Source organism: Vicia villosa, unplaced genomic scaffold, assembly GCF_029867415.1.
Source record: "Vicia villosa cultivar HV-30 ecotype Madison, WI unplaced genomic scaffold, Vvil1.0 ctg.000944F_1_1, whole genome shotgun sequence".
Taxonomy (NCBI): Eukaryota; Viridiplantae; Streptophyta; class Magnoliopsida; order Fabales; family Fabaceae; genus Vicia; species Vicia villosa.
In genome coordinates this window covers 585,860-657,948 of record NW_026705425.1, presented here as the reverse complement: position 1 = coordinate 657,948, position 72,089 = coordinate 585,860, and the positions used below count along the sequence as shown (strand labels likewise).

At 37.2% G+C, this 72,089-nt stretch overlaps 1 protein-coding gene and 1 long non-coding RNA gene across 2 annotated transcripts; one reads left to right on the top strand and one right to left on the bottom strand.

The window, feature by feature from the left end:
* The first annotated feature begins 39,542 nt into the window (after positions 1-39,542).
* Positions 39,543-40,216, top strand: LOC131632495 (uncharacterized). Its single transcript, XR_009293029.1, has 3 exons — positions 39,543-39,784; positions 39,852-39,902; positions 39,972-40,216. It is a non-coding gene; the product is annotated as an uncharacterized LOC131632495 (long non-coding RNA).
* Positions 40,217-49,554: 9,338 nt separating this feature from the next.
* Positions 49,555-51,545, bottom strand: LOC131632501 (uncharacterized). Its single transcript, XM_058903250.1, has 3 exons — positions 51,293-51,545; positions 50,706-51,202; positions 49,555-50,271 (listed from the first exon to the last, which is right to left on the bottom strand). Exons 1-3 carry the CDS (start codon positions 51,543-51,545, stop codon positions 49,555-49,557), a joined length of 1,467 nt encoding a protein of 488 aa, XP_058759233.1.
* Positions 51,546-72,089: the final 20,544 nt, after the last annotated feature.

The window sequence follows — 72,089 nt, the reverse complement described above, 5'->3', positions numbered from 1 at the left end:
GCTGTGGAAAGTTCCATCTTTTACACCTGTAGAAAATAGCGAATAGCACAAAACGGAACAAAAATTTGGCGGACATACGCCGTTGTGATCGTCCAGTCTCCACGATCTCAACCATGGCAATCTTGAGCCCTAATTTTACGTGTGTAAAGAAGCCCTAATTCGAAGCTTGAAAACTCGTTAATGGTGATTCATGATACGTATACACAAACAAGCAATTAAGCATCCAGAAACATTCCATACATTAAAACAAACAATATTATGCTATTAAGAATCAGTTATGATGCATGTATGATCCAGATCGAAAGCATTTAGAAAATCACATACCGAGGCTTATTAGCAACGATTTTGAGGGCTTTGCTCGATGAGAAGGATCAGGTTAGATTCAATGAATCCTCAGGAACGTGTTGGAATCGATTAGGAGCTTTGAATCGCCTTGCAACACCAATTTGATGTTTGAGTTTCTTTGTGAACTTTTGGCTCGGATTAGGGCTTCAAGACTGTAGAATTCGTGAACCCTTGGCCTTTGGCTATGCTCAGTACTTATAGGGGATGCTTTAGGTCAAGAATATTGAAACAAATCTCCTTTGAATCAAGCATTGAATGTGATTGGAAATTTGATTTTGTATGCTTTCTAAAATTGAACAAATTCAATCTTTCTCACCCAATCTTTCCTCATACGAAATTTGATTGACTTTCTGGCATTTAGTGATTGATTCCTTGACTTAAAATTGAGGCACAATCAAATTTTGTATTATTTTTGTATTTATATAATTAAATCATGATTTTAAATGAATTAAAATCATAAATAATTGATAAAAATTATGAAAAATAAAAGGTCTTGGTTTTTATTTCGTGGATGGGCTTTTACTGAAGATTGAGTGAAGAAATCATAGGCCCATTTGGAAAATTTTGGATTTTGAACCTTTCCTTTTCACATTTTTTCCTCAAAAATAGTCCAACTTTGACAAGGTGTATTTCTCTCAATTCTTGAGGTATGGAAGTGTTCTTGGACTTTTTAGAAACCTTGAAGAGTCCTCTAACCAATGTCTTTGGTATCACATCAAAATCTTTTTCCATTCTTATTTTATGCCCTTTTGAAAAAAGTGTCTTTTTGTTGACTTTTGAAAAGGACCTATAATGTATGAAGCCATATCTCTTAAACCATTGACCTATGAGCTCTGATTCTTGGGCCATTGGATAGAGGAATGAATTCCCTTCAAAATGAGCTTTGGTGGGAATTTTTATGATGAAGTATGAATATTTGGTGAATTTTCAAAGTTTGGTTGACTTTTTCAGTTCATGCCCAAAATAGTAACTTTTGACTTTTGACTTTTCTGATCTTTCCTTGCATTATCATGATCAACCCTTGATCAAATGATGATTTTAGGGTTATGAGGATGTTGTTGACCAAATATCTTGAGTTTTGACTGTATATTGACTTGAAATGACTGTTTTGCCCTTGGGAGTCGACTGTTGACCTAATCAGGATTTGAGGGGCTAAATTTGCTCTGTTTGACTTGAAACTTTATATGGAGATACTTTGGGATGTTAGTGACCCTATGGAACCACCTTGAGCCATTGATTCAATGATTTTCTTTTGACTGACCTAAACCCTAGTTTAGGGCCTTGTATAGGAGAGTGTGTCTATGAGCTTTTGCCTATGGACTTGAAGCTTGAATAAGAGAAATAATGTGGGCAAATTTTGGGGTATGACAATGATGTACAGGCATTGTTTCAATTCCTAAACACTGGAGAAATAAGGAAGTTAATCCGTCGTCAACCCCTTTGAGCCTTCGAAGTTTGAGTTTCTTTTTAAACGAAAAAACCCGCAATTTTAACCTGGGGCAGGGTAGCTCTCAGTTAATTTATTTGCGCATTCAAATTCAAGAGAATCATTAAGTACACCTTCCAATGAGGGTTTCAATCAAAAGTGACCAAGACGATTATCATTGATCGTTATCAAGGCAGTCACTATCTTTCAAATATCAAAAAAAAAATCAAAGAAAAAGCCCGCTAAGTCAAAACCTACAAAGGAGACTTAGGCAAAATTGGGGCATCCCGCTGGCTGTAATCTCAAATGAAAACAGTTCAGGCAAAAGTTAGGGATATAAAGCAAAAAAGAGAAGTCAATAAACTCCTTGAACAACAATAAAACATTGTGACTATCGAAAGGAAGAGGTGACTTCCATCTCAGAGATTCCCTTGGTCTCTAAACCATCATCATTATCATAGGTGCAATTCCAAAGTCTCTTGGAACCTGAATGTATAGTTTGATTTAACTGAGCGTAGGATTGAAGTTCATCGCGAAGAATGGGGTGGGTACAAATATACTTTGAGCCTATATCCTTTTTGTTTCTAAAAACCGTGAACCAAGCCACGTTACAACCATCAAAAGACCTAATTGAAGCAAGGTTTGTTTTGAAAGCATACTACAACAAGGTTGCGTTAACCTGACTCCTAAAGATTTTTGCAAATTGTTTGTTTTACCGTACCTTTTGCTTTATCCATCACTTTGAATGTCTAGACAACTGTGTTTGGACCTCTGATTCATTTTCTTTACATCAATAGCATCATTCCAATAATGACTTTGATTTCAAAATATGCTTTGAGCATTGCATTAAAGTTACCATTTTTGAATGAACATTTTATTTGCAAACAAGTACTCATCTTTCAAGGAAGTTCAAACAGTCAAGAGACTTGATCAGTGATCCTATCAGGGGCATGTTACTTCAAGATCTCGTTGTTCAAGACTCATACTGAGGAAAGTATTATCAACATTTCATTTCAAAAACTGAAGCAAGGATCAATTAACAATCAGTCAATCAGGGGCATTCTTCTTCAACCATCCCCAAGCAGTTCAGCAGTCCTTCTCAAAAGGATCATCAGCGTGACAAAACCATGTTGACAATGTTCTTGTATTGAGGAATCAGAGTTCTAATCTTCCCTCACAAAAGAGTTTACCTCAGTTGTCATAACCAATTGCATTACATTGATCATTCACATATCATGCATAGAAAATTCAACATCATGCATCTAAACAAAATTCATACTCAGTTACATCTTACCTTGAGATTTAAGTCCAACCCACTTGGCATCCAAAGCCCGTTATCGGATGTCATAATCTTTCATTACCGTCCAAAGCCTGTTATTGGATGTCATAATCTTTCATTGCCATCCGAAGCCTGTTATCGGATGTCATAATCTTTCATTGCCATCTAAAGCCTGTTATTGGATGTCATAGTCTTTCATTGCCATTCGAAGCCTGTTATCGGATGTCATAATCTTTCATTGTCATCTGAAGCTTGTTATCAGATGTCATAATCTTTCATTGCCATCCGAAGCCTGTTATCGGATGTCATAATCTTTCATTGCCATCTAAAGCCTGTTATTGGATGTCATAATCTTTTATTGTCATCCGAAGCCTGTTATCGGATGTCATAATCTTTCATTGCCATCCAAAGCCTGTTATTGGATGTCATAACCTTTCACTGCCATCTGAAGCCTGTTATCAGATGTCATAACCTTTCATTGTCGTCCAAAGCCTGTTATTGGATATCATAATCCTTCATTGCCATCTGAGGCCTGTTATCAGATGCCATAAATCTTCATTGTCATCCAAAGCCTGTTATCGGATGTCATTGCCATCTGAAGCCTGTTATCAGATGTCATAATCTTTCTTTCATCCAAAGCCTGATAGCGGATATCATAATCTTTCATTGCCATCTGAGGCCTGTTATCAGATGTTTTAAATCTCCTTTGTCATCCAAAGCCTGTTATCGGATGTCATTGCCATCTGAAGCCTGTTATCAGATGTCATAACCTTTCATTGTCGTCCAAAGCCTGTTATTGGATATCATGATCTTTCATTGCCATACGAAGCCTGTTATCGAGTGTCATAACCTTTCATTGTCGTCCAAAGCCTGTTATTGGATATCATGATCTTTCATTGCCATACGAAGCCTGTTATCGAGTGTCATAACCTTTCATTGTCGTCCAAAGCCTGTTATTGGATATCATGATCTTTCATTGCCATCCGAAGCCTGTTATCGAGTGTCATAATTTTTCATCGCCATCCAAAGCCTGTTATCGGATGTCATAATCATTCAATGTCACTCTCAAATTTATCTGATTATTGGTATCGTCTAATGCCACCCTTAGACGTTCTTACTTTTTTCCTTTCCAGAGTTTTATCCCTGTTTTCCGAGTTTCTCCATCAATTGTTAATCTCACGTGGCGCTAGTTTCCCACAGAGATTTAAGAATGTCTCATATCGCATTGCATTCAAAATAAATTAAAAAAGAGTCCATGCATTGCATCTCATTTGCATATGTAGGACAAAAATTGTGTACTTTGTATTTAAGTCTCTTCACATCTTCGATAAAAGAAACTTAAATAGGGGCATCTGTCGCACCCCAATTTTTGACCCGCATATTTCATTCATTTTTTTTCATGTCGCGCTCACATTTTACGTGCATTCATCGTTGAATCGTCGCATTTTCACATATCTTAGATAATTTGACTTTTTATTAAAGTCAACAAAAAATAGACTTCATTTGCATTTTTACATGTTTTGTTTCATAATTTAGTTTAATTTTAGTTTATTTTATTTTTCATTAGAATTAGTATTATTTTTATCTCTTTGATTGAGATTTATTTTAATTTTAATGAGTAAAAAAAATATATCAAACAAAAAATAGAAGCTTAAATTCTTTTTGTATATAGTTTAGGCCCAATCCACAAAAGCCCCATTTCATTTTTTATTTTATTAACTTTAGTATAAGTCAAACAAAAAAATAATACAAAAAAAATTTTTGTCTTCACTTCTTGCTCTATCCCACGCTTCCTGCTTTTACCAACTTTTGTATCCTGCAGCCTGCATAATCGTCCAAACCTTGCACCAAAATAGCCAAGACAATCCTGCATCAATAAAGCAACAAAATCAGTATCACCAATATGTTCAAATCTTCTCCCGTTTTCCCCCCAATTTTCATCCAAATCCTAATCTTCTACTCTATATAAACACACATTCAGCAACATAGAAGGGGGGCAGCCACGATTCTTATAGCCAAACCTACACACAATCTGCCACACACATAAACCGATTCACAGAAACCAACAATAACACACTAAACCTCTGTCAATTTTTTTCTACACACCCATCTCCAACCTTGACTCACTAATCTCCCTTATTCATACAGAAACTTAAAAACCTCCCTTCAAAACCACTCAACTGATTAACCTCACTGAGTCTCTTCTATCACGACTCACCACCGCCATACATTCAACCTTTCAGCCTACCACAAAACAGAATCTCCTTGAACTCCGAGAAACCACATACACAGAAAACACACACAACTTACAACTTTCACATTCATAGCAACAATCACACAGAGATCAAATCGTACAGCATACCGCAGAAGAAGAACGAAAGTCGAGTAGAGGTAGAAATTAAAAAAAACATACCTTTCCATGTAGATCCTCTGTTTTACTTTTTCATTTCATTTTCGTCTTCACCCATTTTGTACTATGTAAATCATCACAGAAATAATGAGAATGGGGGCCGATATTGGGTTTGCATTGGGATTTAGGGTTCATGTTATATGCGTTAGCTATGTTGTGTTTGTGTGGAATGTTTGTTTTCAGAAAGATGATGAGAAACGAATTGAGAGAGCGGAGAGATTATGTTGTTTGAGAGTGAACCGCGAAAGAGATGCGATCGAGAGACTGGTGAGGTCAAGAATTTTCATTTTGTTGTTGTTGTAGTCTGTTCATGAGGCAGATAGAGGAACGATAGAAAGAGAAGAGCGCTGCTGTGTTGTTTTGTTCCTTAGGGTTTTTGTTACAAACCCGGTTCTTGTTGTAAGCTGGGTCTCGGGTCATTCCGACCCAGTCCAGCCCAACTCCTTTTTTTATTTTATTTATTAGTTCTGTTTTTTACAGCTTTCTCTTTATGGGCTTCACCCCCCATTTCGAATTTAGCACTCCCTGGCCCAACATATTTCTTTTTCTACCTTTTTTTGTCTCTATAAATCAATATCTCTTTTATTTTCAAAGAATGATAAAATAGTTATTTCTTTTTTTATTTATATATTCATTCAAAAGTTAAAATTCTTTTTCATATAAAATCACAAAAAATGTATTATTATTTATTTTATTTGCTGAATTTTATAAAAAAAAGAAAAAAGTATGTATTCTTTTGTACATATAGGATTTATTTTAAATTATTTTAAATATACAAAATAGCTTTTTTAATCAAATCGAGTTATGAGTTTAATGGATGATTCAAGGAGGATTCGTACGTACTTGTGCGAGTTGTCCTAAAAGTATTTGGGTGATGGCCGTTAAGCTTTTATTCGAATACTTGGACTCCATTAAAGACTCTTTCAAACTCGATTTAATTCACCTTTTTTTACAAAAAAACGCTTTTCTTTTAACATTCAAATCATTTTATCTATAATGGAAAGAAGAGTTTGTACGTACTTGTACAATTTGTTCTTTAAACATTTAGGCGATGGCCGTTAAGCCATTGTTCGAATGTTTAAACTCCATTAAAGACTTCTCAAACTCGATTTAGTTCACCTTTCTAACAAAAATGCTTTCTTTTAACATTCAAATCATTTTATCTACAATGGAAAGAAGGGTTTGTACGTACTTGTACAAGTTGTTCTTTAAACATTTAGGAGATGGCCGTTAAGCCTTTGTTTGGATGTTTAAACTCCATTAAAGACTTTATAAAAATCAATTTAACAAACACTCTTTCAAGTATCTTAAGCGATGGCCGTTAAGCTTTTGTTTAAATACTTGGATCCAATTAAATGTCTTTCAACTCATCAAATCATCTTCATCACCTACGAGGAGGTTGTACGTACTTGTACAATTTTCTCTTTCAAACATTTGGGCGATGGCCGTTAAGCTTTTGTTTAAATGTTTGATTTCTCTTAACAAACAAACTTTCAATTCATTCACACCCTTTTACATTCTAAAACACTTTTTTCATAAAACGAGACACTTATTCAATTTCAATACGAACATACTTCCACATGTGAAGATCTAACATCTTCCACTCGAATGCGATGATGGCCAAAATCATGTCTTATCTTGATTTAGTTATCCATTCTTGTAGTGATATCATATCCATGTGCGCGTAGTATTTCCATTTGAAAGCGATCGAGTACCTCTCGCTAAAATCAATCAACAAAACATTTCGTAGTTTTAGCCCGAACTACGATTGCTCTGACTTTCCCATTGCACTAGGGAATACGTAGGCACAAGATACAAACGTCTTGGCGAGCACAAATAATAAAAAATCTTATTTTGTTTCTTTCTTCTTTCCAACCTAATAAATAACGCAAGTAGATAATAAGCTAACAATAAATCACAAGAATAACTAAATGGGTCCCATCGAGTACGATGGAGGTGAGGGGTGCTAATACCTTCCCCTTGCTTAACCGACTCCCGAACCTAAATTTGGTTGCGATGACCATCTTATCCATTTTCTTTTCTCTTCGTGGGTTTTATCGATATTTTCCCTTTCCTTCTTGGAATAAAATAAAGTTCGGTGGCGACTCTGTTGTACTTCGAATGCGTGAAAACGCGTCGAGTCACATTTTTACCGCTACAACCTTAAACTCAGATGATAGGCCTCTTTTAGCCTTTCAGAATGAAAGGGTCAATCATTGCCAAAAGAGGGCAGGAAGCCTTTCGTTTGGAGGTAGAAGGGTCATCGCATTATCGTTCGCCATAAGACTGACCCATGCCATAGAGAGGCAGGTAGTCTAAAGGGAAGGATCAGAATAGCTTTTTTTCGTAGGCAGCCAGAGAATACCTCAACCTTTTCGTAGGCAACTTCCGAGGGTCAAGATCATGCTTATCGAAGGCAGCATCATTAGGGACCATGATCTTTAATCGAGGCAACATGGCTGAGGTATCCTCATATTCCAGGGACTGGCTATTCTGCAAAAAACACAAGGCAACAGGCAACAGGCAACAGAGAGGGTTACCCAAAAGTGTGCGTGGGTGCACCAATCACGTGATTATATTCGATTATATTATCTTATAATTAGGTGATTCTAATTTAGTTCAGAGTTACACTCCCTAAGACTACTAACCACGCATCAGTTTAATATAAACAATTATGGGGAAGGGAAATTGAAACCAGGGGAGGAGAGGGGAATAGAAACCAGCGGGATACAATTAAAAACAATTAAAAAACAGAAGATATAATAGTTTAGGGTTTAGGGTTACCGACACTCGTAGCTTTGGCAATTGATAAACCCTGAAGATTGGAAAAGAAAGAATAAACAAAAGAAATGGGTGAGTGCATTATCGGTTCGGAGGCAATCATAGTTAACCCTAAAATAAGAAGGTAAAAAGAAATTAAAATAATAAGATAGGTAAACGGGTACTTAGCTTCGAATTTGATCTGATATGGTTGGCAGTCGGAGGAGATTGAGGATGAATTTGCGAGTGGAGGAGATTGAGGATAAATTTGCGAATATCAGCGAGAATAGATGAACAGGAATGTACCGACGACGGCGGTGTTGTCTGGTTTTGGATCTGGGCTCGTGCGGTTGGTCCTGATCGGCGTGCGGCACCGGAAGCTCTCCGAACGCAGTGATGTGGATGGACGTGCGGTGACGGAGACGTGAGGGAGCGGTTGTTGGAGCCTTTTCGATGTGGTCCGATCCTGGTTGGCAGTAAACTCGCGGCTTCGGCGCGGAGGTGACTGAGCGGTGGAGGTGATTGGATTTGCTTTGCTTATTCAGAATTTTCTTCCTTTTTTTTCGGCTCTTTGAACATGCTTCTCTTTTTTCTGCAAAAACAAACTGTAAAAAAAAAGAGTAATTGATATGCAATTTGTAGAAGAAGATGAATAGTTCTTGGATCTTAGCTTTTGTGGAAATTGTTTTGCAGGTTTTGTAATGAATGTGTTGTGTGTTGCGTTGGTGATTGAATTGTTGCAGGTTTTTATGTAGTGGTTTGCGATGAATCGCGGCTGGGCGGTGGAGATTGTAGTTGATATCCGATTCATTGCGTCTCCTTCCTTTACCTCTTTTCTGGTTTTTGACTTAAATAAAATAGGACTTGTGTACCAAAAGTCTCGTGTATGTACGTGAATGAAAAAAACCATTTATAAGAAGAAAATTGTTTCTATTTATAAGAAGAAATTAGGTTAGATTAAAAATAGAATAAAATTATAACTTGATGACAATTAACCAATAATAATTGAAATTTGAAATCAAATTTGATCTGATTTCTAAATTATAATTACTTTGATTGATTTCATAGAAACTATCCTAAAATACATGTAAACAAAATATTTTTGAATCTTTTCTATTATATATTTTTTTTTTGTTTTTTTTATGAATAAAAAGGTAAAAGGTGAAAAAATGATATTCTAAAATACTTAATTAATAAAATACAGAAATTAATAATGAAATGATAAATAAAAGACATATTAAATAAAGTAAGAAATAAATAAAAGAAAAAAAGAAGTTAGAAGTGAGATTCGAGTTGTGAACCTTGTAGTTGCAAATCTTATCCTCTTACCAATTGGGCTATGTCAATTATTTTTAATAAAATGACATTTGCAAATATGTGAGGGCAAATTTTGGGGTATGACAGCTGCCCCTGTTCAATTATCTTAAACCTGAAGATGTAGAGTGGTTTTGTGTGCCAGTCGGTATCTGAAGGTGGAAGATGATTGAACACTAGAATACCAAGAAATTTGCCCTAGCTGAAGTAGGGACTTTTGTCGGAGATGGGCTTGAAGATTCCATCCAGGTGTATGATGTGGATGGACTTAAAGATACCATCCGGGTGTTCGGAAAAGATATATGATGGAGATGGGCTTAAAGATGCCATCCAATTGAGCATGGATTAGACTATGTATGCAGTGTTTGAGAAGTAGTTGTTTGAATGTTGATCGTGTCATTACTGTTCGTAGTAGATGAATTAGATCTTTGAGAGTTGGTAGTGTCAATACCGTTCGTAATACTTGAATTAGATCTTGAAAAGGTGATCGTGTCTACATCGTTCGCGATGGTAGATGATCGGTCACCATTTCTAGTAAGTTTCCACACCTTTTTCCGATCAAAAGTTGTAATCTTGGTAATACAAAGTGGCATTGTTTTAAGTTTTTATATAAGTTCCTTAGTTTTTCGGTTGTTTGAGCTTTTACATTATTAGTGTGTTTAAGCTTCATAAAAATGCCATTTTATGCGTTGGTTGTTAGTATGTTGTTGGCCAGGTTAATCCCGAGAAAGATGGCGCTCCGAGGCGAGAAAAAGGAGCTGAAAGAGCTAAAGAAGAGGCCAACACGGGCACCCGTGTGCACCCACACGGCCGTGTCAAAAGCTGCCTGGAAAGTGGATTCTGGAGAGCAAAACAGAGGTTTTACACGGGCACCCGTGTTCCTGCACACGGCCCGTGTGGAAAAGTGCCCAGAAAGTGAATTTTGAGGTGAGGGCCAGATGGACAACACGGGCACCCGTGTTCCTGCACACGGCCCGTGTTGTTGAGCGCGGGCAGATGTTCTAATTTTGATATTTTGGAAACCTTGGGCCTCATTAAGGGTATTTCGGTCATTCCGGATACTGAGTGAGTGAAGCAACACTACTAAAACCTAACAGGAATAGAAGAGAGGATCTTGGATCATTGAGCATAGAGAATTACAGAGAAAGAAGAGTCAAGGGTTTTGGAAGAAGATCTTCAAGAGCACTGGCGATTGGAGATCATATCAACCACTAATTTCTTGTAATGACTTCAATTACTCTTGTTGTTTTCTTTATCATTATGAGTAGCTAAACAACACTATGCTAGGGGTGATGTCCCTGAATCTTTTTATGTGATGAATTGTCACAACCGTTGTTGATGAATTTGATGTTTAATTATAAATTGAGTTTTTGATTCATTGTTCTTAATGCTTTATTATATTGGAAAGTATCTTATCGTTCTACGGTTAGGGTTTGGCGTGACAAACCTCCCTAATGCTTGTGAATCAAAACACTTCCGGCAAATCGCTTAGGAATAAGGATTGCACTTTAGTGATCATTCATTCTAGACTCTAATGCATAAAAGACCTAATACTAAATTCAGTTATTGAGGAATTGAGATTGTCTAATTAGTGTTAAGGGGTTCTTCACTAAGGAATTAGGGAGAACTATTTATAGAATTGATACACGGTTATAATTAAATCATCTCATGAACACGGTGGTTTCAAGGAGTTACATAGGATTCATACATCTACCTTAGCATATCTGCTCATATTTGCACCAAGCTATCTTTTATTTAGTGTTTTATTTATTTCTAGTAATTCTAATTAATCAAACAAACCAAAACAACCCCCATGATATTTTTGTTCAATTGAATCATCGTGAAACTTGTAGTTTACACGCAGTCCGCGAGTTCGATACTGGGTATTTACCCTTCTTTACTACTACATCGAGGAAATAGTACACTTGCTATAATTTCACGATCAGTAGAATTAGATTCTCTTGTCGTGTCAACACCGTTCGTAGTAACTGAATTAGACTGGGAAGGTCAGAGATCGTGTCTACACCGTTCGTGATGATAGAATTAGATTCTCTTGTCGTGTCAGCACCGTTCGTAGTAACTGAATTAGACTGAGGAGGATAATTGATCGTGTCCACACCGTTCGTGATGATGGAATTAGATTCTTTAGAGGTTTGATCGTGTCAGTACCGTTTGTAATACCCGAATTAGATCTTGGAGAGATAATCGTGTCTACATCGTTCGTGATGGTAGAATTAGATTCTCTTGTCGTGTCAACACCGTTCGTAGTAACTGAATTAGACTGGGAAGGTCAGAGATCGTGTCTACACCGTTCGTGATGATAGAATTAGATCTCTGAGTGTTGACCGTGTCAGTACCGTTCGTAGTAACTGAATTAGATCTTTTGTCGTGTCAGTACCGTTCGTAGTAACTGAATTAGATCTAATTCCTTTGAACTATTCATGGAGGATGCTCGAAACTAAGTATCAGAACTAAATCGTCGTCTTGATTATCTCTGAACTATTTTCGAAATAATTGTCACAATTAAATCTCTATCTTGATTATCTCTGAACTATCTTTGGAGGATACCCAAAATTAAGCGTCAGAATTAAATAACTATCTTGATTATCTCTGAACCGTTAAGTATCAGAATTAAATCTCTATCTTGATTATCTCTGAACTATCTTTGGAGGATACCCAAAATTAAGCGTCAGAATTAAATAACTATCTTGATTATCTCTGAACTATTAAGTATCAAAATTAAATCTCTATCTTGATTATCTCTGAACTATCTTTGGAGGATACCAAAAATTAAGCGTCAGAATTAAATAACTATCTTGATTATCTCTGAACTGTTAAGTATCAGAATTAAATCTCCATCTTGAATGAGTGTCAGAATTAAATCTTTGACTTGATTATCTCTGCACTATATCTAGAAGACAATGTTTACTTGATTGTAGAAGTAGGCTGAAAAAGGAACATTAGTTTTATGCAATGTTGTGATGCATGTATTGTAATGTTTATGAATGGAAATGTTATGCATAGGCAATGAGGCGTATGTATGTTATGTATGAATTTACTATGACACATGATGTATGAAAATGATTTATGCTATTTAGGGTATCTTGAGAAAATAAATCCTTCTATTGTTTGAAATTTTAATGTTTGGTCTTGTCTTGAAGATGCTCAGCTGGGAATTTATGATTCTTGCTTGGGGATGATCAAGAACTTGATGTTCCTTGATTGGGGATTAGAGATATTAATAAACCATGTTGGAGAAGAGCGAAGTGTTGGAGAACCAGTAGTGTTGAAGATGTAAACCCTGTTGGGGAGCCATGTCTTTGTTGGGAGCTTTCGAAGATATCTTCTTAATGATTACTTTGTGGGGATATGATCTTGTGAACCCGGCTCTGTGGGGAGACATGGGTGTCTTGAAAGTTGCCCCCAGTATTATGGTGACTGAATGATGTCATAGGAAGTGTTCTTGACATTGGGTATGGACTTCTAATCAACCCTTTTAATAAGTCTGTTGAGTTGTTTTCCAAGCATGGCTATGGCGTCTGATAAATTCTCATCACATACACCATTGCTTTCTTTTGAATCATCAACTGTGTTGGTGACAAACACAATGTTTTTGTTCTTCTTTTCAACAGGCTCACAGATGCTTGACTCAAAGGTTTAAAGAGAACCAAGAAGTTTGTCCAGCTTCATGTTGTTGATGTCTTGAGCTTCCTCTATGGCAGTTACCTTCATATTAAATCGCTTAGGCAGTGATCTGGGGATCTTCCTTACCAGTTTTTCTGCAGTCATTTTCTCACCTAAGGCTGCAGAGTTGTTTGAAATCTCTCGGACATTCATGTAAAACTCATAAATGGTTTCATCCTCTATCATCTCGAGATTTTCAAACTTACTGGTAAGTATTTGAAGTCTCGACATCTTTACCTTGGACGTACCTTCATGTGCTGTTTTGAGAATATCCCAAGCTTCTTTAGCCAGCTCACTGTGTTGTACAAGTCTGAAGATGTTTTTGTCAATACCATTGAACAAAGAACTTAGGGCCTTGGAATTTCCCAACGCTAACTCTTCTTCAGATTTGCTCCATTGAGTTTCAGGAATTATAACAGTGGTTCCATCTTCCAGAATTTTCTCAGGATGTTTCCATCCACTTTTAACAACTCTCCAGGCCTTGTTGTCCACTGACTTAATGACTGCTACCATACGAGATTTCCAGTAGTCATAGTTAGAGCCATCCAGGATAGGTGGTCTGTTTCCAAACACTAACAGTTCCTTCTCTATAGTACCAGTATTTTGTTATCCCTAGATCTCACCCAGATGTAAACAGGCAGGGCGCCTGCTCTAATGCTAATTGAAAATTCTAGTAATACTTGCTCGATGTCAAGCTGGATGTTATGACATCCACAATTACATAGCACAGACAATAATAACAAACAACATAAAACAATAAACAATTACAGATAGAAGACACACTTCAAAAACACACCTTGATCTGCTTAAAAGCTTCAATCAAGAGACACACACTCGTGCTTAAAAGCTTAGAGTGACACAACTATAACACAAACTAATTCCAACGCAATCATCAAAGATAATAGCGTGGATCACAAGAGACAGCTACAGAACAACCGTTCTTCACAATACACAATCTTTTGTCTGTGTTCCAAATTAGGATTGCAGTTCTTTTAATATGCAGTCTTGGGCCTTGGGCTTTTTTAGAAACACATTAGGGTTAACAAAGTTAACCTAATTCACACGCCAACTGTCTGTTACACAATGTGCTGTCCTTAGGATCTTCTGAACGAAATTTGCAGCACTCAATAAAAAGTTTCCTGAACAGATAAAAGTGATAAATCAGGAAACACAATTAATAAAAACTTACAGCTCCTGCTGTCACACATGGATGTCATGACAACAATCATGACATTCATTACAAAACCTGTATTAGCTCCACACATATATGCAACCTCCGTACACACAATCAACCACGTATGTTTTACCAATAATGCAGCTAACATGCAAAACACCTTAAACCTTCTTCAAAATAGAGTTGTAGCTTTTTTTCATTTTCCCTTAACGAATACCATTTATCCCTACCTAAATTTATCATCTCCTCGATACACCATTTCCATTAACAAAGAAAGCACTAAACTCAACTCGAAAACATTATTTCTTGACTTAACCAAACTTTATAATACCATTTCTTCCAGAAATGAGGTTCAGACATCCATCATATCTTCTCCAACTCGTATGAAGCAAGGAAAGAAGGAAGGAAACTCTAAGAAGAAACTTGAAAGATTATCATAAAATGGAAAGATAAAGCTCAAATAAGTATCATTTCTTAGAGTTCTTCATCACGTTTCTAGTACGTAAAAATCCTTTCCCATGCATGTAACTGTAATGTTGTTGTTGTTTGGATATTTTATGTTTAATGTTGTTGTTATTGAGACCCTAAACTCTAAGAGTGTGTTTGGATGAAGCATTTTAATGAGGTAATGTAATTTTTTAAGGGAATTTTAAATGATTTGCACAAAATTTATTGTTTGGATACAAAAATGAAGAATTTTTTAAATAATGGAAATTTATGTTTTGAAATGACATCAAAAACCAAAGAATTTGAAATTACTCTCATACTTCATATAAGGTATTTGTTACTATTATTTCTTCAAATTTTGCAAATTAGTCCTCATATTTTCCAAAATTACAAATTTGATCATAAATATTTTCAAAACATTGCAAATTGGTCCTTAATAATTTTTAAATTTTACAATTTGGTCTTTCAAAATATTTGAAAATTTCACATTGGTCCCTACTTTTCAATTTTTTATTTGATCCAAAATATTTAAATTTTATAAAAAATGATCCCAAAATTCTAACAATGAATTATCTTAATACTTCATCCAACAAAATAATTTAAAAGGAATGGATTTCAATTGAATCATTGAAATTGCTTTGAATTTTAAATTCCTTTAAAATTTCCAAATAGCTCATTCGAACACATTCTAAAGGTTTAATGTTATTATAGTTTTGAGATTGAGATTGATGATATTATGTTGTTGTTGTTGAGATTGAGATTGAAGGTTTTATCGTGTTTTTTAATAAAAAAAAAACAAGTAAGGGTTTTGTGTTGTTCTTGTTATTGAGATTGAAGATTTAAAGTTGTTCTTGTTGTTATTGTTATTGTTGAAATTTAGATTGAATGTTATGTGTTGTTGTTTTTGTTTAAATAAGTAAAAGATTTATTGTTGTTGTTGTTATTGTGATTGGAGGTTTTTGAAGGATAGAAAAACACTTATAAAGGGGGAGGGGGGTTTGAATAAGTGTGACTTTAAAAACTCTTAAGATAAAAACAATTGCACAATGATTTTTATCTTGGTTCGTTGTTAACGAAACTACTCCAGTCCACCCCCTTAGAGTGATTTACCTCACCTGAGGATTTAATCCACTAATCAACCTTGATTACAATGGTTTTCCAATTAGATACCTTCTAAGTCTTCTAGAGTATTCTGATCACACCTTGATCACTCTAGGAACCTTTTGCAAATTAATGTAAGCAAATTTTTACAAGAGTATTACAATGGTTCTTAATAAGCTATAATCACAACTGTGATATTTCTCTTAAGTTCTAAGCTTAAATCTCACTAAGATATTACAACAGTAATGAAGTGAGGTTGAAGATGAAGTTTGCGAGCTTTTGAATTTGACAGCGTTTCTGTATTTTTGAGCAAGAGTGTTGTGTTAAGCTTCTCATCTGAACTTCTATTTATAGGCGTTTAGAGAAGATGACAGTTGGGAGCATTTAATGCGTTGAGTGATCCGTACAGGATTGCATTTAATATTTCACTCTTTTGTGAACTACCTCGAGCCTTGCTTTTCCTGCTTTAACTGACTTTGCCTTTAATAGCTTCTAACGTTCCTTTTATCAGTCAGCATAGCCTGCCATCTTGTACTTGCTTATGATCTGATCTTTGTAGATACAACGTTTGAATTAATAAGAGTCAAACAGCTTGGTGCAGAGCATCTTCTTGTCTTCTGATTTTGAAGTGCTTCTAGCGTGATACCATAAGAACTTCAGTGCTTCTGCTTCTGAACTCAAGTACTTCTGATGCTTCAATAGACCATGTTCTGATTCTGCTTGACCATCTTCTGATGTCTTGTGAGGGCATGTTCTGATGTTGCATATTGAACCTTCCGAGTCAATGCTTCTTAGCGCTGAATTGTGCATACTCATCATATATTTCCTGAAATGGAAAATGCATAGGATTAGAGTACAACATTGTCTTATACAAAATTCATATACATTGTTATCATCCAAACTAAGAATATTGATCAGAACAATTCTTGTTCTAAAAATCTCCCCCTTTTTGATGATGACAAAAACATATATAATTGATATGAATTTGCAATCAGAATATCAGATGACCAAAGACAATGACACAGTTATAGCATAAGTATATGAACATAGTGTGTGAATATGTCCCCCCTGAGATTAACAATCTCCCCCTGAAATAAATACTGGAAGAATTTATAAATAAAAGACTTCCCTGAGTATTTTCCATTTCAGTCGAGACATTCACATTTGCCTAAAACTTCAGAACATTCAGAGCATCTACTTCTTGCTTCCATAGGATAGCTTCAGAGCTTTGAATTTGTTCTTGAATCATTGCATGCTTGGTTGTATCAAAACATTCTTGAATGTACCAGAGCATCATCAGAGCATCTTTACATCCTGAAATGCTCCAGAACAAACTAGACGACAAAAGTCAGAGCATGAATGAATCAAAACTTTTTTTAAGAAAGAACATATATCAGAGCAATGCTAAACAATATCAGAGCACACTTTGATAAGTTCTTAAAATAAATATGTATCAGAACATATAAGGGATAAGAATGTGTTATAGCATATTCTGCCACGAGAATATCAGAACATTCTTCGTTCTTGTTTCTGATCTTGAAGCTTCACAGCATTAAGCTTGCTTCAATTCAAGAATATCTTCACTCCTGCAAAAATCTCAAAGACATATAACTTGTAAATATTGTTAGGAATGTTGAGACTTAATCCCAACAACTGATATAATAAATCAAATCAATTATCATGTTTTCTCCCCCTTTTTGGCATAACATCAAAAAGCATTTAAAAGATTCAGATGAAAAACAAACAATATGAGAGAATGTAATACGGTGAACTGACTTTTTATCGTAATGTCGCGGATAGCAAGAGTCGCCACCGACTTTTATTTTATCCAAACAAATTCAGAAAGGCTAAAAGAAACAGAAAAAAAACCTTTTAAAGAAATCTAAGTTCGGGGGGTAATTTATGCAAAGGGAAGGTGTAAGGCACCCTTTGCATCCATGGTTTTCCATGGGCTCTTAATTGCTTTGCTTGCTCGTTTTCAGAAAATGTAGATGAAAGAGGGAAAATGGACTTTAGCTCGTAAATGAGCTACTGTAGCCAGTTTTTGAAGAATTTTGAGAAAGAATATAGAAAATAGAGCATGGCAAGGCAATTAGGGGCAATTACCTTAAACTCAGATGATAGGTCTCTTTTTAGCCTTTCAGAATGAAAGGGTCAATCATTGCCATAAGAGGGCAGGAAGCCTTTCGTTTGGAGGTAGAAGGGTCATCACATTATCGTCATAAGACTGACCCATGCCATAGAGAGGCAGGTAGTCTAAAGGGAAGGATCATAATAGCTTTTTTTCGTAGGCAGCCAGAGAATACCTCAACCTTTTCGTAGGCAACTTCCGAGGGTCAAGATCATGCTTATCGAAGGCAGCATCATTAGGGACCATGATCTTTAATCTAGGCAACATGGCTGAGGTATCCTCATATTCAAGGGACTGGCTATTCTGCAAAAAACACAAGGCAACAGGCAACAGGCAACAGAGAGGGTTACCCAAAAGTGTGCGTGGGTGCACCAATCACGTGATTATATTCGATTATATTATCTTATAATTAGGTGATTCTAATTTAGTTCAGAGTTACACTCCCTAAGACTACTAACCACGCATCAGTTTAATATAAACAATTATGGGGAAGGGAAATTGAAACCAGCGGAGGAGAGGGGAATAGAAACCAGCGGGATACAATTAAAAACAATTAAAAAACAGAAGATATAATAGTTTAGGGTTTAGGGTTACCGACACTCGTAGCTTTGGCAATTGACAAACCCTGAAGATTGGAAAAGAAAGAATAAACAAAAGAAATGGGTGAGTGCATTATCGGTTCGGAGGCAATCATAGTTAACCCTAAAATAAGAAGGTAAAAAGAAATTAAAATAATAAGATAGGTAAACGGGTACTTAGCTTCGAATTTGATCTGATATGGTTGGCAGTCGGAGGAGATTGAGGATGAATTTGCGAGTGGAGGAGATTGAGGATAAATTTGCGAATATCAGCGAGAATAGATGAACAGGAATGTACCGACGACGGCGGTGTTGTCTGGCTTTGGATCTGGGCTCGTGCGGTTGGTCCTGATCGGCGTGCGGCACCGGAAGCTCTCCGAACGCAGTGATGTGGATGGACGTGCGGTGACGGAGACGTGATGGAGCGGTTGTTGGAGCCTTTTCGATGTGGTCCGATCCTGGTTGGCAGTAAACTCGCGGCTCCGGCGCGGAGGTGACTGAGCGGTGGAGGTGATTGGATTTGCTTTGCTTATTCAGAATTTTCTTCCTCTTTTTTCGGCTCTTTGAACATGCTTCTCTTTTTTCTGCAAAAACAAACTGTAAAAAAAAAGAGTAATTGATATGCAATTTGTAGAAGAAGATGAATAGTTCTTGGATCTTAGCTTTTGTGGAAATTGTTTTGCAGGTTTTGTAATGAATGTGTTGTGTGTTGCATTGGTGATTGAATTGTTGCAGGTTTTTATGTAGTGGTTTGCGATGAATCGCGGCTGGGCGGTGGAGATTGTAGTTGATATCCGATTCATTGCGTCTCCTTCCTTTACCTCTTTTCTGGTTTTTGACTTAAATAAAATAGGATTTGTGTACCAAAAGTCTCGCGTATGTACGTGAATGAAAAAAACCATTTATAAGAAGAAAATTGTTTCTATTTATAAGAAGAAATTAGGTTAGATTAAAAATAGAATAAAATTATAACTTGATGACAATTAACCAATAATAATTGAAATTTGAAATCAAATTTGATCTGATTTCTAAATTATAATTACTTTGATTGATTTCATAGAAACTATCCTAAAATACATGTAAACAAAATATTTTTGAATCTTTTCTATTATATATTTTTTTTTGTTTTTTTTATGAATAAAAAGGTAAAAGGTGAAAAAATGATATTCTAAAATACTTAATTAATAAAATACAGAAATTAAAAATGAAATGATAAATAAAAGACATATTAAATAAAGTAAGAAATAAATAAAAGAAAAAAAGAAGTTAGAAGTGAGATTCGAGTTGAGAACCTTGTAGTTGCAAATCTTATCCTCTTACCAATTGGGCTATGTCAATTATTTTTAATAAAATGACATTTGCAAATATGTGAGGGCAAATTTTGGGGTATGACAGCTGCCCCTGTTCAATTATCTTAAACCTGAAGATGTAGAGTGGTTTTGTGTGCCAGTCGGTATCTGAAGGTGGAAGATGATTGAACACTAGAGTACCAAGAAATTTGCCCTAGCTGAAGTAGGGACTTTTGTCGAAGATGGGCTTGAAGACGCCATCCAGGTGTATGATGTGGATGGACTTAAAGATACCATCCGGGTGTTCGGAAAAGATATATGATGGAGATGGGCTTAAAGATGCCATCCAATTGAGCATGGATTAGACTATGTATGCAGTGTTTGAGAAGTAGTTGTTTGAATGTTGATCGTGTCATTACTGTTCGTAGTAGATGAATTAGATCTTTGAGAGTTGGTAGTGTCAATACCGTTCGTAATACTTGAATTAGATCTTGAAAAGGTGATCGTGTCTACATCGTTCGTGATGGTAGAATTAGATTCTCTTGTCGTGTCAACACCGTTCGTAGTAACTGAATTAGACTGGGAAGGTCAGAGATCGTGTCTACACCGTTCGTGATGATAGAATTAGATTCTCTTATCGTGTCAGCACCGTTCGTAGTAACTGAATTAGACTGAGGAGGATAATTGATCGTGTCCACACCGTTCGTGATGATGGAATTAGATTCTTTAGAGGTTTGATCGTGTCAGTACCGTTTGTAATACCCGAATTAGATCTTGGAGAGATAATCGTGTCTACATCGTTCGTGATGGTAGAATTAGATTCTCTTGTCGTGTCAACACCGTTCGTAGTAACTGAATTAGACTGGGAAGGTCAGAGATCGTGTCTACACCGTTCGTGATGATAGAATTAGATCTCTGAGTGTTGACCGTGTCAGTACCGTTCGTAGTAACTGAATTAAATCTTTTGTCGTGTCAGTACCGTTCGTAGTAACTGAATTAGATCTAAGTCCTTTGAACTATTCATGGAGGATGCTCGAAACTAAGTATCAGAACTAAATCGTCGTCTTGATTATCTCTGAACTATTTTCGAAATAATTGTCACAATTAAATCTCTATCTTAATTATCTCTGAACTATCTTTGGAGGATACCCAAAATTAAGCGTCAGAATTAAATAACTATCTTGATTATCTCTGAACCGTTAAGTATCAGAATTAAATCTCTATCTTGATTATCTCTGAACTATCTTTGGAGGATACCCAAAATTAAGCTTCAGAATTAAATAACTATCTTGATTATCTCTGAACTATTAAGTATCAGAATTAAATCTCTATCTTGATTATCTCTGAACTATCTTTGGAGGATACCCAAAATTAAGCGTCAAAATTAAATAACTATCTTGATTATCTCTGAACTGTTAAGTATCAGAATTAAATCTCCATCTTGAATGAGTGTCAGACTTAAATCTTTGACTTGATTATCTCTGCACTATATCTAGAAGACAATGTTTACTTGATTGTAGAAGTAGGCTGAAAAAGGAACATTAGTTTTATGCAATGTTGTGATGCATGTATTGTAATGTTTATGAATGGAAATGTTATGCATAGGCAATGAGGCGTATGTATGTTATGTATGAATTTACTATGAAACATGATGTATGAAAATGATTTATGCTATTTAGGGTATCTTGAGAAAATAAATCCTTCTATTGTTTGTAATTTTAATGTTTGGTCTTGTCTTGAAGATGCTCAGCTGGGAATTTATAATTCTTGCTTGGGGATGATCAGTAACTTGATGTTCCCTGATTGGGGATTAGAGATATTAATAAACCATGTTGGAGAAGAGCGAAGTGTTGGAGAACCGGTAGTGTTGAAGATGTAAACCCTGTTGGGGAGCCATGTCTTTGTCGGGAGCTTTCGAAGATATCTTCTTAATGATTACTCTGTGGGGATATGATCCTGTGAACCCGGCTCTGTGGGGAGACATGGGTGTCTTGAAAGTTGCCCCCAGTATTATGGTGACTACCATTCCTGGATTTGATTAGGACACACCACTGAGTATTCATCATAATGTCAAACTGGACTTGCATAGATTTTCCCCTGTTAGTAGGGACTTTGAAAAGATTCGCCTCGCGAGGACTAGAGCATCTTGATTCTTTTGAAGAGCCTTCATGGTGTTCACCAAGAGAGAAGCTTCAACAGAAGAAGCTTCACAACCATCATTCAGAGGAATAGTATGCTCAACAGCAGCATCTATCATGAGAACATCATCTTGATTTTCCTAAATGGGAAGTTTCTTAGCAGGATGATTCTCAGCACTTTGCTTCTCAGCATCAGCTTCTAACATAGAAGCATCTTCAACATAATCTGGAACTGGAAGATCAGAATCTTCATTCTCAAGAGCCTGAAGAATCGCAGCCAGATTCGTTGGAGGTGTAGGAGCAACAACTTCTGATGGATATTCAGCAGCTGGATATACCATATCTGGTGATTTTTTGGAGGGATTCTCCCTTATCCAGTTAAATAAAGATTGAAAATCTCCAGTCAGAACAGAATATGGGGGCTTCCACACGGCCATGGCAAGACAAGGCGCTTGGTCAGACACATCTTCTGCAAGCTCATCAAGAAAATCTTTTTCTTCAAGACAATACCTGCCCTTGAGATGACTGGCCCACAATTCTTCATAGGATCTTAGAAATCCAAGATGACCTAGAGCTTCTGCTTCACACGCCTTCGGAAGCTTTAGAAACTCAGAGTGCATCTTTCTTCTGAAAATCCTCCAGAGATTTCTCAATTCAACATTATCCATTCTGGCATGATGTGCTGCCTTCAATGTCTCTAAAACTGTCTCCATTTTTAGTTTTAATAATTCAAAACGTACACCAACAGAAAATTCCCGGCGAGATTTAAGTTTGGTGACAGTAGAATCTGGGTTCAGAAAGAAGTAGGGTTGAGGTTCTCTATCAAGAGAGAGATGTGATTCTACTTCTTCCGACTCAGCGTCTAACACCACAAGCTCAGGTTCAGGACGGGGTTTAGGAGTGAAGTTGCAGTCACGAAATAATTGAGCCAAAGAACCAGTACTTTTAGATTCTGATTCAGGTGAATTGTTGGTAACAGAGTTAGCAATGGGGGAATAGTTTGCATAAGGAGGAGGTTGAGAAATGGAGATATTTTTTTGAGGGGGAAAGAGAGTTTGAAGGGGTTGAATATCAAGGACAAGTGTATCAATGGGTTGGTCAGAAACAACCTTGGTTATGGGTGAAGAAGGAGGGGTGAGAACTTTGGTAGTTTGAGGTGATTCAACAGGGGCTGTTTGTGGTTGATTTTCTAGTTGAGTAGGTTGAGGAACCTCTGTTGGTACAGATTCAGAATTTAAAACAGAAACAGAGTTAGGTTCAGAAACATGAATACTTGAAGAGCTCTTCTTTTAAGGCCTTTCAGGAACATCTTCCATAGCCTTTCGCTTCTTTTTCTCATAAACAACCTTTATCTTTTCTAGAGCAAGTTCTCTCTTTCTGGCAGCTTCCTTTTCTTCTTCTTCCTTATTCACTTCTTTTTGAATCACTTCTTCTTCTGACCTCTTTTCAACTTCAACAATTTTCTTTTTCTTCTTCTTATCTTTCTTCTTCTTCTTCTTCTTCTTCTTCTTCTTATTCTCTACTTCCTTCTCAGAATTATTCTCAACATCTTCTTTCTTCTCTTTCTTTGACTTCTTCTTTTTCTTCTTTTACTCAGCATCTTCTTGTTGTATATTCTAAATTTCAACAACAACGTTTTCATCAACTTCTGCAGCAGCTTCTTCTTGATTGTCTTTTTCCTCATTGACAGAAGGAAGATCATTCTTTCGCTTTGTTCTTCTTTCTTTGTTGGCAACAACTTCTGGATCAGCTTCTGAAACACCTTCTGAAGCTACAGGCTTGGAAGTTGAGGCTCTCTGACGACTGATCCCAGCAAGAGCATTTATAGTACTACCTTTCTTGACAACATTCAGATAATGAACTTTAATATCAGGTTGTTCATTTAAAAAGAACGTTTCAAACTCAGCTAGCACAGGTCCTCTTCTGTTTCTGACGCCTGGAATAGGTTGGGGAACATGTTCAATAACCCCAATAAGATTCATCTTTATCAATGTATTAGCATTTAAGATACTTCCAGTGACAGTAACAAGGTCCTTGACAACTCCAGCAATTTCCAGTCTTTTAACCATCTTGGTTTGAACCAGAAGATTTGTAATGATTCTTCCAAAAGGAATAATATTACATTTCTTGGTTCTATTCTCATCTCGAGTATCTCTTACAGCAGTCCACATATGATTGAAAATGATGTATACAACATCAACCTTCTTCTGAGTACCAATGCAGTACTAGATGTATTGTTGGTCTCTGTTGACAAAGTTTGGAGAATGGGTTGCTTTCCTATGATAGAAAAAACCAAGAAGAATCTTTGTCCAGACTTTGTAGATGTCCTTCTGATCCCTGACATCTTTTTTTTTCGTCACATCTGGGTATAGTTCAGCAAGAACATGATTCCAGTTTGCCCTTCAAGAGAGTTCAAAATCACCAACAGGCTCTTTCAAATCAAACAACATTCGCAAAGTGTCTTCAGTGATTGAGAAGAATCTTCCATGAACAAAAGAGACTATTGCTTTAGGGATGACGAAAACGTTAACCCAGAATTCTTTTAAAAAGTTAGGATAGACCGGTCCACAGAACTCACAAAATAATAATGACCATCCTTGAAAGATCACATTATCTCTGAGACGAAACTGATGTTCTTCCAGATTATCAAAATCAACTTTCAACTCACAGATAACCTTTAAATCTTCCCGGGGAATTGTGCAAGTGAGTGGTGGATAGAACAGTTCTTCTTCTTCTTGTTGATGTTGTTGAGAAGGAGATGAAGAATCAACAATATGGGATGAAGAAGCAGCCATTTGCACCTTTCTGAGATATCTAGATTTCTTTCTTTTAGGGTAAGAAAATAGGGCAAAAAGGTTGTAGAAGTGCATAAACAGGAGAGAGAAAGGATGCGTAAAAGAGAAAATGATATGATGGGGAGAGTTTATATAGAGACGAATTTGAAAAAAGAATGCAATGAAATTATGAGAATGAACAGCTACAGAAAAACATGGAATCAAATGAATTTAATGAGAAATGACGTTAGGTGGGATAACGTGAAATTTGAAATGATTTACACAGTTACCTAGGGCGGCGTCTCATGAGTTGCACGCATGCTTGTCCAAATAGAGTGAACACGTGTTCATCTTCTAGAAAAGTTGGTGACAACTGTTTTGCTTTAACCTTGATTCTGAAAAAGTTCGAACTTCTCATCTTCTCATTATGATCAAGGATCCGTACTGATATTCTTAAGAAAATATCTTATTCTGATAGGATCATCCTTATTTCCAAGAATGACATCTTCTGAGTGAGCAGAGGTGAGTCTAGAAGATCTTCTGTCAGGTGGTTCTTCAGAAATTCTGAGATTTTCTAAAGAAGCAGCAAATTGACCTTCTGATCCTTTGCTTCTGGGTTCTCCAGCTTCTGAAATTGAAATATCTATATCTGCAAAATTCTCAAAATGATATGGCTTTTCAAGACCAAGCTTTTCATCAAATCTGATATTGATTGATTGTTCAACAATCAATGTTTCAATATTGTATACTCTGTAGCCTTTAGAGCGTTCAGAATATCCAAGAAGGAAACATTTTTGTGCCTTAGAATCAAACTTACTAAGATGATCTTTAGTATTCACAATAAAACAAACACATCCAAAAGGATGAAAGTATGAAATGTTGGGCTTTCTGTTCTTCCACAATTCATAAGGAGTCTTATTTAGAATAGGTCTTATAGAGATTCTATTCTGAATATAACATGCAGTGTTTATTGCTTCTGCCCAGAAGTGCTTAGCCATATTGGTTTCATTGATCATGGTTCTTGCCATTTCTTGTAGAGTCCTATTCTTTTGCTCTACAACTCCATTTTGTTGTGGTGTTCTAGGGTAATAGAAATCATGGGCAATATCATTTTCTTTGAAGAACTCCTCAAAGAATCTGTTCTCAAACTCACCACCATGATCACTTCTGACCTTTATGATTTTGCACTCATTCTCAGATTGAATTTGAGTGCAGAATTCAAAGAACACTGAATGAGACTCATCCTTGTGTTTTAAGAACTTTACCCATGTCTAGCGGCTATAATCATCTACGATGACTAATCCAAATTTCTTCCCTCTGACAGATGCTGTTTTGACTGGTCCAAATAGATCAATGTGCAGAAGTTCTAACGGCCTAGAGGAAGAGACAACATTTTTAGACTTGAATGCAAGTTTGGAGAACTTGCCTTTCTGACATGCTTCACAAAGAGCATATGATTTGTATTTCAGATTTGGGAGTCCTCTGACAAGATTTAGTTTGTTAATCTGAGAAATCTTTCTCAAACTAGCATGACCTAATCTTCTGTGCCAGACCCATTGCTCTTCAGAAACAGACATAAGGCAAGTCACCTTCTGCTTCTCAAGATCAGAAAGATCAATCTTATAAATGTTATTCTTTCTCTTGCTTGTAAATAGGATTGAGCCATCCTTCTGACTTACAGCCTTGCAAGACTTTTGATTGAAGATTATATCACAACCATTGTCACCTAATTGACTTATGGACAATAAGTTATGCGTTAATCCTTCTACAAGAAGTACATTAGTTATGGAAGGAGAGTTACCAATACTTATGGTTCCAGAGCCAATAATCTTGCCCTTCTGATCTCCTCTAAACTTGACTTCTCCACCATATTTAAGCACCAGGTCTTGGAACATAGACCTTCTTCCCGTCATGTGTTGCGAGCACCCAGAGTCCAGTTACGATGACATTTTGTGCTTTGTCTTCTTTGCTGCCAAGGATATATGCAACAGAAATTATCTTCTCCTTAGGTACCCCAATTTCTTGGGTCCTTTCTTGTTAGTTTTCTCAAGTTCTAATTGAACTTGGGTTTAGCATAATAATTAACAGGAGGAACAGCATGATATTCTTTAGGTTTCACAGCATGATATTTCTTAGGTTATGTCACATGCTTCTTAGTGTGTGTAATGATAAAGCTTTTGGCATGTGAAGTGAGTCTAATATCATGTGAGTGGCCATATTTGAACTGATCATACAATGGCTTGTATGTGATTTTCAAATCATCTACAGGTTCAAACTTACGTGGGATATCACCCTCATAGCCAACGCCAATCCTTTTGTTTCCAGAAACTCCATATATCATAGAAGCAAGGTGACTTCTGCCAATACTTCTAGATAGAAACTTTCTGAAGCTTGATTCATATTCTTTCAGAATATGATTGAGGCTAGGAATGGATTTTTCTGATTCAAAAGGAGATCCAATGTCTTTGGATGATTTTAAAACTTTTTCCTTCAGTTCAGAATTTTCCACTTCCAGCTTCTTAGTTTCAGATTCAAATAGATTTTTCAGCTTTTTGTATTTGATACTAAGATGAGCCTTGAGTTCTAGAAGTTCAGTTAACCTGGAAACTAACTCTTCTCTAGATAGTTCAAAAAATACCTCTTCAGAATCTGATTCTGATGTAGATTCTGATCCATCATCCACTGTGGCCATTAGTGCAAGGTTTGCTTGCTCGCTTTCAGAGTCTGATTCTGATTTTGATTCAGAATCATCCCATGTTGCCATAAGACCATTCTTCTTATGAAACTTCTTGGGATTCTCCTTCTGAAGTTTTGGACATTCATTCTTGAAGTGTCCAGGCTCATTGCACTCATAGCAGATGACCTTCTTCTTGTCAGATCTTCTGCCACCAGAAGATTCTCCTCTTTCAGGCTTCTTTGAACTTCTGAAGTTCTTGAACTTCCTTTGCTTGCTCTTCCAGAGTTGGTTAACCCTTCTGGAGATCATGGACAGTTCATCTTCTCCTTCTGATTCTGATTCTTTAGAATCTTCTTCTTCAGCCTGAAAAGCATTAGTGAATTTTTTATAATTAGATTTTAATGCAATAGACTTACCTTTCTTCTGAGGCTCATTTGCATCCATCTCTATCTCATGGCTTCTCAAGGCACTGATTAGCTCTTCCAACGAGACTTCATTCAGATTCTTTGCTATTTTGAATGCAGTCACCATTGGACCCCATCTTTTGGGTAAGCTTCTGATGATCTTCTTTACATGATCAACCTTGGTGTAGCCTTTGTCCAGAACTCTTAATCCAGCAGTTAGCGTTTGAAATCTTGAGAACATCTTCTCAATATTTTCATCGTCCTCCATCTTGAAGGCTTCATATTTATGGATTAGGGAAAGAGCTTTGGTCTTCTTGACTTGAGCATTTCCTTCATGGGTCATTTTCAATGACTCATATATATCATAGGCAGTTTCCCTGTTAGATATCTTCCCATACTCAGCATGAGAGATAGCATTCAGCAAAACAGTCCTACATTTATGATGATTTTTGAATTGCTTCTTTTGATCATCATTCATTTCTTGTCTTGTAAGCCTTACGCTAATAGCTTTCAGTGGATGTTTGTAACCTTCCATCAGAAGATCCCATAAGTCACCATCTAGACCAAGGAAGTAACTTTCAAGTTTATCTTTCCAGTATTCAAACTCACCTAGATGATCTTTAGTATTCAGAAAAAAACAAACACATCTAAAAGGATGAAAATATGAAATGTTGGGCTTTCTGTTCTTCCACAATTCAAAAGGAGTCTTACTAAGAATAAGTCTAATAGAGATTCTATTCTGAACATAGCATGCAGTGTTTATTGCTTCTTCCCAGAAATGCTTAGCCATATTGGTTTCGTTGATAATGGTTCTGGCCATTTCTTGTAGATTCCTATTCTTTCGCTCTACAACTCCATTTTGCTGTGGAGTTCTAGGGCAAGAGAAACCATGGGCAATATCATTTTCTTTGAAGTACTCCTCAAAGAATCTGTTCTCAAATTCGCCACCATGATCACTTCTAACCTGTATGAATTTACACTCTTTCTCAGATTAAATCTGAGTGCAGAATTCAAAGAACACTTAATGAGACTCATTCTTGTGTTTTAAGAACTTTATCCATGTCCAGCGACTATAATCATCTACAATTAATCCATATTTCTTCCCTCTGACATATGCTGTTTTGACTGGGCCAAACAGATCAATGTGCAGATGTTCTAGCGGCCTAGAGGAAGAAACAACATTCTTAGGCTTGAATGCAGGTTTGGAGAACTTTCCCTTCTGACATGCTTCGCAAAGAGCATCTGATTTATATTTCAGATTTGGGAGTCCTCTGACCAGATTTAGTTTGTTAATCTGAGAAATCTTTCTCAAACTAGCATGGCCTAATCTTCTGTGCCAGACCCATTGCTCTTTGCTAACAGACATAAGACAAGTTACCTTCTGATTCTTAAGATCTTGAAGATCAATCTTGTAAATGTTGTTCTTTCTCTTGCCTGTAAATAGGACTCAGCCATCCTTCTAATTTACAGCCTTACAAGACTTTTGATCAAAGATTATGTCATAATCATTGTCAATTAGTTGACTTGTGGACAACAAGTTATGAGCTAATCCATCTACCAGAAGAACATTAGTTATAGAAGGAGAGTTACCAGTACTTATGGTTCCTGAGCCAATTATCTTGTCCTTCTGATCTCCTCCAAACTTAACTTCTCCAGCAGATTTAAGCACCAGGTCTTGGAACATAGACCTTCTTCCCGTCATGTGTCGAGAGTACCCAGAGTCTAGGTACCATGACATGCTTTCCTTTGTCTTCTTTGCAGCCAAGGATATATGCAACGGGAATAATCTTTTCCTTAGGTACCCACATTTTCTTGGGTCCTTTCTTGTTAGTTCTCTTCAGCTTCTGATTGAACTTGGGTTTAGCATTATAAACAACAGGAGGTACAGCATGGTAATTCTTATTCGGAGTTACATGATATTTTCTAGGTTATGTCACATGCTTCTTAGTGTGTGTAATGTGAAAGCTTTTGGCATGTGATGTGAGCCTAATATCATGGGAGTGGCCATACTTGAACTGATCATACAATGGCTTGTATGTGATTTTCATATCATATACAGGTTCAAGTTTGTATGGGGTGTCACCCTCATATCCTATGCCAACTCTCTTGTTTCCACTAACAGCATATATCATAGAGGCAAGTTGACTTCTTCCAATACCTCTAGATAAGAACTTCCTAAAGCTCAAGTCATATTCTTTAAGAATATGGTTCAGACTAGGAATAGAATTTTCTGAGTCAGAAGGAGATCCAACATTTTTGGATAATTTTAAAACTTTTTCCTTTAGTTCATAATTTTCTACTTCCAGCTTCTTAGTTTCAGAATCAAATAGCTTTTTCAGCTTTTTGTATTTGATACTAAGATGAGCCTTGAGTTCCATAAGTTCTGTTAAAATGGTAAATAACTCTTCTCTAGATAGTTCAGAAAATACCTCTTCAGAATCTGATTCTGATGTAGATTTCGATCCATCTTCAATTATGGCCATCAACGCAATGTTTGCCTGCTCGCCTTCAGAGTCTGATTCTGATTCTTATGAATCTGAATCATCCCAAGTTGCCATAAGACCTTTCTTCTTATGAAACTTCTTCTTGGGCTTCTCCTTCTGAAGCTTTGGACACTCACTCTTGTAGTGACCTGGCTCATTGCACTCAAAGCACGTGACCTTCTTCTTGTCATATCTTCTACTTCTAGAAGATTCTCCTTTTTCAAGCATCTTAGAACTTTTGAAGTTCTTGAATTTCCTATGCTTGCTCTTCCAGAGTTGGTTTACCCTTCTGGAGATCATGGACAATTCATCTTCTTCTTCTGATTCTGATTCTTCAGAATCTTCTTCTTCAGCCTGAAAAGTGTTAGTGCATTTTTTATAATTAGATTTTAATGCAATAGACTTACCTTTCTTCTGAGGTTCGTTAGCATCCAGCTATATTTCATGACTCCTCAGAGCACAGATCAACTCTTCAAGAGAGACTTCATTCAGGTTCTTGGCAATTTTGAATGCAGTCACCATTGGACCCCATCTTCTTGGCAAGCTTCTGATGATCTTCTTGACGTGATCAACCTTTGTGTATCCCTTGTCAAGAACTCTTAATCCAGCAGTTAGAGTTTGAAATCTTGATAACATCTTTTCAATGTTTTCATCATCCTCCATCTTGAAGGCTTCATATTTCTGGATTAAAGCAAGAGCCTTGTTCTCCTTGACTTGGGCATTTCCTTCATGAGTCATTTTCAATGATTCATATATGTCATAGGCAGTTTCTCTGTTTGATATATTCTCATATTCCGCATGAGAAATAGCATTCAGCAGAATAGTCCTACACTTGTGATGATTTCTGAATTCTTTCTTTTGATCATCACTCATTTCTTGTCTTGTCAGCTTTACTCCTCTTGCTTTCACAGGATGTTTGTAACCATCCACCAGAAGATCCCATAAGTCCCCATCTAATCCAAGAAAGTAACTTTCGAGTTTATCTTTCCAATATTCGAAGTTTTCACCATCGAATACTGGTGATCTAGTGTAGCCATTGTTACCATTTCCATTGTGTTGCTCAGCAGAGCCAGATGTAGATGTAGGTGTTGGAATCTCATCAGCCATCTAAACTATATGTTTTTCTCTTCTTGAATCTTTTCTAACACGGTTAAGTGCTTGCACCTTAGAACCGACGCACTGATGCCAATTGTTGGATAGAAAAACACTTAGAAGGGGGGGTTGAATAAGTGTGACTTTAAAAACTCTTAAGATAAAAACAATTGCACAATGATTTTTATCCTGGTTCGTTGTTAACGAAACTACTCTAGTCCACCCCCTTAGAGTGATTTACCTCACCTGAGGATTTAATCCACTAATCAACCTTGATTAGAATGGTTTTCGAATTAGATACCTTCTAAGTCTTCTAGAGTATTCTGATCACACCTTGATCACTCTAGGAACCTTTTGCAAATTAATGTAAACAAATTCTTACAAGAGTATTACAATGCTTCTTAATAAGTTATAATCACAACTGTGATATTTCTCTTAAGTTCTAAGCTTAAATATCACTAAGATATTACAACAGTAATGAAGTGAGGTTGAAGATGAAGTTTGAGAGCTTTTGAATTTGACAACGTTTCTCTATTTTTGCGCAAGAGTGTTGTGTTCCTCTTCTCATCAGAACTTCTATTTATAGGCGTTTTGAGAAGATGACCGTTGGGAGCATTTAATGCGTTGTGTGATCCGTACAACATTGCATTTAATGTTTCACTCTTTTGTCAACTACCTCGACCCTTGCTTTTCCTGTTTTAACTGACTTTTCCTTTAATAGCTTCTAACATTCCTTTTGTTAGTCAGCGTGCCTGCCATCTTGTACTTGCTTCTGATATGATCTTTGTAGATACAACGTTTGAATTAACCAGAGTCAAACAGCTTGGTGCAGAGAATCTTCTTGTCTTCTAACTTTGAAGTGCTTCTAGCGTGAAACCATAAGAACTTCAATGCTTCTGCTTCTAAACTCAAGTTCTTCTGATGCTTCAATAGACCATGTTCTGATTTTGCTTGACCATCTTCTGATATCTTGCGAGAGCATGTTCTGATGTTGCATACTGAACCTTCTGAGTCAGTGCTTCTTAGCGCTGAATTGTGCATACTCATCATATATTTCCTGAAATGGAAAATGCATAGGATTAGAGTACCACATCGTCTTATACAAAATTCATATACATTCTTATCATCAAAACTAAGAATATTGATCAGAACAAATTTTGTTCTAACAGTTTTATGTTGCTGTTTTAGTTGAGATAAGTAAAAGGTTTAATATTGTTATTATTTAGATTAAAGGTTTTATGTTGTTATGGCGGTTGAGATTGAAGGTTTAATGTTGTTATGAGCATGAAGGTTTAATGTTGTTCTGAGATAGAAGGTTTTAATATGGTTGTTATTGTGTTAACTTATTTAAGTTTTGACATCCTTCGTAAAAGTGTGGCAAAATTTACTTTGAATATTTATAGTTTATAATGGTAAATTTGCAATTCTCATGTTTGTCTATCAACACATTTGACGCCATGGTGGTTGACATGCTCTTCGAGTTTTGCATATCAAACTTATTTAGAAGCTCTAAGAAATATTTTGTTTGGCTTACGGATGTGTCATGTTCAGCTTGCTTTATTTGAAATCCTAAGAAGTAGGTAAGGTCTCCCATTAGAGAAATTTCAAATTCACCCTACATCAAATTGGCAAAATCCTTGCAAAGGGATTCATTAGTAGACCCGAATATTACATCATCAACATATATTTTAACTAAAAGAATGTGATTTTCTTTACGTCTAATAAACACAGTAGTATCTACTTTAACAATGTTTTCATCCTAAATGCATGATTTGTGTAGGATTTTCAACCTAGATGGGCCATTCATCCAGGACCCCTCCTACAAATGAGGGTTCTCATTTTCAAAATAAAATAAAAAAGAAGGTTCCATAATGATGGCTAAATTATAAAAAAAATTACATCATATGTGTTAAGTTTTCAGTGGAGTTTTTGTATGGTGAGCAGGCTTCCAGATTTATGAGTTATACAAAATCTCTTGATCGTTACATGATCGCGACTTTGCGTGTCTATTAGTCAGAATAAATGTAAGTGCACAGTCGTGTCGTGTAGTTTTAAAAGATATCGAAAATCCACAGGGACTATAAATCGACCCACGGATATCTAAAGTTACTATGTAAAGCTAAGGCTAAGAATATTTGGGTTGTTTATAAATGGGGAAAATAAAATCTTAAATCTAAGTAAAATATAAATGTGCGGATATTCGTTCTGTACAATTTTTCCACTATCCAAAAGCGGCCATAACCTCTCGTCCTGGTACGCGCTACTACCAAGCGCTGAAATGCCCGGTCTAAGTCCTAGGTGGGGAAAGCATCTGTTCTAACCACTTTTTCGAGGGTTTCCAAATTCAAGGTGCATATCTCTCTGATCCGGCTGTCTGGTCTTAATTGTGTCCTCACCAGGGATCCCTTGAGCTTTTACTATCTTTTTGCTTCTTCTTGCTAGCCTTCGATTGTATGGTTTCCTGTATCGCTCTTGTCAAGCTCCAGACCGATCCCTGTGATCTCATCTCGTACTTGGCCTTCCCCCTCTCTTTCTCTTCGTCTCGGGATAGAGCCTTTCACTAAAGGGAAGGTTTCCGAGCTTGGCCGAAAAAAATCCTGGAAGTAGCACTGCTTTGGCGAAAAATAGGGAAGACATATCTGAGTAGCGCTGCCTGAACGAAGCGTAGGCGTAAAGCATCAAGTGGAGGCGCCGAATCCTTGCAAAACGGGGGCAGACCGGTCAAAGCCAAGTCCAGAAGAGCTAGCCAAAAGGCATAGGGCCAAGGCTGAGCTGACAAGCTCATCTCATTTATTGTGTGCTTTGTTGGAATAGAGTGACATCAAGGGAAAGTGCACTCGTACATTAACAAGGGAAGTTGTCCTTCAAAGAGCTGAACAATCAAGGAGTCAGTCCCAACAACGTCTACTTTAACAAAGGATACTGTAACAAGAAAAGTGCTTACTCCACCAGCCAGCAGCTCTTTCTTTCACAACCAAGTCTGGCTATCTTCCTGAGACTGGTATCCTTACTTAGGGTATTACCCCAGCAGCAGCAACTCTCACTGCGGTTATGAAATCTCGACGCGCTACCACTGCTTTATTTAAGATAAAACTAAACTAGAGCTGGAAAGTAGAGGAAAACTGATCGTTGCTGAGCTTGCCGTTAAAGAGTAAGATGCTGATTATATAGCTGCTTCGATTCCTTCACCGACCGAGAACGAGAAGGAAGTCTTTTATTACGAACAAGCGCTAAAGAAGGGGGATGGGATCCTGACCCTACAGCTTGTTCATTACATTACACAGATCATACTCATTTGGTGGAAGAAAAATATTAAAGTGATTAAAGTTTACGCTACTTAACATGCGATAAAGATCATACATATCTAATGTTGGACAACTTAAGTAATCCCCTATAAGATCGGACATCTGGCTATCATTTTAACCATCATTGCGGGCATTCCTCCACTCTATAGGTGGGTATACCATAAGCAAGTTTAACTTGATAGGTAGTAATGAGATGTAAAAATAGCACACAGCGTACAGAGGGCTTGGATGAAAAGAAGATCCTTTATTTTTATTCACTTTAGTTGAATTGCTCAAATCACTTATAAAAGTCATCAATCCCCTTTCCTCCATGAAACTCACTAAGCTAGAACCGATGGGATTTCGTAGGATTTTCCTAAAAAGGTTCCTCACCGAGTATAAATATAAATGGATGAAACAACTCTAGCATATAAACTAGAGAACGACAGATGTATTCACTCTGTGTTTTTTTGATCTTGTACCTTATAGTAATAGTACACTTAACACCAACCCAATCTCAGACGGATAATAAACTCCTATACCAGTGATACATTGACTATAACTCTAAAGGGTACCACATTGTGGGATGTACTTAGGCGGGAAGCAACCTCGCTTATAGCGTTTGTGACCAATCCCCATTGGTCACTTCACTCGTCTAGAAGACAAAGAAGAGTTAGAGCTTTAGTAGTATACCTGGGATGGGACATTGTACTTTTCATTTCCGTGAATGAGACACTGACTAAGAAGACATGGACTTGATTATACTCTAACGGCTCACACATAGTATAGGGTACTTTTATACGTTACCACCAGTTGCCACATTTGCTTATGAAACAAGAGCAGCTTATCCTGAGGAGAACTGAGCATAAGTCTGATTTCTTAGGGTAGTCACTAAAAAGTTCTATCGAGGCAGAAGAAAAAGAGCTAAGTTATTATCTATAGCTTGGGAATCTGTCTTAACCACGGAAGTGAACAGCTTCACATCTTACTAGGTGTGTGCCCGGCTAAAGGAGGATCATCTTTCTTCATTGCTAGGATCAACGGAAAAGATCCCCCTAAAATCTGATTGAGGGCTCGAGCCTCGGGGTCTTGGAACTGATTGAAAAAGGGAACTTTGTTACAACTGCACCTACCACCAAAGAAATCTTTTACTATTTCTTGGTAAAAGCTAGTCTGCCCAAGACACGAGCTAGCTGATGCTTGTCTGTGGAAATTTAATCCTCGGTTAGTAAAATTCGTTACTAAAGCCTTGTCTGTCTTAAAACCCCATTCCTCAACAATTGGGACAAAGCTCTCTAACTTAATTTATTCAAAAACCCTTCTTGCTAGACTTTCCATATTGCTAATCTCGAGCAAAGAAAAGAGTTTTCTTCAATCAGAGAGTTGGCTTAGTAGGAAGAAGCGGGTTAGATAATAGAGACTGATCTAAAGGTGAATCTGCCAAACTTAAAAGAAAGAGCCCACTGCAAATCCTCTATCTAGTTTAGATTACCCAGTTGGTCAACAGACTTGAAAATATGAACCCGAAGTGGATGCCCCGAATCTTGAATTCTTTGACAAAGAGTCAGCTTCCTTCTTAGTAGATGGACGAGGGCAGCAGTGCCATACATAGTCACCCATAGGACTTTATTCACATAGTCTATGATCCGGCAAGTCGAACCTGGCGAAGTATACTCTCCCTAGAAGCTGATGTTGGTTGTTGGCTAGGTATACCCAGATTAGGTTTACCCATGGAACTTGTGATTCCCTTGCGATCTTGTCTTCCTACTATAGAAATAAGGATCAGCGCATGGATCAGGCTTTCACGGAAATAGGCGAATGCTATGCCTAAAGTAAAGGAAAGGTAAGTCAAGGCCCGAGCATTCTTCCACCCGCTAGAACGATGAAGCCAGTGTCCTCACTGATGAATCCCGTGGAACCTAGTCTAGAATCTCGTCTGAGGATCCTCGGCATTCTTAGTGGATGTATGATTCTAGTCGAAAGCCCTAATCCATTAATCACAAAAGAAGTGCATCAGTACAAGAAGGCAAATATTGATCCTGTAAGTGGAGTGGCTCTCCATACTACAGAGGTCGCTTGGGAGCACATGCCTATCTGTGTACTGTTCTATTCTAAAAAGAAAGAATAATATAAGCAAGGTCCACAGAAGGTTTGAAGACGCTCGACCGGAAGGGATAAGATGGGAAGTAGTACGTTCGTTTCACCAGGTTCTACCACTGCAGAATCAACGTAGTTAGGGCACAGGGTTGTACGCCTTTGAATTTGATATGATATCGTTTGAAGGCTTTTTGAATGGCCTATCGTAGTTTTTGAAATGCAAAGTTCGAAGGTATTTTGAATTACCTTATCGTAGTTTTGAACATCGCAGTGTTGAAGAGATGAATTTTGTAGTTTCGTGGTTTAGTGTGTTTTAGATGGCGTACAACCCTGATTTGATATGTCACCGTTAGATGCGATGATCAATAGATTTGATCATTATAATTAACGGATTACGGGGTATTGCTGGTTACTCTGACCGATAGATTCGATCGTCGCGGGCAGCAAATAAAATGTATTTTAAATTTCGTATATTTTTTATCTCTTGTCTAATGCGGCTAATAGATTTAGTCGGGTCGAGAAGAGAATTAAACAAAGGATTTTATCATTTTCATCTCTCGTCGTTGCGACTAATAGATTTAGTCAGGTCGAGGAGAGAATTATTCGAGAATTAGTTAAATTTATATTAATGAAAGAATTCATTTATTTCTCGCCAATGTGACTGATAAGTACAGTCGGATCGAGGAAAAAATTAAGAATCAATCAAACAATTGATTAGAATTAAATAATTTAATTGGTTTTTTATTTTGTTAGCAAGGGGGTGTATGAATAGCAAAGGCCCAAAGAAAAAATTCAAATATATCACACCTAAATTTCTAAAGGAAAGGAATATTACTAAGAAAAAGTAGATTAAAAATAAAAGCTGAACGTGATACTGACTTCCTATTCCTTTTTTCTTCTCTTACTGTGCGACCCTCGTTCTTCTTCTCTTACCCACTTTTTGGTTCCACACAAGCCACACAATTATCATCATGAATCATTACCAACCAACGTCAAACAGAAACAACATCAAGAACCAAGAAAAAAACCATAACACGGTGATAAAAAGAAAAAGAGAAACTCACGGTTTGAACGCCGACAACTTGGATCGATGGTGTCGTTACGTCGTGTTCGTCGGAGAGAGGCGGAAGTGTGATGCGCACATCCGGTGAGGGGAGGCCGGTGGTCGTTGGTGGAGGCCGTCGCCGTGGTGAGATCCCCTTCGTGTGCTTCTTCTCTTCTTCCTCGCGAATGCTCGGACACAATGGTGGTGATTCGTGGCTACTGGTTCGTGAAGATGTTGATGGCGGAGGCGTGATGGCGTGTGAAATCGAAAACCTTCTTAACCCTCTTCTTTTCTTCTGGTTTGTTTTATTTACTGTGTCATTTGCAGCTATGGTTAGAATTCTAATATGTGTTGTTGCGTTCAAGGTAGAAGATGGATATCAATGGAGTTTTTCAGATTGTTTAGGTTGTTAGTGAAGGTTTTATGAATGGTTAAAAGGATTGTTTTATGGGAATATTCATGAACATGATAAAGGGGTGGATTTTGGCTTTAGCTCTGTATTCTGATCTTTTTCGGCCTTCCTCCTGCGGAACAAAACTTGTGATTTTTATAGTTGAATTTTTAGGGTTAGACTTTATGTGAGATTTGTATAAATTAGGAAGTTTGGAATGTTGCTATTATTTTGTTGATCTGATTCAATTACGTGGGAGGGTTTGATTTGGAGAAATTGGTAATGTTTTAATTTACTTCCATATTGACATGATTCTGGTTTTGATATATTGCTTTTTGGAAAAGATATTCTGATAAGTGTTCATGGTGATATCCTGATATGGTACTCTATTTTTTGACTCAATGAATAAAAATGATAACAGTAACAAAACTAATGCTGATAGTTAATAAAATAACCAAATTAATAATAACTAATCAACTATCAACTACCTACCTAATAATACAACATGCTACCAAACACCCTAAAATACCCTTCTTGCAAATAAATTTTTCCTTTCAAAATGCCCTTTTTCGTAATTTGCTAATTCAAATTATTATTCCAACCAATCAGTTTTCTCTATTAGTCCAAGTGGCACTCTCTTTTTATAAAATTGATGTTGCATCTTAATATCCTTTAGGTTTTCCCTCCACATTTTGAAAACCTATGGACAATTGCTAACATCCTATCTATTACCCTTTCACTCCACAATTTCTTATTCACTTTTCATTTCTTTCCTTTTCATTTCTCTGCAGACCTCGTCTCCCTTTCACATTCAAAATCCTAACCCTCTCTCTTCATATTCAAAACCCAAACTACACCACCCAGCCACCTCGTCTCACTTTCACGTTCATTCTCGTCCTTCCTCGTCTCCCTTTCACCTTCTCTGCTTTTCGGATAAGTTTTCTTACTTCGTTTCTGAAGATTTCGTTTTTGTAGGTAACACCTGCTCTGGCTGTGTTTTATTTATTTATTTTGTTTCAACTTCTCCAACATTAAAGCTTTCGTATTCGCCGTGTTATTCTTCACAACACATAAAAGTTTCATGAATTCATGTTTCTGTTTTGTAAGTAGACAAACTTTTGAGTTTTTTCTTACGTTTTGAGTTTTTGTTTCAGCTTCTCCGACATTTAAGATTTTGTATAAGTATGTTCTTCTTCACAATACATATAAGTTTGGTTCTGGGTGTGATTTCTATTAACCATAACAATTTCGTTTTTGTAGGTAAACAACCTTTTGAGGTTTTGTTAATTTTCCTTACAACTATTTAAACTTGTGCTTTGTAGATTCGATTTTGGTGCTCACGTTAAAGATTTGGTTTTTTTGGGTCCTTCTGTTTAAGTTTTGTAATAGATCCTTCTTTGGTAACCGTCCCGAATCCAGATAAGAAAGTTATGCAGTGGATACAATTATTACATCAGATTGGTAAGTATATGCTGCTGCATAAATAACAATGTATTCATAATGGCAATTGATTATTTGTTCATTGTAGGTATTGATGTTGTTCGAACAGGTCGATCACTTGTCTTTTACGAAGATGAAGGTAATCAAGCAAAACTTTGGGATGTTCTGTCGATTCATGAAGTTTCATAATGGATTATTTTTTTTGCAGGAATGAACGATATTTGCTCACCTTCGGTTATTCTTATCGAGAATGAAGCAGATTGCTATTGGTCCTTTGAACATGCGATTCGGAGAATGGTATAGTCATATCATACAGGAATTTTTTTTCCTTTTCTGTTCTTTGTGTTCTCCCTTCATGTTGGTCAAGGTCAGCCAATTTTCTGTTCTAATTTGGATCAAAACAATTTACCCCACACTTCACTGCTATATATCAATCTATCATTATAATCTGCTTGACTTATGCATCATATGATCCAATAGCTTTAGTGTTTAATCTATTTATTAATCTACAGCTATGCTCTTCTAATCCCCTTACTGAATGTGGTGAACATTAACAAGCCTGCATTGGATCAAGCAGTTGTAGTGTTGACGCATATACGAAAAGGTAATCATGTTGCTATATTTCAGAATTTAATTTTTTACGTTTGTAACTGAATTATGTATGTTAATTAGGGGTTCTATAGCATTTACTTTTGAATTTTTTAACCGAATTACATTTACTGTTTGTGAATTAATTAGGGGTTCTATACGTTTGTAACAGAATTACATTTACTGTTTGTGAATTAATTTAATAGAAAGTCTGCTTAAGAAATTTTTACCACATGCAGAGTGTATGCTCGTGAAAATTGATATTCATTGTCATGTTCAAGGGGATTTCGTTCTTGAATGCATACATTTAAATGAAGATTTTGTTAGTGAGGAGATGATGTTTAGAGTCATGTTTAGAGTCATGTTTCATACTGCATTTTTATGATATTTTATATTACATCAAGTAATTTTTTTAATCTTACGGTCATTATCAGTATAATATCTATTTTATATTGATTAATAATTATTTTTATTTAAAAAATAAGTAGCTCATAAAAAGAGGTTAAAAGGCAGTAACTCATAAAAAGAGGTTTTCGACTTTTTCTCCGGGTATGGGTATGTGTCATACCCCAATTTTTGACCCTAAGATCACACATCATTTGCATACCAATCATCAATCAAGAAGTTTTAATTTAGAGCTCTACTGGTGATGTTGTGCTCAATTCATCTGCAAGGGAATCATCGAGCACCCATGTTTTAGTCTTGTATATATTGTTTTACTAACCAAAATACCAAAAATATTGCCTTCTGCTCTTGTGTGTCTGTGTTTTGTAGGTACCAAGTCAAAATATCCATCAAAGGAGCATTTTTCAACATTTTCACTGTGCAAATCGATTTGCATAAGGTGTAAATCGATTTACACAACTGTTTCTGCACCAGATTTGCTTTTGCCATCAGTGCAAATCGATTTGCATAAGACAGCAATCGATTTGCATAACTGTTTTTGCCCCAGATTTTGCCTTTTTCAGCAATGTAAATAGATTTGCATAAGGTGCAAATCGATTGCACCAGTGCGAATTTGGAAAAATGAAGGCAAATTTCAGCTTTTTGAAGTGTTGACATCATTTGCAAGCATGGGAAGCATGACTTAGTTCTTACATTTGATTCTCTACATCATTTAATCATAAACCCTCATGTGATTGCATCAAGACCATTGGATTTCATTTTTGGCTCCAAATCCTTTTCCCAGGCCTAATTCTATTTTCCAATCCTAACTCCAAGCCACAAAATTTCCCAAGCCTAAGTGCTATAAATTGAGGCACTCCCTTCTTCATTTTTAAAGCTTTGATAGCCAAGAAAACTCTTGCTCTTTCTCTCCTCACCTCTTCCAAACCCCTCACTCAAAGCTCTCATTTCTTCCACAAAAATTAGTGAGTTACATCTTGAACCTCACTAATTTAGAGCTAAACCTCAACATAAACACTACTTTCTTCATCAATTGTGAGAGATCAAGGCTTGTGGTTGTGTGTTCTTGAAGAAGATTCAAAGTTTGTGAAGATTTGGTAAAATTCTAGATCCTTTCCATGATCCAAGATGTGATCCATTGTTGTTTATGCTTGATGCACCTTTGGTGCTACATTTATGAGTTTTGCTTGCTTACTTGATACATTTTCGTGCACAAATTAATCCAAGATCACAAGGTGTTTAGTTTTATGTTTAAACAAGTTTTCTTCTCTTGATTTGCTGTTTTTTTGAAAAGCTGTGTTGTGCAAATCGATTTACATCTGGTGCAAATCGATTTACACAACTGAAAAATTACGCAGATTTGAAAACAGAGTTATGTAAATCGATTTACACTCTGTGCAAATCGATTTACATCTGAGCAGAATGTGTTTTTTGCCTTTTTTGACTTGTTTTTGGTTCTAACTCATTTTCTACTCCATTCTTTTGATATTTTCTTTGAATCACAAGTTAGAAGCCTAATTTCTCTCTAATTTCCATGGACTTAGGGCGTCGATAGGATGAGAATCCAAATCCGCAATATTAAGTGATTGAAATTATGGATGAAAGGAGCTTTTAATGTGGTTCCATCTTTTACTTCTCTTTATTTTGATCGATGAAAGTCTTAATACCTTGAGAATTCTTATGGATTCTTGGTAAAGACTAGATCACTCACCATTTTTCTTTTCGTGCGATATTGCTTTCGGAGAGTGATCTACATATCACTTCTCTCGCATGCATTATCACATAATGTTTTGACCGGCCTCGTTGTAGGGTGATTTCTACATAAATCACTTGGCGATCTGCTTAACATAGCGCAATATTTCGTGTCCCGAATAAAAAAGATCAAATATGGAAGAGAATTGTATGCGGTTGATTTAAGACTTTTGGAGGTTTATCGTGTAGTCGCTATGATTTTATCAAGCTTCTGATAAATGTCCATTGAATTTAAATCCGAGTACATCCTTCACTCACCATCGATCTTAATTACTAACTTTGATAACATACTTGACAAGTTTCAAGATGGTTATCTTTAACATCTAACAATTGACTTTAATTTCCGCAATTTATTATATTGCTCTCTATATTTCTCGCTTTATCGCTTTATTTTATCATTTCATCATATTTACATTCCGCTATTTTCTCTTTGTCCATTTGGACGTTTACATTCCGCTATTTTCTCTTTGTCCACTTGGACATATGTTTATGTTTCCGCTATTTTCTTTTTGTCCACTTGGACCATACTTTACTTTTTATGCTAAAGCACTAATAAGTAACAAAAATCTAAAAAACACTTAAGGCTCTCTTTCGGGCTATTGGTTACTATCCTGAGCATTTTGGAGATTTGGACTTATGGACTTAGGACCTCTGGACCCTTATTTTGTTGTTACTCTGTGGTTGTTCTGTCTGTCTGGCATTGGATTGTGGTTTGTTTGTGTATGCAGGTATTTCCTTGAAAGCCCTTGATGGTTAATTCCAAGGCATTGAGACAAGGATTTTACCCGAAAACAGCCGTTACTCTGCCCGATTTTCGTCAGAATCTTAATGTGCTTAATGCAAAATGGTGCCAAGATAATAAGTTCATCTGGATCCCCAAGTGGTAATGTGTTGGATTGGTATTGATAAGTCCAAAGGATGGGAAATCTACCTTGACTCACAATGTCAAGTGTTGGCTTCTTATTTCGGTTAGACCGTTCTTTTCCTTAACTTTTATTTTATGCACTAGGTTAGCCTCTTCATCTCCTCCCCTTCTTAGATTTTCAAAATCTTCTCCCTTTTACAAAACCTTCTTATGTTTGCAATCTTTTCAAAACCTTTTCTTAAAAATATCTTTTGCCCTTAGTGGCTTTTCTTCAAAAAGTTTAGACACGATTAATTGTTGAAACGAGTGGTTATACCCCACGATTTTGAAATTGATTGATATAATGAGATCTTTTCCGCGTGAGAGAGCTGGTGGCATACTCGTCGATTTTATCCGAGTTGGAGCCCTTCTTTCATTTGCGATGCAAAGAACTCGTTTGTTCTCATGCTCAAGATCAATGGCTGAGTATTTCTCTCCGACGACGATAAAGTGTTTATTCGTTTTAAAAATGTTTTCCCTTTAAGCGGAACTACATTAGCTCTGACTTCTCCATTGCACCGAGGAGGTATGTAGGCACAAAGCTTAACGCTTTGCCGAGCTTATTTTAAAAATAAAACAAACCCTCTTTTTTAGCACACACGACACGGATTTTTAGCAAGGTTCCTGTGGAGTACCACAGATATGAGGGGTGCTTTAAACCTTCCCTTCATATAATCAACACCCGTACCTGAGATCTCTTTCTTGTTTTAAAAACAAACTTTGGGTTTTTCGTTCTTTTCCCTTTTCCTTTGGAAACAATAAAGCGCGGTGGCGATTTCAAACGGAATATTGATTCGAGTCAATCCTATTGCTTCGATATCAGATTTTCCCCGCTACAGAAAAATGGCGACTTCACTGGGGATCCAGTTTTAAGTGTGTTAAGCCTATTTTTTTTTATCTGTGTGTTTATTTGTATATATTGTTGTGTGCTTTGTGTGTTTATTTTCTTTTTTTTTTGGTGCTCGATGGTTCCTCCGTGATGAGATAAAGTTTTAACCCGAACTTTGGTGAGTAACTTGAGATAGGAGGTGGTAAGACCAATAGTTGCATGTCAGGAGCAATCCTTAACATGAGCGTCATATGGTGGAACCTCAATCAGTGGAGGCCTCATGGAAGGTAGTAGAGGTTGTTACGAATCATCGTGATAACGCTATTACTTTCAATAGTGAGTGTCCGTAGAAGCTGAATGGCCTAGAACCTTTTTAACCAATCTAAGCCTTTTTAGGATGTAGTGCAGAAATAATATCAAGTACCAATTTGAGCTTGTCGTCATGCGATACTACGCTCAGACGAGGTCTTTTTAGGCATATTATTGGCGCCCATGAGCAATTGTGCGTGCCGGTAATATCCGATAGAAGATTGAAAACTCTAGGAACCTTTGTAGAACCTGATTGCAGGTACAAAATTCCTTAGATCATACCTTTTGGGATGGTTGGACCCATGGCTCCATGCTCGTGACGTCGAACCTTTGAACTATGATCTTATGTTACCTTGCATGCTCTTGGTTGTGGTTGATGCATAAACCATGCATTCATGCATCCATGAAAGCTCTTTTTCTTTTGATTTTCAAGGAACTTAGAGGTCTTTCCTTGTAAACATCATAAGTTTCATCAAACTCAATGGATCTTGGGTGTTGATGGGGTGAAAACTCTAATCCACCAAAATGGATGATTGATTTTGATGATAACTTAATCGAAACTTTAGTCCAATGTTTGAATGTTTACAAGTTAATATCTTAATTTTCTTGAAACTCAAATAATAATAAAAAACAAATCATCTGCATTTCATGCATCATTCCGCATTATGGTCTTGCTTCCGAGAGTATTCCCGAGGTCTTATTCAGTGTTCTTCATATTGAAGTGAAAGAATCAAGCTGTCTCACCGGTATAACACTCGAGCTAACTGCAAGAAGAAGATGGAAGGTCTTGAACAAGAGAATCGTGAGCTACGTGAAGAGGTTGTTACTTTGAGATCTGGTGTGGAGCGTCTCACTGCTCTGGTTGAGACATTGATGACTACTCAGAATCAAAATCAGAATCAGGTTCCTCCTCCCAATGCCCAAGATCAGGGTCAGACCACTGTGATTTCTGAAATTGCTGCTACAACCATTCCTGCTGTTCCTGTTGGTGCTACTCACAAACGTATGCCTAATGGATATCCCTGGGGCATGCCTGAAGGTTATTTGTCTGTTCCTGAGATGACTCGTCCGTTGACTCCTGTTATGGTCAACACATCTCCTATTGTTCATACTGGTCCTTTTGTCCCAGAGCCCATTTATGATGCTGCTCCAAGTGAAATTCATGACAGAATGGACGGTTTCCAAGATCAGTTTGAAGAACTGCAAAAAGAGATGAAAGCTCTCCGTGGGAAAGAGCTGTTTGGAAAGAATGTGCATGATCTTTGCCTTGTTCCCAATGTGAAAGTACCTGCTAAGTTCAAACTGCCTGAATTTGAGAAGTATAAGGGAAATTCCTGTCCTCAGGCTCATCTGGTGATGTATGTGAGAAAGATGTCCACTCACACTGATGATCAACGTGTGTTGATTCACTATTTCCAAGATAGTTTGGCTGGAGCTGCTTCTAAGTGGTATATGAGCCTTGATAGCACCCATATTCGCACTTTCAATGACTTAGTTGAGGCGTTTGTGAAGCAATACAAGTATAATGTGGACATGGCTCCTGATCGAGATCAAATGCGAGCTATGATGCAGAAAGAGAAAGAATCCTTCAAGGAATATGCTCAGAGATGGCGTGAGGTTGCCGCCCAAGTAATTCCTCCGATGGAAGAAAAAGAGATGACTAAGATTTTTCTGAAGACTCTTGGTCCATTTTACTATGAAAAGATGATTGCGAGTGCTCCTGTAGACTTCACCGAAATGGTGGGAATGGGCGTCAGACTCGAAGAAGCTGTAAGAGAAGGACGTCTGGTTCACACTGACAGTGTATCTAGCATTGTGAAGAAGTATAGTTCATCTTTTCAGAAGAAGAATGAATCTGATGCTAATGCTGTTTCTTAAGGAAGGAATAGTCGATCAAGGGGAAAAGCTAGTCATCAACCTCAACAAGTGGCGTCAATGACTCCCATTGTGAATTCAGCTCATGTGGCTCAGGCTAGTCAACAGCCAGCAAGACGGAAACCTAATTTTGATCCTATCCCCATGACATATACAGAACTGTATCCCGCTCTAATTCATAAGAAGTTGGTTCAACCAAGATCACCACCTCCAATTCCAGAGAAGATTCCATGGTGGTACAATGCTGATGTTACTTGCGCTTTTCATCAGGATTCTCCCGGCCACAGTTTAGAAGATTGTTGGGCTCTAAAGGTTGAAGTTCAAAGATTGACTCGTGCTGGTATTTTGTCTTTCCGAGACATTGGCCCTAATGTTCAAAACAATCCTTGCCAAAGCATGAATGAATCACTATTGATGGTAGCCTGAAGTTTGAAAGAAGTTTCCTTCAGCACAAACCCAGATGGAGAAAGCCTTCTCAGTTTTTAGTATTCTTATTGATTTCCATTTGTAATATTTCTTGTTTTTCAATGCATTTGTTTGCATGTAGGAACTTGTTTATTTTTGAATGTTAATGCTAATGCAATGATAATGTTTGTCTTGAAGTAATTCATTCGTTTCACTCATGTTTATTTGTTTTTATGCATTATGATACCAATTACTTTTGCCAAACTCTTGCTTATGTAAAGATTGGAGGGAGGATGATGATCTGAAAACGCAAAATTTCTGGTTGTATGCTTTTGAATAAAACCCTGCTGATGATGTACAGGCATTGTTTCAAATTCCCAAACACCGGAGATATAAGGAAGATAATCCCTTGTTAACCCCTTTGAGCCTTGAAGCAGGAGTTTCTTTTCTAAGCGAAAAAACCCTAATTTTTAACCTGGGGCAGGGTAGTGTTCAGTTGATTTGACCAAGTGTTCAAATTTCAAAAAGGATTGTGCATCCAAGGGTCGAATACGTCATATCCACATCAAAGGATGGATCATGGGAAACCACAATGGTTATCCACCGCGTATCAAAAGGCATGGAAATGTGAAACCACAATGGTTATCCTCCATCCGCCAAAGAATGAGGCAGTCACAACCTTCTCAACAAGTCAAGACAAAGTCAATGTCACACGATTTGTTCAAATCAAAGGAATAAAAAGGAAAGAAAAAAGAAAGAAGAAAAAAGCTCGCTAAGTCAAGAACTTGAAAACAAGTGACTTAGGCAAAAGTTAGAGCATCCCGCTGGACGACCAATTCAAAAGAATCAGTCCAGGCAAAAGTTAGGGAAATAAATAAAAAAAAAGAAAAGAAAAGAGTGAAAAGTGAAAAGAAAGGACTACAAAGCAAAAGTCCTCAGCGAAGAACAAATCCGTGTGAATACAAAAACGAAGACAAAAGGGTGACTGCTACGCCAAGAAAGCTTCATTAGGTCCTTAATGGCACAAAATACTTTTGAGAGATGAATACTCATGTTGAGTTAACTGAACATAGGACTGGAGAACATCATGAAGTTGGGTGGGCTAAATAAACTTTGAGCCTAAAAATCTTTTTTTCTGAAAACCGTGAACCTGACCACGTTACAACCCTCAAAAGTCCTAATTGAAGCAGGGTTTATTTCGAGAGCATACTTAAATAGGAAAGCGTTCCCGACTCCTATCGGTTATGCTGAAAACTTGTGTTGGTATCATATGCATACAAAAATCAATGTCATTTCCTAACCAGTGATTCATTCACAAGGTTTTGTGACATCTTTTCAATAAAACTTCAAGACTTACATAATTGTTGTATTTTCATTATCATTCTCAGAATAAACATTTTTCTGCTTGTAAACAATTGTTTGACATCCAGGAAGTTTACATCTGATCGTCAGTAGAAAACTATGAAATTCTGGACTCAGACACGCGATGTCGAACAGGATGTCACGACATTACTATCTGGATGCTTTTAAACAAATGAACAAGAAGTAAACAGAATAACAACACAAGAAAGTTGTTAACCCAGTTCGGTGTAATCACACCTACATCTGGGGGTTACCAAGCCATGGAGGAAGTCCACTATAAGTAATATCAATTAAAGGTAATACAGATCCTTTCACTTAATATCTACCCAATGCAACTTCAATCTAAACAACTTAGATCAGAGATCCTACTCACTCCCCCTCAATCACAGCAGTGATGAAAAACAGTCAATGAATAACAAAAGAAGACACACTTCAAAGACACAACTTGATCTTGCTTAAAAGCTTTGATCAAGTACAATAGTACTCTTGCTTAAAAGCTTTGAGTACTTCTTACAACTCAAATCAAAACACCTAGACCAAGACAATCATCATGATGATTGTTTGGCTTACAAGAAGGCTAGAACGAAAACTTAAAACAAAGAACTCTTAAAGCTTCTCAAACAAAAACCCTAACGTGATCAGCAGCTTCTTCGTAGAATATATAGCCTTCATAAAACACAGCAGCTGGGCCTTGGATCCAAATTAGTTTTAACCCTAATAAAACTAATTTCCATAAATCAAGGAACTAAAAATACTAACCATCAAAGACGTCCTTGAATCAGATCAGAATCCAACATTACCAAATAAAGCGCATAGGATCTTATCAGATCACATAACCATAAATAGTAATAGAAAAGAACGTAACAACTGCAAATGTCATGACATCGGCCTTGACATCAGGTAAAGGCCTGCATAAGAAAAACTTCACAACAGTAGAATGCATGTCATGACACCAGATTTGACAAGATAGAAACAAAATGAGTTTTACCAAAAATTACAGCCAATCAACAACATCTACAAACTCCCCCTTTGGCAAATTTTTGGCTAAAACACTAATAGATGTAACCAAACAGATATCAGAGCATACACAGCAGCCAACAACAGAAAAATAAATTCTGTAAGCAAACAACAGCATCTTGATTAATCACCAGAAAACCAGAAAACATCTACTTAATCAACTGTTACAGAAACCACTTGTCATTGTCAGGGAGAACCAGGGAACACCCAAAATAAAGAAAACAACAAAAAAACAACCATGTCCATCAACCAAGAAAAACCAAAAGACCACCAAAACAACAAAACAACCACCATTACTCCCCCTTCTTAGCCACAAAAGGAGCCAAAACACAAACAGAATCAGAGCTAATCATCAGACCCATCACTGTCTTCATCACTAGAGCCATCAGGATTGTCATCACTTGAGCTACTAGTCTCTTCAGCAGCATCACTACTCCCACTTTCAGCACCCTCAGCCTCAGCATCCTCAGCCTCTTCCTCAGCCTCTTCATCTTCATCCATATTGTCACCATCCCTCTCACCAGCAAGGTCATCATCTGTAGACTGCTCAAGACTTTGGATGAGCTTTTCAAGTTTCAGCTTCCTGTTGTCCAACTCTTGACAAGTCTCTTTCAGCTCAGCAATAAGAAGGGCTTTGTTCACAGACTTGCTGGGTTGTGATGTCCCAGCAGATGTCATGTCATCAGACCTCTGAAGCAGCTTGTAGTGAAAAGACAAAGCACTCTCCCTCTTACACACAGAATCTTTACTTTTCAGAATTCCAGGGTGTTGCTTGAGGATTATCCCACATATCAGAGATGGGAAAGCAATGGGAAGCTTGGTAGCAGAGGTACCAACATGCCTCATAGTTTGATCAAATATGTAAGTCCCATAGTCAAATTTTGTCTTGGTTCCCACAGCATATATGAATCTTCCTAGGCCAACAGCAATGGTAGAAGTGTGATAGGTAGGCACCCAGTTAGCAGCACCAATTTTGTGCAGCAATGCATACCTGACATTAAGAGAACTAGCAGACAATTTGCTCTTTATGGGCCACTTCTTAACCTTACCACCAGTGATTACCTTGCACACCTCATTATCAGTCACTTCAAGCTCAGGTTGAGCCTCAGCATCTCTACCTAGATATAGGTTGATAACAGCAGGGGAAAAATCTATACACTTTCTTCTAACATACACCTTATGAAAATCATCAGTTCTTCCATCACCACAATCTTGAGACAAATTCACAATAAATTCCTTCACAAGCATTTCATAACACTTTGAAAAATGAGTAACAGTTTAGTCAAACCTGCACACTTGATGAGCTTCATGACCTCTTGACATTCCAGAGCATCATTAGCTAATTCTCTTTCTAGAGCCAGCCTTCTTTGATAAACAAACTTCCACTGGATAACATTTGAAGCATAGTGCAAGTAAATGTTGTCCAAAGGAACATCACGAACCTTTGTGGAGGATTTTGTGACAGCAATCTTCTTCTTTGATGGGATGTCAGGGACATCACTTAAGACATCGTCTTCAGGGACAGAAACACTTCTTTCCTTCCTTTTCTTCGCAGCAACCTTGCTCCCAATGGTTGAAGGTTCAGCAAGGACTTTCTTGACCTTCTTTATAGTGACCTTCTTTTGAGGAGTAACCTGAGGTTTGGAGAAATCTTGATCACAAGCCTGTTTGCCCTTACGAGTCTTGACTCTATGAGAGATGCTAGAGATGAGCTCATCATCAGCAATGTCAATAGAATCATCCAGATCATCCAGATTCACCACATCATGCACAGTAGGGCCTTCATTAAGGGTTTCTTTAGAAGGAGCAACAGGAACCTCTTCAGCTTTTTCAGGTTCAAGAATCTCAGCATCTTTAGTATCAGATGTTTCAACATTGACAGCTTCAGATGTCTCAACATCTTTGGCACCTGGGGTCTTCTCATCATTGTTATCAGCAGATGTCTCAACATCACCCTGATCTTTGCTAGCATCATCTTGACCATCTTGATCATCTTTGCTGTTCTCAGAGGCAGGAATCTAGGCTAGAGGAACAGATATTCCATCAACCTTGTGCCCTTCATTCAAGATTCTTGTGACAATACCTGCGATCGCATTGTGAACATAAGCAGAACCCTCTCTACCTTGAACAGAAAAAGTTTCAGGAACAGATCCACCAGTTGATTTTCTTGCATGCATCTTTCTTGGTAGACTACGAACAGGATCGGTAGCAGGAACAGAGTTCAATGGCACAACATCCAACACAACATCTTGATCACTCACAACATTGGGTGCCCTAGAACCTGATGCTGTTTCAGAGGAAGGAGAAGATTTCTTTGAGGGAGAACTCTGAGACATGGTGAGAGAAAATGGAAAGCTGGGTAAAGGTTTGTGAATGCAGAAACACAGAGAGATAGCGTGAGTGTGGAGGATAGGTTTTGGGGGAATGGAAACCGTTTGGGCAAATTGTAAAAGGGGGGGAAAATACACTTTAATGTGTAATGATATCAAATATTTGGAGAGAGAAATAATGCTGGCTGTGGTGTCGTTTTCTTTTACCTCCCCGTTTCACTTGGGAGGACGGCACGCTAGACCCTTCACGCGAAATTTGGAAGGAGAATGCGCCCGTGGTGGGATGAATTTTATTTCAGTTCTTCCTACGATATCACACGAACTTTCTTATTTGTCCTACGAGTAGGAAAGGGAAAAAAAGATCTCAACTAAACCCTAGGAGTTTGCTAAGTGTGGGGATTTACACCTAGACTAGAAATTCTGGAGTCCGGGAGGTCGGTTATACATAGGGAAGTGTTTAAACACCCTACATATCTGTAGTACTCTACAGGAACCTTCTCTGTGTCATTTGTGATTGTGTTTGCTGCTAATGATTGGGAAAGTTTCTCCTTTGTGTTAGGAGAAGGAATTGAATTGATTTGAAAAGACAGACAGACAGACAGACAGACTGACTATTTTTGGTATTTTATTAGCTCGCTGAGATTCCTTGTGAACCTCATGCCTACATATCCCTAGTGGAAGTCAGAGCTTAATGTAGTTCGGGGAACTAACTAGGGAAATTAATTGTTTTTGGTGCCTTGCTTGAAGCTCAAGGTTGAAGCTTGGAATTAAATCTCTGTTTACAGTAAAGAGACATGAAATCATCTCTACAGAGAGGTATTTGTACTATTCTACCACAAACATTTAAAGGAGTGACAGAATAACTGGATTCATTTCATTCAAGAGGGGGACCTTACTTGTGTGTGCAAGTATGCCAGTCAGATGCCTCTTAAATGAAAGAAAGATGCTCGTCCAAATTAGGGAAAGTGTACAAGTCTGGGGATGTGCCAGAGCATGTCTTTCAGAGTCCTAAATGGGAGACTTTGATTGAAATTGAAATTGAAATGTTTGTTTGTTTGAATGTGGTAGAGTAGTAAAAATATCTCTTTATAGAGATAAACTATGTCTATCTACTGTATGAAAGATTTGACTTTAGCTGGCTTGTATGAGGCCCAAGCTTGAGGCTTTTTGATTGATTAATTAATATTATTGACTCTGGGAGATGACTCCACTGGGGATTAATTACAGGGTATTTTTGTGTTCTGTACAAAGCCCAGAATTGAGGCTGACTCTACTTAGGGAGACTCTATTTGTGTGCCTTGTACAAAGCCCAAGGTTGTGGCTGACTCTAGCTAGGGAAAACATTATTTTCTGCCTTGTACAAAGCCCAAGGTTGTGGCGGACTCTTAAATGAATTAAGTATGGATGACTATATGGGGAAAGATCCTAAGTGTTAGGAATCTTTGACACATGAAAGATATGGTTTATCTGCCTTGTACAAAGCCCAAGGTTGTGGCTACTGAGTGATGAAGAACTCACTGGGGAGACTCTATTATCTGCCTTGTACAATGCCCAAGGTTGAGGCTGACTCTTGACAGGGGAGTTTTATTGTTTGGGTGCCTTGTATGAAGCCCAAGGTTGAGGCTAACTGTTTTTGTTGGTTTTGACTCTACTGAGGAGATTTTATTTATAAAAAGACTGTTTTTCTTTGGAAGCTAACCCTTTCCAGGGATTTTGACTCAGCTGGTGAATTTGTCTGTTAAAAGACTGACTTTATCATGTTTTTTGGAGGCTGACCCTTTCCAGGGGTTTTGACTCTTTTGGGGAAATTATCTCCTAAGAGAATGAAATCTATTTATTTTTTGACATTTATTAATTGACTTTGGAGGCTAACCCTTTCCAGGGGTTTTTATTGAAATGATGGATTGATTTTAATTGACTTTGGAGGCTAACCCTTTCCAGGGGTTTTTATTGAAATGATGGATTGATTTTAATTGACTTTGGAGGCTAACCCTTTCCAGGGGTTTTTATTGAAATGAAAAGTGGATGGCAGAAAGATTATCTAGTGGAGACTCTTTGTTTAAAGCCCAAGCTGAAGGCTGACTCAATGCTGAGGATGACCAAAACATAGATCCTAGACTCTACTAAGGAGGATTGATGAAGATAAGGGTGACAGAGACTGTCCATGTCTCTCATTCCAAAAATGTACTCAATGTGAAATTGAGACAAACTTAGCTTGTTTTAAGTCTGGTTTAAATTGGAAGAAACTCACCAGGGTAGGCTAAAAGGTGACTAAAGACCTGTTCCTATGTTTATAAGAAACCTGATGGGTCCTTGTATACAAGCTCAAGAGGAAGCTGGAAATGCTTTTAAGAAGCCTGTGGGTCCTTGTACAAAGCCCAAGAGGAGGCTAATCGAGGGTCCTTGTTATAGCACAAGAGAAAGCTTATGTAGTTTTGAACTTATTTTGGCTCTAAGCAAATGGGTAAGAGGTTTCACCGGGAATAATTCCTCTCTGGGTGGATGTGTCCTATTTATTTGGATTCTAAGGTTTTTGCCAAGATGTTTCACCGGGAATAATTCATCTTGGGGGTTTGAACTATAGATCTCTAATTAGGAAAGAGCCTTCACCGGGAAGACATTCTCAATCCTAGGTCATATTCCTATAATATATATATAGTTTAACTGTCCTAAGGTTTATACTCAAACGTAGTTCTAAACTAATATATGCACAGTTTATATTTGACAGTAATTTAAATAAAGACTGTAAATTGAAAGCTTGTAAAGCCTAACCTGGATGGAGTGGAGGCCATTGAAGAAGTATGTACAGAGCCTCAACAGTAATTTTTGTTGTTTTGTTGATGACAGTTGAATATATGATAAACAGTTAATGGTTTTTGAAAAACAGAAGAAGTGAAGATGGACAAAGGTCACATAGGTATCTGAAGAGTTTCACCGGGAATAATGCCCTTCAAATACCAGAAGAATGTTTTTGAAAACAGAAAGAAGATTTTGAAAATACAGTTTTGAAAACAAGCTAAGAAGAGAAGGTTTTTGGGACTTACACTCTATTAGAGGCCCACTTAAAAATGATTTACTGTTTATGAAAACAGTTGAAGAAAAGATTGAAATGATATAAGGTTTTGTTGTTTGAAAACCTTAATCATCTGTTTAATCGGAGATTGAAAACAATTTTGTAGATTGACAAAAGTCAACTTAATTAAGGCAAAGATGAAATCTATACCTAATTAAGACCTAAATAAATAGGGTTTTTATCATAACATTATTCACAAAGTAATTAGGTTAAAACAAAATGAATATATATATTTTAAAGTATTTAAGAAAACATTTAAAACATACTATTTTAAACCTAATTAAAATACATGAAATAAATAATATTTTTATGATTTTTTTGATTATTTATAAAATATACATATTAATCAACAAGTGTTTAAAAAATGAAGTCAAAATGAATTAATTTGATAAGTTAAATAATTGGTTAAAGTTGTGAAGGAATTAAGTTAGAAAAGTGATAAAAAAATAGGTTTTGGTCCTAGCAAGGCTTGAACTCACGCCCTTATAGCCACACACTCAAAACAACACCACTGAGCCAAACGCCAGTTGGTGACTATAACACGCGCGCATTTGGTTTTGTTTTAAAACAAGTTAGAAAAATCTGAAAAAAATAAAAGGGTGAAAAAGTCTGGGGCGAGGGGGATTCGAACCCCAGACTTGTGGCATGATGATACTAAGGGCGCATGTGTGGCCACTAGGGCAAGTTGTTTAGTCGTTAATAAAACGCATATCATTCAAAATAAAATAAAACCTGCCCTGAGATTTCAAATTTGCGCGCCACCACCATCTTCGTCTTCAACCTCAAGCTCTCCATTTTTGGATTTCTGAACTCACTCGTTTCTCAACCATTTGTCATGATGTAAACACGAAACTTGCTCTAATTTCACTCACGATTCTAAATATGTAACTAACATGAACTATCATTAACTACATCTAACTAATTTATCAGAAATCGTGAAGAACCCTAAAATTTCAAAATCAAATTAAATGACTATACTGAAAGATAAATGGATGATGATAGAGGGTTTTCAATCCTCTGATGATGCTGAACAAGATAGAATCGAGCTATTTCACAAAAGGTACTTAAATTAGAGAGGTGAAGTTCAGAAACTTACCTCTGAAAATGGAGATCGTGAGGATGATTGAGAGCACCTGGGTTTGAATGAATGATCTCAATAGCTTCCCTGAGACTCAATGATGCTAACTGGATGCTTATTGTAGCCTGAATCCTTCTGAATTGTTCTATGGACCTCCCTCGATTTGAGCTTCAAGTGGACATGGAGGTTGTTGAATCCTGAGTTACAGATGAGCTGCAGCCATCTGGTTAGCTTCACTATGACCTGAGGAGTGTGTCTGGATGATTGGCTTGCCTTGAAACCTTCTGAATCACTCCATGGACCTCCAACTACAAGTGCTCCAAAGTGAGAGCAACAATGGTGTTCCTCCACCTACATAAGTGATCCAGGTGCTTGGATAACCTCAAATGACCCCCCTTGAGATGTTAGAATGCTCACTTCCCAAAGATATGCTTTGGTTTGAAGAAATCGATTCTTCTTGCCAAAGAACTTTGAAAAACAATGAACAAGAGGAGAGAAGGAGAAAGCAAGTAATATGGTTGCTTTGGTGTGTTTTTGAATGAGGAATGCATCTGTATTTATAGGCAAATGGATCAGTATAGCTGCAGAGGAGTGAGCTTCCTTAGTGAAGTTGATTTGCTTTCTTAGCCATGAAGGAATTTTGCAAATATCTCTTATGCAATGATGAGAATTTTGATTCCATTTGATCAATCCCCTAGCCCTCGATTTTGCTTGATCTTAGGGGACAATTCTGAGCCAGAAATGAGCTCTAATTGGTTGGTGAGAAGATTCCTTGGGTGATTCATCAATTTGCCATAAATTCACAAATGTAATCATTACATAATCACATGTTCTTGTTTTTAGAATCTTCTTCAATCCTTATGGCATGGTGAAAATGAATGCATGGCATGGTTTCAGATGTGTTATGGGTCGTGTAGCATCCATAAGAGAGGTTATTTGCACAAAATTTGCAAAGTCCAAAAGTGTCCATGACCTATAATTTTACTTCATGAGGCCAACTTTGAACAAGCATAACTCCTAGCTCAAATTGAATTTGGAGAAGGTTGAACACAATTTGGAAAGCCCTAAACATCTACTTCAAATCATTAGTTTATGTCTTCTTCAGAATCATTTAGGAAATTTGTGAAAAATGAGCCTAAAGTTGGATGAAAACTAGGTTAAAACACTTAGAAAAATTTCTAAGTGTTTATGACCTAAACTTCAAAATTTCCAAAACTTCATAAATGGTTGATCTTTTGAAAGAAGTTCCTTTGTAAGATGTTGTTTTATTTTGCAAGATCTACAACTTTCATGTTGGAAGTTTTTTGAGTTGTGTAGGTGAAATTTTGAGATCTCACCATGCCTTCAAAAACCCTAATTCCCGACTTTTCGCTCCTTGATGAATTTCTTTGAATTTCTTTGGCCAAATGACTTTGACATCCATATATTGATGATATTGATCTTTGAAAGTCATTTTTTGACCAAAAACCTTAAAAGTCAATGATGATCCTTCACAGTTGACTTTTTCCTGACAAAGTGAATTTTTGGGCTTTTGTGTAGAAATAAGATCTTCTCCACAAATGGATGATATAAATGGATTATATGGAGGTAGTAGAGATCCTTGAATCATGTCTTGAGTTTTGGATTCATGCCCTGATCAGAAGTCAACTATCTTGGTGAATTAGGTCAAAACCCTAATTTGTCGACCATGTGAAAGTAATGACTGTAGACTTTGAATTGAAGTGTGATGTCCAGTAGACCTTGTAATATGAGTTATTTGAAGATGATTGATGTCTTTGAATGACCCTCTGAGGTTTTTTAGGGTTTCCCAAATGTGATCCCTGATTTCAGTCCTTGATAGGCTCAGAACCCTAGTCTGGCGACCTGAGTAAACCTGTACTCATATGACTGGATGTCTAATCAATCATAGATGAGAAAAGTGAAGTCTTTGAGCCTCATGATTGTATTAGGGACTAATCCTTGTATTGATTGATCCTTTGCCTGAGCTTTCTTGTCTTTGAGCATCCTCGATTAGGTACCAGATGGAGAAATGACTGCTCTGGGTACTTGTCTTGACCTGATGAAAAATCCTGAAGATATGTCATCTCAGGGGGGTCAAAAATTAGGGTATGACACTGGCCCCACACCCAATTAATTGCTATAAACCTTCACAAAGACAAATGCCTAGTTTACTTCTTAGATTTTCAAATTGATTTGCATCCAAAGCTTTTGTGAAAATGTCAGTCAGTTGAAGATTCGTAGCAACATGTTCCAAGGCAATTATTTTATCCTCAACAAGATCTCTAATGTAATGGTGTCTAATATCAATGTGCTTGGTCCTGCTATGCTGAATGGGATTCTTTGAAATGTTAATGGCACTTAAGTTGTCACAATATAATGTCATGACATCTTGTGTGACATTGTATTCTGTTAACATTTGTTTCATCCAAACAAGCTGAGAGCAACTACTTCCAGCTGCAATGTATTCTGCCTCTGCAGTGGACAAAGACACACAATTTCGTTTCTTGCTGAACCATGAAATAAGATTATTCCCCAAGAAGAAACATCCTCCTGAAGTACGTTTTCTGTCATCAGCACTTCCAGCCCAATCTGCATCACAATATCCACTGAGAATAGGTTCACACCCATGAGAGTAGAGCATTCCATACTCACAAGTACCATTCACATATTTCAGGATCCTCTTGACTTGATTGATATGACTGATCTTTGGATCTGCTTGATACCTAGCACACACCCCAACAGCAAAAGCAATATCAGGTCTACTGGCTGTGAGATACAGCAAGCTTCCTATCATGCTTCTATATAAACTTTGATCAACACTGGTTCCCTTTTCATCTTTGGACAGCTTTAAGTGAGTAGGAGCTGGTGTTCTTTTGTGAGTAGCATTTTCCATTCCAAACTTTTTAACAATGTTTTTAGCATACTTACTCTGAGAGAGAAAGATTGAGTCTTCCATCTGTTTAACTTGCAGCCCAAGAAAATAAGTTAATTCTCCAACTAGGCTCATTTCAAATTCTGATTGCATCTGATCAACAAAATGTCTAGTCATCTTATCTGACATCCCACCAAACACAATATCATCCACATAGATTTGGGCGATCAGGATCTTTCCTCCTTCATCTTTAACAAAAAGTGTTTTATCTATTCCTCCTTTCCTGTACCCATTACCAGTAAGAAACTCAGTTAGTCTCTCATACCAAGCTCTAGGGGCTTGTTTTAGGCCATAAAGAGCTTTTCTTAGTTTGTACACATAGTCAGGATGGTTTGGATCAGCAAAACCTTTAGGTTGCTCCACATAAACTTCCTCACTCAAGTATCCATTCAAGAAAGCACTCTTCACATCCATCTGATATAGTTTGAATTTTAGAATACAAGCAACTCCTAGCAGTAATCTAATTGACTCAAGTCTAGCAACTGGAGCAAAGGTTTCATCAAAGTCAATTCCTTCAACTTGAGTGTATCCTTGAGCAACTAGCCTTGCTTTGTTTCTGACAACAGTTCCCAGTTCATCTGACTTGTTCTTGTAAACCCATTTTGTTCCAATGACATTAGTACCTTTAGGTCTTGGTACCAGCTCCCAAACTTCATTCCTTTCAAACTGGCCTAGTTCTTCCTGCATGGCATTAATCCAGAACTCATCTGTTAATGCTTCCTTGACATTTTTAGGTTCAATTTTTGACACAAAACAAGAGTTTGAAACTACTTCCCTTGACCTTGTAGTAATTCCACTGTTGAGATCTCCTATAATAAGTTCACTAGGATGATTTTTTTGAACTCTTATAGATGGACTCTTGTTAGGAGGTTCAGTCACAGATTCTGTGATAGTAGGACTGCAATCATCTTCTCTTGTAGATCCTTCAGCTGTAATATCCCAGAATGTTCCGACATCTTCTGTGACATCTGCTTGATTGTGAACATCATCAACCACAACATTTATGGACTCCATTATTATTCTGGTTCTTGAGTTGAACACTCTATAGGCTCTACTGTTTGTAGAGTAGCCCAGAAAGATTCCTTCATCACTCTTGGGATCCATCTTCCTTCTGTGATCTCTATCAGCAAGAATGTAGCACTTACTACCAAACACATGGAAGTATTTGACAGTGGGTTTTCTTCCCTTCCAGATCTCATATAGGGTGGTAAAGGTCCCTTTTCTTAAGGTAACTCTATTATGGACATAACAAGCAGTATTCATGGCTTCAGCCCAGAAGTAGATAGGAAGATTCTTAGCATGGATCATGGCTCTGGCTGATTCTTGAATAGTTCTATTTTTTCTTTCAACAACCCCATTTTGCTGTGGAGTAATAGGGGATGAGAATTCATGATGTATTCCTTCAGAGGAGCAGAAATCAGCAAACTTTTGATTCTCAAATTCCTTTCCATGATCACTTCTAATTCTCACCACACCATTTTCTTTTTCTCTTTGAACTCTTTGACATAGGTCCTTGAAAACATCAAACACATCTGACTTTTCTCTGATGAAGTTTACCCAAGTGTATCTGGAGTAGTCATCCACAACCACATAAGCATATTTCTTTCCTCCAAGACTTTCTATTTGCATTGGTCCCATCAAGTCCATATGGAGCAGTTCAAGAACTCTGGAAGTGGTCAGATGTGTAACCTTTGGATGTGACATCCGGGTTTGTTTTCCTACCTGACATTCACCACATATTCTTCCTTCATCAATTTGTAGCTTAGGAATTACTCTCACAGCTTCCAGAGAAATAATCCTTTTCATACCTCTTAGATGAAGGTGACCAAGTTTTTGGTGCCAAAGCTTTGCTTCTTCTTCTTTAGAACATACAGTTGAGTAGCTAGATTCATGAGGCACCCACATGTAGCAGTTATCTTTGGATCTGACTCCCCTCATTACTACTTCCTTTTCTTCATTAGCAACCACACACTCAGCTTTAGTGAAGTTGACTTGGTATCCTTGGTCACAGAGTTGACTGATGCTTATGAGGTTAGCAGTCAGGCCTTTGACCAGCAAAACACCTTCTAAATTTGGCACTCCTGAACAGTCTAGTTTTCCAACTCCTTTGATTTCTCCTTTAGCTCCATCACCAAAGGTTACATAGCTAGTAGAATGATTCTTGATATCAACAAGCAGATTCTTGATTCCAGTCATGTGTCTGGAACATCCACTGTCAAAATACCAATCTTCTTTGGCTGAAACTCTAAGAGATGTATGGGCTATTAAAGCCATATTTTTAGGTTTCCATTGTTGCTTCTGGATGGGCATGATCTGCTTAGGTTTGTAGTAAGGAGCTTGATCTGGGTATCCATATAATCTGAAGCAAAAGGGCTTAATGTGCCCAAATCTTCCACAGTAATGACATCTCCATCTTTGAAACTTTCTCTTCATTTCACTTTTCTCGTGATGTTGAGTCACATGTTTTGACATTGGTTTCAACATCTCAGCTTCAGGTTTAGTTCTGCTACTATCTTGGGAATGTTTCTTTGCACCAACAAATCCTATACCAGACATATCTCCTGAACTTTTTCCAATCTGCAAAATCTCCTCCAACATATCCGAGCCACTGTTCAACATTTTTACAGATTTTGACATCTGATCAAGTTTGGATTGTAACATGATAATTTCACTGTTTAGTTCAGATATAGTTTTACTAAGCCCTTTGTTATCAGCCTCCAACTGAACTATGTATTTCTTCTGTTTTCACCTTGTTGACAAACTTCAGCACTTCTGATACACAGCTTTCTGTAGGAGGTTGCCAGTTCTTCAAAGGTTAGCTCATCTTCACTAGAATCTTCATCAGAATTGCAAACCCCAGTAAGGGCTGTGACATGTTTGGCTGATTCTTCTTCAAAATCACTCTCAGAATCTTCATCAGACCAGGAGACTGACAATCCTTTCTTTTGTTTCTTGAGATAAGTAGGACATTCAGCTCTAATATGTCCATACCCTTCACATCCATGACATTGAATCCCTTTGTTGTGATTGTACTTTTCTTCTGGTTTTGCTCTTCTGCCAGAGTCATAAGATCTGCTGATGTCAGATGAGATGTTCTTGGCATTAGGTCTTGGCTTCTGATCCATTCTTCTCATGATTTTGTTGAATTGTTTACCAAGCATAGCTATAGATTCAGATAGATTCTCTTCTCTACTTTCCTCTGCTTCTTCTTGAGAGTTGGACACAAAAGCTATGCTTTTGTTCTTCTTTTCAGAATTTTCACTGATCCCCATCTCAAAAGTTTGGAGAGATCCAATTAACTCTTCTACCTTCATTTTGCTGATGTCCTGTGCCTCTTCTATAGCTGTAACTTTCATATCAAATCTCTTAGGTAGGGATCTAAGGATTTTTCTCACCAGCTTTTCATCAGACATTTTCTCTCCCAAAGCTCCTGAGGTATTAGCAATATCAAGTATATTCATATGAAAATCCTTAATACTTTCATCATCTCTCATCCTTAGATTTTCAAACTTCGTAGTTAGCAGTTGAAGTCTTGACATCTTCACTTTGGAGGTGCCCTCATGAGTAGTCTTGAGGGTATCCCAGCCATCTTTGGCTAGTTCACACTAGTGTACTAGTCTGAATATATTCCTGTCAATTCCATTGAATAAAGCATTTAAGGCTTTAGAGTTGCCAAGCGCCAATGCCTCTTCATCTTTGTCCCATTCTTCCTCTGGTTTAAGAGTTTTCTTGCCATCTTTATCAGTAATGACAGGATGTTCCCATCCTTTGTTCACAGCTCTCCATGCTTTACTATCCACGGATTTCAGAAAAGCCACCATGCGAGGTTTCCAATAATCATAATTGGATCCATCCAGAATGGGTGGTCTAATCACAAATCCACCACCTTCTTTGTCCATAGTACCAGAAAATACTGTCCCTAGATCTCACCCAGTAAAAACAGGCAGGGTGCCTGCTCTGATGCCAATTGAAATTCTGGACTCAGACACGCGATGTCGAACAGGATGTCACGATATTACTATTTGGATGATTTTAAACAAATGAACAAGAAGTAAACAGAATAACAACACAAGAAAGTTGTTAACCCAGTTCGGTGTAATCACACCTACATCTGGGGGCTACCAAGCCAGGGAGGAAGTCCACTATAAGTAATATCAATTAAAGGTAATACAGATCAAGATTACTCCTTTCACTTAATATCTACCCAATGCAACTTCAATCTAAACAACTTAGATCAGAGATCCTACTCACTCCCCCTCAATCACAGCAGTGATGAAAAACAGTCAACGAATAACAAAAGAAGACACACTTCAAAGACACAACTTGATCTTGCTTAAAAGCTTTGATCAAGTACAATAGTACTCTTGCTTAAAAGCTTTGAGTACTTCTTACAACTCAAATCAAAACACCTAGACCAAGACAATCATCATGATGATTGTTTGGCTTACAAGAAGGCTAGAACGAAAACTTAAAACAAAGAACTCTTAAAGCTTCTCAAACAAAAACCCTAACGTGATCAGCAGCTTCTTCGTAGAATATATAGCCTTCATAAAACACAGCAGCTGGGCCTTGGATCCAAATTAGTTTTAACCCTAATAAAACTAATTTCCATAAATCAAGGAACTAAAAATAATAACCATCAAAGACGTCCTTGAATCAGATCAGAATCCAACATTACCAAATAAAGCGCATAGGATCTTATCAGATCACATAACCATAAATAGTAATAGAAAAGAACGTAACAGCTGCGAATGTCATGACATCGGCCTTGACATCAGGTAAAGGCCTGCATAAGAAAAACTTCACAACAGTAGAATGCATGTCATGACACCAGATTTGACAATATAGAAACACAATGAGTTTTACCAAAAATTACAGCCAATCAACAACATCTACAAACTAAAACATTGCCAGGGGAATGTTGTTTTCCTAGTATAATGCTTTTGCAAGTTTGATTGCCATCATGGGGCAAAGCTCGAAGACTTTGTCGAGTAAAAGAATGTGCCAAGTTTAGTCAATCTGGGGCAGCTACGTCGAGATTTGACAAATCTCTCCAAAAATCTGTTGATCTGGGGAAGATTATTCCAAGTCTTCATGACGCCAAGGATCCCTATGAACCTTTTTGAGGTAGTTTCCTTTCATAGACTATGTAGTCTGGGGCAAGTTGTGAATCAGAAGTTACCTTGATCACCTCATTAGCTTGAAGTACAAAGGTTGTTGCTATGATTAGTCCAGAGTATGTCTCTCTACTAAGAAGTTTTAAGACAACGCTTGACTGTTGGGTTTTCTTTCTCACCTTGTGTTGAGTTTTGAACTAAAATCCCCGGCATGTTAACTTGTTTGCTTTGATGTTAACTTCTTATTTCCTCTGCAAGTTCGGAATGGAGATTTTCTCCAAAGAAATTTTCTCTGATTTCCCATAATAGAGCTTGATGTGTTGTCCAATCTTTTTGATAAGAAGAAGATGATCTGTAAATTCCTCGCAGAGATTGATAATCCCCACTGAGTTTGTTCCTCGTGGAAGAATTTTGCTTCGGTGTTCCTCCTCAACTCATTTGTCAGGATGGAATTAATCCCCAGTTGAGTTTATTCCTCAAGGGGCAAAGCTTTGTTTGACCGTTTCTATCCAGTTTGTTCTTGGAGTTGAACTTTGGTCTCTTGCAATACTATTTTGAACCTCTCTAGGCTGGGAAAACTAGATTGAGAAGGCATTTATTTTGCACCTATTGAGGATTCTTCTTTCCTCAACAATGGAAATTTCATTTGTGATTGATGTTCTTATCAGATACTGAAATATTTATTTTCCAGCAGTGTTGTTATTGCACTCCCTTGGAATTTGTGCTTGAAAGCAAGGGGCAGGTTTTAACTTTAAGCAACTTATGTTATCCCCATCATGTTTTGGTTGACAACAAGCCTCTTTATTTGAGCAAGTTTGTACGTCTCCACATATCAATCTTATCTTCAAAGCAAGTGATAATCTCTCAGGCTTTATGAACTTCTTGATTCCAAATGGAAGAAGCTCAGCAAATGGTAAGTCGCTTCAGTATAAGTGACAGTTTGCATCCAAGTGGAAGAAGCTCAGCATATGGTAAGTCTCTTCAGTGTAAGTGATAGTTTGCATCCAAATGGAAGAAGCTCAGCAAATGGTAAGTTCCTTCATCAGAAGTGACAGTTTGCATCCAGTTCCTTTTCTCAAGCCACGTCCTTGATTAAAGAAGAAGTTGATCCCTATTCTTAGCGGCAACTTATTATTCTCAGCAGCTTATCGTCAACTATTGAGGCGGTAATTCAATTTCCTTCTACCTTCAACTATTGAGTTGGTAGCCTATCATCAACCATTTAGGCGATGATTCAATTTGCTTCTACCTTCGACTATTGAGTTCTGTCGCGGGGAAAAATCGTATCTTTTTTCGGGATGAGACACCGGATGCCTTTTTTGGGCTCCAGTGCTCAAAAAATGATTTTTCTTTTGTTTCGACCAAACTTTTTATTGTTTCCAAAGTAGGAAAAGGAAAAAAGCTGCAATAACCTTAAAAGTGGGGGAGAGATCTTGGGTAAGAGGGTTGGTTATACGAAAGGAAGGTATTAGCACCCAACGTATCTATAGTACTCTATAGGTTTCTTTGCTATGTTTTTCATTCTATGTTATTGAGAGGTTCTGTTGTGAGATAGGTGGGACCTAAGGTGTTTGTTTGATTATGCTCGCAAAGATCATCGCGATCCTCTGTATACATATCCCTTAGAGGGAATCAGAGCATCTGTAGCTCGGGGTCTACGGGTGCTAAGGTTTGAATGGTTTGAGAGAGAAGTTTTGCTCGCCAAGGATACGACCTTGTGCCTACGTATTCTCAAAGGGATGTTGAGAAAGTCAGAGCAATCGTAGTTCCCACTTATGCTAGTGGAAGCAAAGGAAAAGAGACAAATGTCATCTAAATGTTCGATGTATCTAATCTATATCATCACATACATCCGTTTGATTTTTGTTTGAAATCTTTCCATTATAAGCCCTGGGCTGTGCCACTTATGGCGCTTAGAATGATAAAGATGTTTTTGTTGTTTAACTAGCCTTGTGGCAAAAACTTTCAATGAAGTCAGCCTTGTGACAAAAAGTTTTGATTAATCAGCCAGCCTCGTGGCAAAAGTTTTAATGAAGTCAGCCTTGTGACAAAAACTTTGATTAATCAGCCAGTACGGTGGCAAAACGGTTTGATTGATTAGCCAGCCTTGTGGCAAGAAAAAGTTTGATTGATTAGCCAGCCTTGTGGCAAAAAAGTTTGATTGATTGATTGTTTGTGATGATATAGAAGAGATACTCCTATCATAGAGATGAAAAATGTCTAATCTCCTAGCGTATTTGATTTGGATATTTGGGATGCTTATAAGAAGCCCGTGGGTCCTTGTACGAAGCCCAAGAGGAGGCTATCTGAGGGTCCTTGCATTGTAAGCCCAAGAGGAGGCTATGGGAGGGACAATCCAGGGTCCTTGCATTGTAAGCCCAAGAGGAGGCTATGGGAGGGACAAGTCGTTTGTACAAAGCCCAAGAGGAGGCATGGTATAGTTGGTTTGAGCTCTTAGAGCGATTTCACCGGGAAACCATACTCTATGTCCTAACCTAAACTAGGGAGATTCTTTGCACGAAGCCCAATAGGAGGCTATGGGGAACCTAGTGTTGTACTAAGTTGAACAAGTATATATAACACAATCACAAATATGAACAAGTACGAACAAATATGAACAAGTACATGAACAAGTATGAACAATTACATATATATGTCAAGGTGTGTGTATATAATGGAGTTTATGAAGGAAATATACCTGTAAGCATGATCCATTTGTACACACGGGGGCTCGGGACTTATACTCGGGGAGAGGCCCACTTGAGTTTATTCAAAAGCTATGCAAACAAAATATTTACAAGAGGCTTGGGACTTATACCTACATGGAGGCCCATGGTATTTTTGGGAAGATTTAAAGAAAACCTTCATTTTTTTGATTTGTTATTAAAAGTTAAAAAACAAAATGATCGAGGTATGTACAAAAAGGTGTACAATGAAATACCTAATTTCATGTACGGGAATGGGACTTATACCTACATGGAGGCCCAGGTTTTATTTTATAAAACACGGTTGATTGTTTTATTAACAGACGCGTCGTTTGAAAACAGTTTGACAGTTTTGTTTTGAAAGAAGTTTACTGTTTCAAAGAAAAAGGAAAGGGACTTACACTCTCTAATATTCGAGAGGCCCATGTTTTATTTTCATAAAACATGGTGGATGGTTTGAAAAAGATGTAAGATTTGTTGTTTAAAAAAAACTGTTTGGAAGTAATTTGGAAAAAAGTTTTCTGTTTAAAGAAAAAACTGTACAAAGAAAGAGGAAAGGGACTTATACTCTCTAATATTCGAGAGGCCCATGTTTTAGAAAATCGATTGATCAATCCACAAAGATTTAATCAATAGTTTCTCTTGAAAAGAAAACCAAAAAGAAATGGTTTATCGTTTTGAAAAACGATGATCGTTTGTTTTGAAATTTTGAAAGAAATCAAATTAATTAAGATAAACAAAGATTATACTTAATTAACACCTAAATAATTAGGGTTTGATCACAAAATATTCACAAGTGATTAAGTTTGAAAAATCAAATGAAAAACAATATTTAAAGTATTTAAAAACACTTAAAAATATATCATTTTAAACCTAATTAAAAGTATATTAAATAAATATTTTTTTGTGATTTTTTTTGGATATTCATAAAATATATATATTAAATAAAGAGTGTGCAAAAAATGAAGTGAAAATGAATAAATTTGATGGGTTAAATTAATTGATGAAGTTGTGAAGAAAATAGAGAAAAATAGTGATAAAAAATATTAGGTTTGGTCCTGCCAGGGTTTGAACCCACGCCCTCACTCTCACCAGCCAAAACACTTGCCAACTGAGCCACGCTTGTGGCTTGTAATACATACGCGTTCAATTAAATATATTTTAAAGCAAGGATTTGAATTTTCTAAACCAAAAAACGCGCCAAGAACACAACCCTAACTGATTTTTGAAAATCATTGAAACTGTGTTGTTTTGATCAAGTAAAGGGTCTATCTCACTCGGTTTTTCACGAGGAACATGATGGTGATCTTTAATTTCATTTATTTTTGCTCTAAGATGATTAATTTTCTGATGAACACGAAGAACCCTAATATGACAAATCATTGTGAAATCGTGTATGATCATGATATGATGCAATTGATTGAGGGTTATTATTCAGTGATGGTGCAGAAACAAGATGGTAACTCAATTTTTCATTTATGATGCATGTATGATAGAGTTTGAAGTTCATGAGCACTTACCTTAAAAACGGCTCAATTGAGGATCGAATTCTGCAAATGAGGGATTCCAGATGTGGTTTCTTGATCTGAACATCATCAATGGACCTTATGGAACATGTTTGAATGCTTGGAACAGTCTGAATTCACCTGAGCAAGGCCATGGAACCTGATCTGCAGTTGCTTCAAGTATGAATCGAGCTTTATGATTATGAGGTTACAGATCATATGTGAGTGTTTGGATAGTTCATATGTGATATATATGAGGTGTTGGAAGTGTTAGTTTGGACAGAATTGAGTTTGTGTGGATTTTGGCATGATGAGGCTCATTTTATGCATATTTGGGAAGTGAAGAGTGATTCTAAGATTTTGATGTTTTTGGGGTGTGTGAATGGATCAGACACATCACATTTTATGTTTATGAGATGTTAGAACCCTCACTTTGCTTAGAAATTGCAAGAGATGGAAATTGCAATTCTCCCTCTTTGAAACTCATGAAACTTGCAACTTAAGAAAGAAGAGAGAAAACCTATGATTATGAGGTTTTGGTGTGATTTGAAGAGTGGAAATGATCTCTATTTATAGGCCAAGCTTTCTGAATACAAAGCCCTTGCAAGTGGATCAAAGAGTGATGATTTGGCTTAAGAGATAAAATGGAATCTTTCACATTTAATGCATATGGTGGAAAGTGACTTAACCATGGTTATTTTGCCAAGCTTCTTATCTCTTTCCGTTATGATCTCAAACCAGAAAAATATCTTCCAATTATTGCATTGGTGTGTCATCACTTGCATTATAGGTCATGTAGTATTGAAACTTAGTGAAAAAACGGTGAAAATTCAAGCATAAGGTTCACTAATGTCAAAATTCAAAACCATGGTTACACTCCATATTTTTTCATGCTCTTGGACATTTTAGAAAGCTCATGTTATGTACTTCAAAACCCTAGTTGAAAGTTTCTTCAAGACCTTTAAGGAAATGGGTGAAAAAGATCCATGAACTTTGAAGAAAATGAGATTTTAAGTGAAATTTTCAAAAGATGCCAACTTTGAAGCTCCATATCTCTTAAATGGTTGATCTTTCGGAAAATCATCATATGTGACAAAGTTGTTTATTGGATCAAAACCTACAACTTTCATGTTGGAAGTTTTTTTCAATTTGTAGGTGAAATTTTGAGTTATTCCCTTCCAAAAGTTTGGAAAAAACCATTGAAAAACACTTAGAAATTTTTCTAAGTATAAAAGTCAAACTTTGACTTTTTGATTCTTGATTGATTTTCTTGATTTTCTTTGATCACATGACTTCATATATCATATATTGATGATTTAAAACTTCAAAAGTCATGGTTGACCAAAATTCCCCAAAAGTCAATGGTGATCTTGTACAGTTGACTTTTTCAAACGAATCGCGTTTCTGGAGATTTCAAATGAACCAGGCTATCCTTACCAAATGAATGGTATGAATGGATTATATTGAGGTATTAGAGGATATTGATCCATGGTTTGGGTTGTGGCACCATGTTCTGATTAAAAAGTCAGTTGTTCAGTGAATTAGGTCAAAAACCCTAATTGTCGACCTGATGAAATTGATGACTATGGATCTTGAATTGAGATGCAATTTCCATTGGATGTTGTCATAGGGATTATTTGAAGATGATTGAAACCTTTGATTGACTTCCTGGGGATTTTTAGGGTTTCCCAAATGTGATCCCTGATTTTTAGTCCTTGATAGTTCAAAACCCTAATCTGATGATTTGCAATTTCACTGTTGATCAATCCTTGTGTAGGAGATGTCTTGAGCCAATGGATTAGGTCAAAATGATGTACTTGGGGTCTTGAGGTGATGTCCCAAGTCATTAGGACAAATCTTGAGCAAAAGTCAGGAGTATGCTATCTTTAGTCAAAACCCTAATCTGGTTGGTTCAGAGCCTTTGAGCTTGTTGAAATGAATCTCTGAGGACCAAATGTTGATTGTTGATGAAAATGATTCATTTGAGATGGAGGGAGAACAAAACCCTAATTGATTGTTACTTGTACTGATGAGTGATTTCTTGATTAAACCCTGCTGAGTCACAAGTAACAAACACAAGCTATGCAATTTGTTAGAGATGCAAATGATGCATATGCTACGATATGAGGTGGTATCTTAGGTCAAAAATTGGGGTATAACAAGTTGGTAGCCCATCATCAACCATTGAGGCGATAATTCAATTTTCTTCTACCTTCAACTATTTAGTTGGTTGCTTACCTTCAGTGGAACGTTGGTATGTGTTATCGTCAGTGGTATGGCGGTACACCTCTTTCATCGTCAGTGGTACGTCGATGAATTATCTCTTCCTATATCATCAGTGGTTTGGTGGTATATCTCTTCATCCCTTCAGTGAAACATTGGTATGTGTTATCGTCAGTGGTACGGCGGTACATCTCTTTCATCGTCAGTGGTACGTCGATGAATTATCTCTTTTCATATCATCAGTGGTACGGTGGTATATCTCTTCATGCCTTCAGTGGAACGTTGGTATGTGTTATCGTCAGTGGTACGGTACATCTCTTTCATCGTCAGTGGTACGTCGATGAATTATCTCTTTCTATATCATCAGTGGTACGGTGGTATATCTCTTCATGCCTTCAGTGAAACGTTGGTATGTGTTATCGTCAGTGGTACGGCGGTACATCTCTTTCATCGTCAGTGGTACGTCGATGAATTATCTCTTTTCATATCATCAGTGGTACGGTGGTATATCTCTTCATGCCTTCAGTGGGACGTTGGTATGTTTTATCGTCAGTGGTACGACGGTACATCTCTTTCATCGTCAGTGGTACGTCGATGATTTATCCTTTTTATATCATCAGTGGTACGGTGGTATATCTCTTCATGCCTTCAGTGTGACGTTGGTATGTGTTATCGTCAGTGGTACGGTGGTACATCTCTTTCATCGTCAGTGGTACGTCGATGATTTATCCTTTTTATATCATCAGTGGTACGGTGGTATATCTCTTCATGCCTTCAGTGGAACGTTGGTATGTGTTATCGTCAGTGGTACGGCGGTACATCTCTTTCATCTCCAGTGGTACGTCGATGAACTATCCCTTTTTATATCATCGGTGGTATGGTGGTATATCTCTTCATGCCTTCAGTGGGACGTTGGTATGTGTTATGGTCAGTGGTACGGCGATACATCGCTTTCATCAGCAGTAGTACGTCGATGAATTATCCCTTTTTATATCATCAGTGGTACGGTGGTATATCTCTTCAAACCTTCAGTGGAACGTCGGTATGTGTTATCGTCAGTGGTACGGAGGTACATCTCTTCATATCATCAGTGGTACGAAGGTGTGATTTCTGTTAACGGAAGATTGGCATTCTGATTCAGGATGCATACTTTCTCATCCCCAGTGAAAGAGGATGTTCCCCTTTTCTCATCCCCAGTGAAAGAGGATGTTATAACCTCTCTGACGCGAAGTGTTTTCCCAGAGAAATTTCTTTCCCCACCAAAGTTTCATCTCTCCAACGAAGTCTTGCCTTTCCCAGCGGAGTTATGCCAACAAGACATTTGTTTTCCCCCAGTGGAGTTCTTTTACTCCCCAGTGTTGTCATGTTTTATCCTCACCATATGCATTCATTAAACATTGCATAGCATCTTAGGTTCAAAAATTGTGTTTTATATATTTAAGTCTCTTCAATTTCGTCAAAACGAAGATTTCCAATCATCGTATCTCCGAATCGAAGAAACTTAAATAGGGGCATCTGTCATACCCCAATTTTTGACCCTAAGATCACACATCATTTGCATACCAATCATCAATCAAGAAGTTTTAATTTAGAGCTCTACTGGTGATGTTGTGCTCAATTCATCTGCAAGGGAATCATCGAGCACCCATGTTTTAGTCTTGTATATATTGTTTTACTAACCAAAATACCAAAAATATTGCCTTGTGCTCTTATGTGTCTGTGTTTTGTAGGTACCAAGTCAAAATATCGATCAAAGGAGCATTTTTCAACATTTTTACTGTGCAAATCGATTTGCATAAGGTGTAAATCGATTTACACAACTATTTATGAACCAGATTTGTTTCTGCCATCAGTGCAAATCGATTTGCATAAGACAGCAATCGATTTGCATAACTGTTTTTGCCCCAGATTTTTCCT

Bases quoted from the DNA above. Each gene is read 5' to 3' on its own strand.
- LOC131632501 (XM_058903250.1), bottom strand. From the start codon at position 51,545: ATGTCTCAGAGTTCTCCCTCAAAGAAATCTTCTCCTTCCTCTGAAACA. The intron at 51,203-51,292 runs GTATTGTCACAA...AGAACAGCAAAG, and splicing joins TGTTCACAATGCGATCGCAG to ATGATCAAGATGGTCAAGAT. The intron at 50,272-50,705 runs GTCCCTGACATC...GAGGTGTGCAAG, and splicing joins AAGACGATGTCTTAAGTGAT to GTAATCACTGGTGGTAAGGT.